This window comes from Nicotiana sylvestris, chromosome 3, assembly GCF_000393655.2.
Source record: "Nicotiana sylvestris chromosome 3, ASM39365v2, whole genome shotgun sequence".
Lineage (NCBI taxonomy): Eukaryota > Viridiplantae > Streptophyta > Magnoliopsida > Solanales > Solanaceae > Nicotiana > Nicotiana sylvestris.
The window spans coordinates 71,072,614-71,144,702 of NC_091059.1; the positions used below are offsets into that span (position 1 = coordinate 71,072,614).

The 72,089-nt window shown below is 39.5% G+C and overlaps 3 protein-coding genes across 7 annotated transcripts; all 3 read left to right on the forward strand.

Moving 5' to 3' along the window:
- Positions 1-29,525: 29,525 nt before the first annotated feature.
- Positions 29,526-49,273, forward strand: LOC104212430 (proline transporter 2-like). 5 transcript variants are annotated; one of them, XM_070170811.1, is made up of 5 exons: positions 29,526-29,957; positions 30,701-30,879; positions 30,971-31,065; positions 31,149-31,220; positions 48,888-49,273. In XM_070170811.1, the coding sequence occupies exons 1-4, from the start codon at positions 29,752-29,754 to the stop codon at positions 31,203-31,205; spliced, it is 537 nt and encodes a 178-aa protein (XP_070026912.1). In that variant the 5' UTR covers positions 29,526-29,751; the 3' UTR covers positions 31,206-31,220; positions 48,888-49,273. The 5 variants fall into 5 exon arrangements, with proteins under 5 accessions (XP_070026912.1, XP_009759984.1, XP_009759982.1 ...); XM_009761682.2 differs by lacking the exon at positions 31,149-31,220; XM_009761680.2 differs by lacking the exons at positions 31,149-31,220; positions 48,888-49,273 and adding an exon at positions 43,096-43,424.
- Positions 49,274-58,914: 9,641 nt separating this feature from the next.
- On the forward strand, positions 58,915-60,057 carry LOC138887515 (uncharacterized). The gene has a single exon (XM_070169274.1). The coding sequence runs from the start codon at positions 58,915-58,917 to the stop codon at positions 60,055-60,057; it is 1,143 nt and encodes a 380-aa protein (XP_070025375.1).
- A 269-nt stretch (positions 60,058-60,326) lies between these two features.
- Positions 60,327-62,678, forward strand: LOC138887516 (uncharacterized). Its single transcript, XM_070169275.1, has 3 exons — positions 60,327-60,854; positions 61,386-61,727; positions 61,821-62,678. Exons 1-3 carry the CDS (start codon positions 60,327-60,329, stop codon positions 62,676-62,678), a joined length of 1,728 nt encoding a protein of 575 aa, XP_070025376.1.
- Positions 62,679-72,089: the final 9,411 nt, after the last annotated feature.

Below are 72,089 nucleotides of genomic sequence, written 5' to 3' on the forward strand. Positions count from 1 at the left end.
GGGGGCAACACTTTGGTTCAAGCAAGGAAGGAATTAAAATGAGAAAGTCTTATTGATGAAAACCCCCATGGGCACCGTAAGGCGATGGGAGTTGAGAAAAATTAAAATAAGAGTCTTATTGGTGAAAACCCTCACGGGCACTGTAAGGCAATGGGATTTGAGAGAAATTAAAATGAGAGAGTCTTATTGGTGAAAACCCTCACGGGCACCGTAAGGCAAAAGTGAGTTTAGAGATGAATGAATGAAAGAGGTCTGCTGGTGAAAACCTTTCAAGGCGCCGCAAGATGAACAAGGTCAAGGTTTGGGTAAAGTAATCAGGTCATGGAAATTCTAGGGCAACGAAGTACGGCAACTGAAAGTTGATTGGTTGGACAGATTGGGCCGATTAATCCGAAATACATGTCATGATCATTGGTACCAGCTATTCCACTCAGATAAGTTTCTTTTTCTTTTTCCTTTTGTAGCAGTCATCTGGTTTTGGATTCTTCTTATCCTTAACCCGCAAAGTCATTGCATTTCATTTTCTTTTGGGTATTTATCTAAAGATGTTTCAATGTCAGTCTTGTCCAAATCAAGTGAAAAGGATTTCAAAGCTCACTACCAACTTCCAAAATTGCAAAGCACGGAGTGGTCAAAGCATACTAAGGATAACATGATGTAAGAGAGGGGTACAAGGAATCACCAGAAGTTTCATCGGTGGAATGGATTGGTAATGTCATGGGAGATGCAAAGGTTCAGATAAAAAGGTCAGAGGTAAAACAACAGCATGGGTATAGAACACTCGGTTCGTCAAAGGTCATGGGGTGTGAGAGTCAGTCAGAAAGTCAAAGCGGTTCAAGGCCAGTTCGGGGAAGCCAGTCAGAACAAAACACTGCAGCGGAAAGATCTTCAGCAAGAATGCCATCAGCTAACCACCATTTTAAACTGACAAATTTTCTTTGATTGGAACAGGGGCAGAAAAGTTTGTTTGTTTAAGAGGAACTCTCCGTGGAGAAAGGCAGTCACTGAACAGGTTTGATTTAAGGGTTTTCAGGACCCTCCTAGAAAATGGGACCTAGTTTAAAGTTCAGAAATAACATAATCTATAATAAATGTATCCCAAAGGAATATAAATTGGTTTAGAAGTTTGCAGGGTCGAGAATAGGATTCAATTAGGAGTTGCCAGGACCCTCCTGAATAATGGGACTTAGTTTAAGATTTCAATTAGGTAACAACATTTAGCGTAAATTCTGTTGTAGGATAGTATAATTTAGCCATGAAAGTTGTCACCCTTAAGATAAAATTTGACCTTTGATTTTTAGGACCCTCCTGGATAACGGGGAGTAGTTTAATGATCCTCTTAGATAGCAAGATTTAGCAGAAGTCACACCTGTAGAAGATATAACTTAGATCTAAAATTTTCGTTTAGTTAAGAGTTGTCAGGACCCCCCCCTAAATAATGGGACCTAGCTTTCAAACTCTTAGTAATACTTGGTAATATGATTTAGTTTTACACTCGCATCTGCGCCCAGCCACCAAACTGGGGCAGAAAAATTTCCTCTGTTTTGTCATTTTGTAGAAGTCAGGCGCCCACCTGGAGAACAAGGGAATACATTTCAAGTTCAGCAATTAGGCGTCCACCTGGATAACAAGGGAATACATTTTCGAGTTCAACAATCAGGCGCCCACCTGGATAACAAGGGAATATAGTTCAAGTTGGCAATCAGGCACCTACTTGGAGAACAAGGGAATACAGTTCGAGTTTTGACAATCAAGCACCCACCTGGAGAGCAGGGAATGCTTTCAAATGTAGCAGTCAGGAGCCTGCCTGGAGAGCAGGGAATACTTTCAACTGCAGCAGTCAGGATCCCGCCTGGAGAACAACGGAGTACCATTTAAGTTCTAGCTTTCAAATTCTTTGTTTCGTCTAAGTTGAAGTCAGGAGCTCGCCTGGAGAGCAGGGAATACATTTCAAGTTGAAGTCAGGAGCCCGCCTAGAAAGCAGGGAATACTTTCAAGTCAGCAATCAGGATCCCGCCTGGAGAACAAGGGAGTACAATTCAAGTTTTAGCTTTCAAGTTCTTATCGATATTTGGTAATGTGACCCATTTTACACTTACATTTGTGCCCAGCCACCAAACTGGGGCAGAAAATTTTTCCTTGTTTTTTCATTTTGTAAAAGTCAGGAGCCCGCCTGGAGAGCAGGGAATACATTTCAAGTCAGCAGTCAGGAGCCCGCCTGGAGAGTATGGAATAAATTTCAAGTCAGTAGTCAGCAGCCCGCCTGGATAGCATGGGAATACATATCAAGTTCAGAAGTCAGGCACCCACCTGAAGAAGGGAAAATCATCTCAGTTTACAATCCAAGGTGGCAACAAACGGATGTTTTCGAGAGAATGGAGGACAACAAGGCAACAAGAAACACAAGAGCAAGATTGAAGATATAGATAGGACTTTTGTAATCCATAGATCATAGACTAGTCTAGCTTCTTGTTTTATTTTGACATGGTGTAATAAGGGGGTTCAGTAAGCAGTAGCGGCAGCAACAGCAACAGTGGAAGCCCAACTTCATGGTAGTCCCAGCTGCCAAACATTCCTGAACTACAGTGACCTGATTTCTTTTTTTAGCCAAGGATATGTAGGCAACCTCGGAAGCAGGGTGCGGTCAAATATTTCAAAGATGCTTCCCACGGAGTATTCAGACGGGCAAAAATCGCTCGTATCCGCTCACTTTATCTTTGCACGAAAACTCTCCGTGTTTCCACGCAAAGAGAGGCAGCTGTGGCACGTGATTTTTGCCCTATACGAATTACTCCCATAAATTCAAAACAAAACAATTTCTTTCAGTGTTTGCAATTTTGGGGATTTTCGTGGCATTTTCTGGTAATTGTTTGCATTTGTCTGCGCATTTTTGTTTTATCTAATTAATGAAAATTACGAAAAATATGTTGCATTTACATTTAGGATTTAATTTTAAATTTTAGGATTAATTGACAAATTAGATTTTATAAAAAATGATAAAAAAATCACAAAAGTAGTTTATTTTGCACTTTTAATTTTAATTTTTAATTTTGATAGTTTTTCCTTTAATTTGGTTTTTAATTATTTGTAGTAAAAATTATTAGGGTTAATTCATTTAATGTGGTAGGATAATTTGGTTTAGGATTTAATTTAGGTTTTAATTTTAATTTTGGAAAAAGAAAAAGAATTTTTAAAGAAAAAATGAATTGAAAAGGAAAAAAAGAAGAAGGAAATAATGAAAAGGAAAAGAATTAGGCCAAATCGGGCCATGTCCTCAAGCGAAGACTAATTGCCCCTTAGACCCGTCCAAAACACAGCTAATATCGGCCCAAACCCGCCCTTAACCCGGTCCACCCCCCAGTACCCTAAAACGACGCCTTTTCGGTGAGCCTGATCTGAGTCGTCTATGTTTTCTAATCCAACGGTTGTGAAGTGGGTTGGGGTTGGTATATAGCTGTCTGAACCTAGCCTTACACCCCCCCCCGTCTCATCTTCCAAACCCCCTCGTCTCTGAAAAACCCTAGAGACGTCGCCCCTGTTCTCCAACGCCATTAATGGCGGCACCACCTCCAAATGCCTCCAAATAAATACTATAGGCTAGCCTCGACCTTCTCAACCTTAATCCACCATTAGTTTTCTTCAAAACTTCCCCGAATCCCTCGAATCTGAAGTTGAAGGCACAAACCCTAGCGCCGCCCTCATTTGTTCTGACGGCGGCGCCTCCACCTTTTCCCACCAAATCAACACCCGAATGCCTCCTCTACCCCCTCTTCCCAAATCTGTGACTAGCTCCCTTCAAATCTGTCCGAAACTCGGCGAATATTGAATCTGAGGTTAAGCCCTAGAAGCCCAAACTTGACCAGTGCATGCAACGTTATATCCCGGATTCCCCATAAGATTGAGGGCCGATTTTATCCTGAAATAACATCATTTTCTTGTTCTTAACCAAGCACAAACGATTGGCATTATTTGGAGATTTGATCGGAGGTTCAGTCAAGTTCAAGGCTTTAATCAGTGAGTCTCCTTAGCTTTTCTATTCAATTTTTCTAATCTCGTCCCCGTTCCTCATCGTTTGTGTTGTATATCCGTGATTGTTCCCCCTTCTCTTTCTTCTTACTCATTTTCCTTTAACCCATAGTATTTCCTGTTAATGTTGTTTTAATCACATTTATTTTTGTCTTCTTTGTTTGGTTGTTGATTTACAGCAAAGAGTTCAATGCTGAGTTGGGTAATTAAAATAATTCAAGCTTAAAATCAGAAAGTAATTGTGTTTTCCCTGAATTTTTGATCTATTAGTTCCTTTGGTTCATTTGGTCACTTCTGAGTGTTTCGAGCCCTAACGAGTAACTATGGTCATCTTTGACCTGGTTAAAGGGTCTGGCTAATTAGACCATGGGTTAATTTGAATCAATGGGTAGGCTAAGGTAAATAATAGGGGTATGGGGGTTAGTTTGGGTAGTCATAGTGAGGGAATCTATTTGTAACTGTTTAGGAAGCTTCTAGGAAGCTGGGGAGGGGACTACTTTGCAAAAACTGAATTTAAACTAGAGGTGTTTAAGCTAAAATGGAAATTAAAAAAGGACTGAATGGAAAAAATGTATCTCCTTGGGTCTACCCTATTTGCTTGCCTATAAAGGCATCTCTTCCTTGCCATTCAAGGCAGAATTAGAGGGTCCTAGAAAACTAAAATGGTCGTTTCTCTTCGAAAACTTCTGAAATAATCTGAAATTCCCTTAAGTTCTTTGGGAAAATTATTGAAAATTCTGCTTGGTTATGTCCCTCTGATCCTCATATTCCAGCTCAAAACCACTGAAATTTCACAGTTTTTATATTCTGGTTTGAAAATGGACTGAATGTTTTTGTTTTAGTTTCTGCTGGTTGATTTACTATTCCATTGCTAGGTTGGATCTGATTTCTGCTGATTGCTTTTCACTGCTAGTTTACTGCTTCTGTTCGTCTATTCTTGATCACAAATTGAGTTTCTGGTTCTATCTTGTTATATTCAGGTAAATGTCTTTGAATCCCTGTTGATATGAGACTTGAATTGAGAGATGAAATGGAAACAACTTTTTCAAAGCATAGCATCAAATTATTCACTTGCAGTTTAGTCTTATTTTCTTCCCTTCTCCCTGCATCCCTTTGTTTTTACTTGTTTTGAGTGTATCATATTCTGCTAGCTGTGTGTTGCACACTACTAGGGGTTGAGTTGGGTTTGTACTTAGTAGGGGATTCGATTTTCTTGCAAAGTTCTATAGCTGAATGCTGATTTGGATAATCTGAGATCCCATTATCCTCCTTGATCATGAATTGTCGTGAGACTTGAGTTGACAACCTGACTAATCAAATCAAATAGCTAGGTTTGCAAGCAATCATGTCAAATAGTGTGATGAGGATTACATTGGAGTTGTCTTCCTATTATATGATTCATATGATGTGTCGTGGCATGATTGTTATGTTTAAACAACCTTAGGATTCACAGGCTAACTAATTGAACAGGTTTCAAGTTATGGTCAGTTTTCCTTTACAAGTTATTTCTGGGCATGCTTTAGTAGTATTCGAAGTTTTTGGGTGTATCAACTATTGGGTAGCAATGCAATTTGTCAGTTTGTGTTGATTTTTAAAGGCTGCCTCGCGTCAGTGTGGACTCGATGCTGAATCTAGAATCATCAACTTAATCCCCTATGGGTGTTGAGTCCATTTAACCTTGGGTACAAGGGTCATTGGCAAGAGAAGGTGGCCTGTTATTGCTATTTGGGCTCATTTTCTTGAGCCCATTAGTCCTTTCGTTTGGCTGCTGCACTGTTTTGATAGCAGAGTTAACCCCCAAGATGCATGAAAGATAAAAATTGGAAATATAGTCCAGTTGATTTGTATTTGATGGTTTAAAATCAGAATTAAAGCTTGACTTCACGCACTTTGTTGGTGCCAGTAGATTTGCGTTATCTGGTCTGGATATAGACCAGTTGGACCATAAAAGCTGGGCCTAACACCAGCCCAGCTGAAGAGCTGCCGAATTCAAATTTAATTTCACACCCCCCCACAAGGTGCTCGTTGTTTTACTGACTCGGGCTCATTTGGCCCAGACCTGAGGGCGTCTATTAACAACTTATTCCCTTTTGTTACTTGGGCCTGTTGTTGGTTGAATTCGCTAGAATGTTATATCTTTGTTAAATTGTGATGAACATTGGATTGGATCCTACTTGGATCTTAATGTTTGTAAGCATCTGGCATCTTATTAATCGAATTGAGCGCAACCTGACTATTGTGGTTATTCGTGCAATCAAATTGAGGAAACCAATAGCGTAACATTGCATTACCTACAAAATTTATGGCCCTCGCGAGTCAATCTTGAAACCTTTGTTTAGAATTCGAGGCATGCCATTTAGCAAATTTTCCCTGGCCCTCGCAAAGTTAAAATGCGTAGTTGCTTTAGGCGTGTCATTTAGTAATATTACCTTCCTAAACTCGGGTGCGCATTTATGTGACCCAAATCTAAATCTCAACAATGTTAAGATATGTCGAAGATCGCGGGTGCATTTATGTGACGTGGTTCAAGACATGTTTTTAATAACGTTGAAATCCTCCCAAAATAAATAAATAAAAGCGGTTTAAAGAAATAAAATGCACATAGGTTTCAAAGATGTTTAAAATCAAAGAAATAGGCCGAATATAATAGTTGAGCGACCGTGCTAGAACCACAGAACTCGGGAATGCCTAACACCTTCTCCCGGGTTAACAGAATTCCTTACTCGGATTTCTGGTTCGCGGACTGTTAAACAGAGTCAAGCTTTTTCTCGATTCGGGATTCAACCGGTGACTTGGGACACCATAAATCACCCAAGTGGAGACTCTGAATCTTTTAACAATAAATCCCGTTTCGATTATCCTTTAATTGGAAAACTCCCTTATACACCCTCCCAAGGGTGTAGGTAAAAAGGAGGTGTGACAGTGGGCTCCTGACTGCTAACATTAAATGTGTTCCTGCTCTCCAAGCGGGCTCCTAACTTTAACAAAATAGACAAAAACAAAGAAAATTTTTTTGCCCCAGTTTGGTATGTTACCAAATATCAGTAAGAACTTGAAAACTGAAACTTGAACTATACTCCCTTGTTCTCTAGGTGGGCGCCTGATCGCTAAACTTGAAATGTATTCCCTTGTTCTCCAGGTGGGATCCTGATTGCTGAAACTTAAATGTATTCCCTTGTTCTCCAGGTGGGCTCCTGATTGCTGAAACTTGAATGCACTCCCTTGTTCTCCAGGTGGGCGCCTGATTTCCACAAAATAGACATAACAAAGAAAAATTTCTGCCCTAGTTTGGTAGCTGGGCACATCTGTTAGTGTTAAACTGAACAATGTTACAAGATATTTGTAAGAATTTTGAAAGCTAAATCCTGTTATCCAGGATGGTCCGGATAGCTTCTAATTAAACGACAGTTTTAGATCTAAATTATATCTCCTAATGGAATTACTTTCCCTACATCTTGCTGTCTAAGCCGATCTTAAAACTATACCCCATTATCTAGGAGGGTCCTGACAACTCTTAATTAAACGATAATTTTAAATCTAAGTTATACCTTCTGAAGGTATTACTCCCACTACATCTTGTTATCTAAGAAAGTATTAAAGCTGCATCCCATTATCCAGGAGGGTCCTGACAGTCAAAAATCAAGTATTATCCTAAGGGTTGATAATTTTTACGGCTGAATTATGCTACCCTACAACAGAGCTTACGCTAAATCTTGTTATCTAATGGAAGTCTTAAATCTAAGTCCTATTATCCAGGAGGGTCCTGACAACTCCTATTTAAATGTAATTTTAAAGCTAAATTATGTCTTTTGAAGGTATATCTTATGGTAAGTCTTGTTATCCAAGAAAATTTTAAAACTACATCCCATTATCCAAGAGAGTCCTGAAAACTCCTAATTGAATCCTATCTTAAACATGCAAACTTTGAAGCTAACTTATATTCCTTTGGGGTACATTTATGCTAGATTATGCTACTCATGATTGTTTTGAATTTTAAACTAGGTCCCATTTTCTAGAAGGGTCCTGAAAACACCTAAATGAATCCCATTATCCAGGCGGGACCTGAAAATCAAAATCAAACCTGCCTAGTGCTTGCCTTTCCCCTACGGAGGATTTCCCTAGAACAACCGAAATTTTCTGCCCCTATTTCAATCAAAGAAAAATCTTGTTAGTTTAAAATGTGGTGGTTAGTTGATGGCATTCTTTGCTGAAAGTCTCTCCGTTGTCGTGCTTTGTTTTGATTGGCTTCCTCTGAACTGGCTAAGAACCGCTTGACTTTCTGTCTGACTTTCAAACCTCATGACCTTTAACGACCCGAGTGTTCTATACCCATACTGTTGTTTTACACCTCTGACCCCTTTATCTAAACCTTTGCATCTCCCCTGAAATTGCCAAATTATTTCACCGATGAAACTTCTGGTGACCTCTTATATCCCGCTTTACATCATGTTGTCTTTGGTATGTTCTGGCCAAGCTGTGCTTCGCAATTTTGGAAGTTGGTAGTGAGCTTTGAAACCCTTTCTTTCTTGCTCAAACAAAATCGACATTGAAACATCTTAGAGAAATAAAACCCAAAAGAAAATAAAATGCAATGACTTTGCGAGTTAAGGATAAGAAGAATCCAAAACCGGATGACTGCTAAAAAGGAGAAAGAAAAGAAACTTATCTGAGTGGAACATCTGGTGCCAATGATCATGACAGGCATTTCGGATTAATCAGCCCAATCTTTCCAACCAATCAACTTTCAGTTGCCATACTTTGTTTCCCCAGAATTCCACAACCCGATTTCTTTGCCAAAACCTTGACCTTACTAGGCCTGTGGTGCCCTGAAGGGTTTTCACTAGCAAGCGCCTCTCATTTGTTCATCTCTCAACTCACTTTCGCCTTACAGTGCCCGTGAGGGTTTTCACCAATAAGACTCTCTCATTTTCATCATTATTTTTTCCTACTTGGGCCAAAGTGTTGCCCCTGATATGAATCACCTCCACTTTCTTGACTTGACATTTTTCGAAGATTGATAGGAAGGTCTTTCTTTGGACCGTAATGTGGGATTTTGGATAGGGTTAGAAAGAATGGGTCTCAAAGGCTCAAAACAATTCAAATGGGTTCAAAATTACAACTTTTGGAATCAGATTTCTTGCAACAACCACAAATTCTGCCCCAGTTTCTTTGCTTGGGGAATTTTGGATTTTTGTTTTGATGGGACCGAACCATGAGGCTGTCTACGTATCCTTAAAAGGAATCAGGTCGAACGTAGTTCATGTCATAGGAATTACTTTGTTGTTGTACTTTTTCTTTCCTTTTCTTCCTCTTTCTTCTATTTTCTTTCTTCTTTTTCTCTTTTTGTTGTTTTTTTTTTGTTTTTTATCGTTTTTTTTTGCACGTGCATTTCTGAACTTTGCTACTGATTCCAAAAAAGGGGTATGAAAGGAAATAAATGAGGCTCAAAAGGGGTAACGAAGGATAAAGTATTTAGATAGCAGAACAAAATGTCTTCGTCATTCCAATCTTCAAAATATGCTAAGTACAAACAAATACAATTTAACCAAAGAAATCATACATAATATCTTTTGACCGCATCAGAATTGATAGTCATTTCTACATATTTGCCTTCTATATCTGTTAAATATAAAACACCATGGGACAACACTCTTGTTACGACGAAAGGCCCCTACCAGTTTGGGGCGAACTTTCCTTTTGCTTCAGCCTGATGAGGAAGGATGCGTTTCAATACTAACTGACCCACTACAAACTTCCGTGGACGCACCTTCTTATTATATGCTCTTGCCATTCTCTGTTTATACAACTGGCCATGACACACTGTTGCTAATCGTTCCTCATCAATCAAACTCAGTTACTCCATGCGAGTTTTGACCCATTCGTCATCATCAATTCCGGCCTCAGCGACAATCCGAAGGGACGAGATTTCAACTTCCGTGGGTATTACTGCTTCGGTGCCATACACCAACAAATAAGGAGTTGCCCCTACCGAAGTACGAACAGTAGTACGATAACCCAATAATGCAAAAGGCAGCTTCTCATGCCATTGCCTGGAACCTTCCACCATTTTTCAGAGTCTCATCTTTATGTTCTTGTTGGCTGCCTCGACTGCTCCATTCGCCTTAGGGCGGTACGGGGTAGAATTGCAATGTGTAATCTTGAACTGCTGACATACCTCTTTCATCAGATGACTATTGAGATTCGCCCTATTGTCTGTAATGATCACCTTTGGTATCCCAAACCGGTAAATGATATTTGAGTGCACAAAATCAACCACCACCTTCTAGGTTACAGACATGAATGTTTTAGCCTCTACCTACTTGGTGAAATAGTATATGGCTACCAGAATAAACCTGTGCCCATTTGATGTTGATGGCTCAATTGGCCTAATGACATTTATGCCCCTTGCAACAAAAGGCCATGGTGCAAATATTATGTTTAATTCAGATGGTAGAGAATGAATCAAATCTCCATGCACTTGGCACTGATGACATTTATGCACGAAACTGATACAATCTCGCTCCATAGTAAGCAAATAATAACCTGCTTGGAGAATCTTCTTTGCCAGCACGTACCCATTCATGTGCGGTCCACAGACTCCAAAATGAACTTTGGTCATAATAGATGTGGCCTGCTTAGCATCTATGCATCTCAACAGTCCAAGATCTGGAGTCTTTTGTACAAAACCCCTCCGCTGAAGAAAAAGCCGCTTGCCAACCGCCTAATTGTTCTCTTTTGATCACTTGTGGCTTGTACTTGATACACCCCCATCCTGATATATTCCTTGATATCATGAAACCAAGGCTCACCGTTAAGTTCTTCTTCTACCACATTACAGTAAGCATGCTGATCATGGACCTAAATATGCAAAGGGTCAACATAAGCCTTATCTAGGTGATGTAACATTGACACCAGAGTATCCAAAGCATCGGCAACCTCATTATGGATCCTTGGAATATGCCTGAACTCTACTGATTGAAATCACTCACAAAGATCATGCAAACATTGCTGGTACGGTATGAGTTTTAAATCCCGTGTTTCCCATTCAACTTGGATCTGGTGCACTAGAAGGTTCGAGTCTCCCAAGACCAAGACTTCCTGGACACCCATGTCTGCAGGCAACCTCAAACCTAAAATTCATGCCTCGTACTCAGCCATGTTGTTAGTACAGTAGAAACTAAGTTGAGCGGTAATAGGGTAGTGATTCCCCGTTTCAGAAATAGGTACGGCTAACGCCCTTCATGTTAGCAGCTCCATCAAAGAAAAGTTTCCACCCTGGTTTTTCAATTGGTTCCAACTCATCAATATGCATTACCTCTTCATCAGGGAAGTAAGTCTTTAATGGCTCATATTCTTCATCCACTTGGTTCTCAGCGAAATGATCGACCAATGCCTGGGCTTTCATTGCAGTCCTTCAAATTCTTTGAGCAAGATTTGCCACTTTGCGAGCCTCCCTGTAGGCATAGGCTTCTGAAAGATATACTTTAACGGATCCAAACAAGAGATGAGGTAAGTAGTGTAAGAGGACAAATAGTGCTTCAACTTCTATGATACCCAAGTTAGGGCACAACATGTCCTCTCAAGATGAGTGTACTTAACCTCGTAAGACGTGAACTTCTTGCTAAGATAATAGATGGCTTACTCCTTCCTACCGGTGATGTCATGCTAACCCAATACATAACCAAAGGAATTATCCAGGACCGTCAAAGACAGAATCAAAGGTCTCCCCGGTTCTGGTGGTACCAACACAGGCGAGTTTGACAAATACCCTTTAATCTTATCAAATGCTTCTTGACACTCGTATGTCCACTTGACCGCGACATCTTTCTTCAACAGCTTGAAGATAGGCTCACAGGTTGTCGTAAGCTGAGCAATGAACCTGCTGATGTAGTTCAACCTCCCTAATAGACTCATCACTTCAGTCTTATTCCTTGGAGGTGGCAATTATTGGATAGCTTTAATCTTTGATGGGTCTAATTCAATACCTCGGCGGCTGACTATGAATCCTAGCAATTTTCCAGACGGCACACCGAATGCACACTTTGCAGAATTGAGCTTAAGATTGTACCTGTGAAGCCTTTGGAAAAACTTTCTCAAATATCTGACATGGTCAGACTGCTTTCTAGACTTTATGATCACATCATCCACATAGACCTCGATCTCTCTGTGTATCAAGTCATGGAATATTGTTGTAATTGCCCTCATGTAAGTTGCCCCAGCATTTTTCAAACCGAAAGGCATGACCCTGTAGCAGTATGTTCCCCATGGCGTGATGAATGTCGTCTTTTCTGCATCTTCCTCATCCATTAAGATCTGATGATAGCCCGCATAGCAATCCACAAAAGACCCAATCTCGTGTTTGGCGCAATTGTCAATCAGAATGTGGATATTTGGCAGTGGGAAGTTGTCCATGGGGCTTGCCTTGTTCAGATCACGGTAATCAACACACACCCTGGTCTTGCCATCCTTTTTTGGCACAGGCACTGCGTTGGCTAACCAAGTGGGATACCAAGTGACCCGAATGACTTTTGCATCGAACTATTTTGTGACCTCTTCTTTGATCTTCACACTCATATCAGTTTTAAATTTCCTCAGCTTCTGCTTGACAGAAGGGAACGCCGGGTCAGCGGGCAATTTGTGAACCACCAAATCAGTGCTTAAACCTGGCATGTCATCATATGACCATGCAAAAATATCTTTGTATTCAACCAATGCTTTAATTATCTCCTCCCTGAGTTGAGGTTCAAGATGGACACTTATCTTAGTTTCTCTGATATTGTCTGGGTCTCCTAAATTGATTGCTTTTGTATCACTCAGGTTAGGCTTGGGTTTTTCTTCAAAATAGCTTAGTTCTTTACTAATCTCTTCAAAGGCCTCATCCTCGTCGTATTCTGATTCATTATCACACTCTATTTCTTGAATTACTATTTTCGAATTAGATTGGCTTTTAAGACTGGGCGCCGAAGATTCCTCGTGCATGTCATGCTATTGAAACCAGCATAAAAAGAGCTGTACAAGGAAGGAAAGAAAACAAAAATAAAACTGTCAGGAATGAGGAAACGGGAAATTGCATTTCATTGAAATTAAAAGATAAAAAGGTTTATACATCCAAATGGATGGAACATAAAATCTGTATTACAACCCTGGAATAATCCAGATAAACTGAAAGAAAATTAAAGCAAACTACTAAAACTCCTTCCTGGTGGGGAGAAGAGTAGTTTCCCAATTGTTAATATTTGCATCGGGCCCAACAAATTGCATATCTGCCTTGCTAGAACCCTATCCAGCTACCACCATGTTCACCGCGTCGAATAATTTCTCATACCTTTCAAGCAACTTCTTATCAGGACCAACGACAGGAGCTGGGTATGTATTTTGTGGGACTGGCACACGCCATTGTGCGTGGGCCGGAGGTTGGCTATATGTTTGGGCATGGTGGACAGAAAAATGGGGGACTGATGGTGGGTAGTAGTGTTGTGGTGGGTTATATAGGGTATGAGGATAGGTTTGGTGGTGGGGTCGAGGTTGGTTATAGTAATGTGATGGACCCCTGGGTCCGAACCAAGCTCCTAAATCAATCGTTGCTACATCCTTTTCTTCTTCATTCCAATTACTCCCCCAATTCCACTTTGAATGGCCTAAGTGGTTGCCTTGATAACCGAGTAACTCATAATTTTGTTTGTCTTGAGCCCTTATTCTACTATACTGCCCATCTTTACCACTTCATTGAAAGACTTTCCTACAGCTGATACCAGATGACCGTAATAAGTAGGTTCTAAGGCCTGCATAAAATAATCCACCATTTCACTTTCTTTCATTAGAGGGTCAACCCTTGCTTCCTTCTCTCTCCACCTAAAACTATATTCCCTGAAACTTTCATTGTGCTTTTTCTCAAGTTTTGTCAAATACAGACGGTCCGGAATAATATCAATATTGTATTGGAAGTGGCAAGCAAATGTCTGGGCTAGATCATCCCATGTGTACCATCTCCCATGATCCTGCCGAGTATACCATTCTAGCACTGATCCGCTCAGACATTGACTAAAATATGCCATTAGCAGCTAATCTTTTCCGCCAGCTCCCCTCATTTTGCTACAGAAACCTCTCAAATGCGCCACTGGATCACTGTGCCCATCATACAAATCAAACTTGGGCATCTTAAACCCTGCCGATAATTGCACATCTGGAAATAGACATAGATCTTTGTAAGCCACACTTACTTGACCTCCCAGACCCCGCATGTCCCTGAATGACTGTTCCAGGCTTTTAACTTTCCTGAACATCTCCTCCTGTTCGGGATTTTTAGACGGTTTTTCAGTTTCCGTAGGGAGGTCAAAATGAGGAGTGTAGGAATAGGATTCGGGAGCCTTGAAAGTGGGCTCTGGGGGGTAATACTGGTTGTTGTGAGTCTGGAACATAGGCTCACCGGAGGATCGGTGTAATGCAGGAGGTGGAGGTGCCACAAAAATAGGAGTGACTGGTGGAGGAGGGTGAGGGACTTATTTGGGTGGTGGAGCTTGTGATGTATGGGAAGTGGTTCCATAGCACTGTTGGTAGAGGGGAAAGGCCGAATATGAGTTCACAGTGGGAGGTTCCTGGGTTTGAGCCAATGGCGGGATAAAAGCAGGGTTGGCGGGGTAAACTGGCGATGGGTGCCCTTTTGCCCATGCTTGGTACATTTCAGCTATCTGCTGCTTCAGCTTATACAACTCATCTTTCAGATTAACCTCTGATTCTTCCACCTCTTTTGACGGATCGACAATACTCGCCTCAAGTTCTTGGTTGGCCATGTTCATCTTGTTTTTGGACCGGGTGTTGTAGGAGTGAGTTGCCAGAATGCCAATCAGACTAACCACCTACCTGACTGGATGTTCATCAATAACATACTTGTTAGCGATTTAACCACACATTTGAGGAGTGAATGCACCTAAGCAGTTAACCATTTCTATTATGCATTTGATCGGTTGCTTGCATCATTCTGGATTTTCCTTATTTCCATTTGCAACTTCTTCTCCTTTCTTTTCACTCATGCCTTTCTATGCTTGATTTCTCTTTGTTTTTATCCTCTCATTTCTCTCCCTTGTTTTGTCATTGTTTCCTTCTCACGGTTTCTTTCTCTCTCTTCCTTTTCTTTTCGCACTTATTTTTCTCTCCTTTTCTTTTCTTCATTTTTTAGTTATAACTCTTTTCTTTCTTTTGGGTTATGATCGAATCCTATGGAGATTGTCTACGTATCATGACCCCGCATGAATCAGACCGAGCGTAGTTCTGGAGAAATAAATAACAAAATATTTTGGGATTTTCAGTTTTCATAAAAAGCAAATGTTTTGATTACAAAGACTCAAAACTAATAGACTCCAAAAGCAACTAACAGACTCTGATGAAAAGACGCAACACAGACTCCAAAAATAAACTATCATAATCCAATAAAAGAAAATACAGACTCGAAAATAATTGATAGACTCTAGCAGAAAGAAAATACAGACTCAAAACAACTGATAGACTCTAGCGGAAAAGGAAATACAGACTCAAATGAAAATCATGAATACATTAATTCTCCTGGTGCCCGCGGGACATCATTCGGTCTCGCCGCGGGCCTATATGCGAGATCCCTTTGAAGTCTATCCAAGTCACTCATTATTTGTTTAACAAATGTCATCACTGTCGCGAAGAAGGTGGTGCGAGTCATATCCTCACAGGCTTGGCACTTCACAACAATGTAGCCGACGATGGTTCTAATTCTCTCTCTTATGACACCTTTTTCTTGCAACAAACGCTCGATCTGCTGGGCCCTGGCTTCCAAAGTTTGCTCGGCCACATGATTCTGCTCCTCAAGTTGTTGCAAATCTATTTCTAATTGTGCCAATGCTGTATAACAATGTTCTCTTTCAGCCTTAAAATATTTCCCCTGTTTGATCATTTTGTTCTCCGCGGTAATGACCTTTTTTTTAACCTTGCAACCTCATTGTCGTACTTTTCTTTCAATTGCTTAATCAGGCGCGCTCGTTCATCCGCGTTCTTAGCCAATTGCTTTCAAGCCCTGGCTAGTTCATTTTCTGCTTTGTTGAGATCAAAACTGTATTCGCCCACTTTCTGCCTCAGGTTATCTATAAGTTTTTCATCTTTGGCACTTCGGGCGGGGTTTTCTGCTGCTATTTTCATTTTCTGAATTTGGGCTCGAAGGGCCTCGTTTTCTTTGGCTAGCTTTTTCTTTTCACCTTTGTCTGTCGCTGCTTGCAAGCTATTCTTGAATCGAAGTTCTTTGACTTGTCTTTCCAACTTTCCGATTGTGGCCCTGTACTCATTCTCCTTGGCCAACCAAGCCCAATGTTCTTGCAACGCCTCAACGAATTCCTGAATGTGAGGCTTTTTGGCTGGTCTTTTCGGTTCGGCCCTTGCAGTGTTCTTCTTTCTATACCAGGCAAGATAGGCGGGTGAGACTTCGCCTCTAGATAGGTCACGCACTCGAGTGTTCACCGTCAAATACTGGCATTCGTTCCAAATAGAACGAACTGTTTCTTCATGAAATTGGCCGTCGGAAGTGATCTCAACCGCATAAACACTAAGATCTTCATCTGGGTGCATCACTTGACACCTTCCTAACTGTCTCATCACCCGGTAAGGAGCGTAGGGTTGAATACCTCGCAGACCCATTAGGAGGAAGTAAGGACCAGTGGCGGGCATATACACAATTTCTTCAACAGGAAGCCAACCCAATGTCCATTCTATTTGTCCCGTAGTGATGGATTGAAGGCGGGACACCCAATCTCCAAACCCCTCTGGCAGCTTGAATCCTGAAATCCTTATGTCAAACTCTTTAATGCAACTTTTCTCTATGGATCCGTAACTCATATACTGAGGGCGATGACACAGGTGCTCAATCATCCACATCTGTACTAGCAAATTATATCCCTCTAAGAAATCTGCCCCAACTTTACAAGCTGTGAGAGCTCGGTATATCTCAGACACTATCATAGGGGCAAGAGTGCTCTTGGCGTTGGTAATCAGGACCTTGACAACTCCAGCCACCCGCAAATCGATATTCCCATCTTTTCGGGGAAACACCACAAGGTCTATGAATGTTACCATGAAGGCGAAACGCCTATGCTCATCCTATTTTGTTTGGTTCCCTTTGCTACAAACCCCGCTTTCCGGATCGTTGAACCCTCCTACATGCCCGTACCTCTGGTATATAAAACATAGAGTGGAAAAACCACCCTCCAACTCAGAGTACGGGACTCCCTTGCTTATCTTTAGAAAATCCATGAATTTGTAAGAGTTAACGGCTCTTGGCACGATCAGATACTTATGCGTCAGCCCTTCAGTACTTTCCATGTAACCTGCTATCTCTTCCAAGGTTGGAGTGAGTTCAAAATCCGAGAAGTGAAATACGTTATGGGTCGGTCCCATAACGTAACCAAAGCCTTTATGATATCTCCTCTAGGTCTGATCTTTAACAACCCGGTGAGACCTCCCAAATGTAGACTGACCTTATCTTGCTCCGATTTTCCCAGATCCTCCCACCACATATGCAACTCCAAAGGGATCTTGTTCCTAACTGTTATTGGAAAACATTGACTCATGCTCATTCTGCACATTTATTAGGGTGATTAAGTAAAAAATCAAGACTCATTTGACTCAAGGACAAAGTTGACACTTTTCTTTTTTTTTTTCAAATTAAAAATAAAATCCGATTTTACAAATACGGCCTTTCAGCACCTCGAAGACGAAGATTCTAAGGCTGTGTTGGCTAACCGGTGAAAACCTTGTAAAATGACCACAGGCGGTTGTTCTTGCAAAAGCAGCCTTCCGGCGCCCTTTTAGGGACATTCGGCTATTTTTTACAAGAATGGCATCACCCTAATTATTTTCAAATAAAAGTAAAATTTTTGTTCTTTTGGGCTATTTTTGCAAAAGGAAAGTTTGAACCGATGAGGGTTGCCTACGTATCCCACACCCTGTGAGAATCAAACCGACGTAGTTCGGGCAATTTTGACAAAAACAACCTTTTCTTTTTCCTTGAAAACAATAAAAAAATTCTCTTTTGTTGTTTTTTTTTTCAAAATCTCGGCAGAGTTTCGGTATATGTTGGGACATTGGTTTTCAAAACAGGTAATTACCTCCCTTAGCCCTTACACCGCTATTATTTTTCAAACTCTCTCTTTTTTTTCAAAAGCCGGTCAGCATGCAAATCCGAAGCGAATAAATGCACAATTAGCAAGTAAGATGCATTAGGATGGTCTTTTTTATTTTTGGTACACCTGTCCTAGATAGACCCAACCCTTGTGTTGAGTCTCCAAAGTCAAAATGCACATGATGCAAACAAACGTTTCTACTAGGGATCCGGCATAAGGTATTGTTATACTAGGTTTAAAAACCTGGGATTATTTGTTCTAGACCTAGCTTACCCGAACGGACAACTCGAGCCGGGGGGGGGGTTGCGTAGCGGTAACCAAAAGATCATCCGACTTTGCAACTTGTCCGAACCTCGTCCTATTTGGGATATGACACTAACAAAAAGAAGTCACAACTAGCGTGCACTCCTCAGGAGAGAGAAGAGAGGGGTTTCATAGCAGTTTATATATAGTTCAGATAATATCAAAGCGGTAAAAAAGCAACATTTAGCACATTAGGCCCAAACATGTAACAAAATCAGATAAAGTCAAATATAACAATTTATCTAAGCTCGAATTCTGAACCCTGAACCAGAGATTCTGGGTTCGATCCCCAGCAGAGTCGCCAGAGCTGTCACACCTCCTTTTTACCTACACCTCGGAAATGAGTATACAAGGGAGTTTTTTCCAACTTAAAGTGACAATCGAAACGGGATTATTTTTTTATAAATTCAAAGTCGCCACTTGGGATAATTTATGGTATCCAAAGTCACCGGTTTTAAATCTCGAATCGAGGAAATTTGACTCTGTTTAACAGTCCGCGAGCCAGAAATTCAGGTACGCAATTCTGTTAACCTGGGAGAAGGTGTTAGGCATTCCCGAGTTCCGTGGTTCTAGCACGGTCGCTAAACTGTTATTATTGGCCTAATTATCTGATTTTAAACATTTTAAACCTATGTGCATTTTTAAAACTTTAACCACTTTTAATCATTTTAGGAATATTGCAACGTTGTTAAAACACGTCTTGAACCACGTCACATAAATGCACCCGCGGTCTTCGATATATTTTAACATCGTTGAGATTTGGATTTGGGTCACATAAATGCGCACCTGAATTTATGAAGGTAAATTATTTAATAGTGCGCCTATAGCAACTACGCATTTTCAACTTTGTAAGGGCCATGGAAGTTCAACTAAATGGCACGCCTCGATTTCTAAAGATTTGAAAATTAATCGAATAAGGGCCATGCATTTTGAGGTTTTGTTTGACACGGCACACCTCAATTCCATTTTGAAGGGTATTTAAACTAAAAGCTCGGAGGTCCATAGACTACGTCTTATCTAGGATGGCACTCCTCAATTATTTGAAATAGTCTAACTTAAATAAAGTGGAAGCTCAAAAAAAACTCAACGGACATTTTATGTTGACATTTAAGACTTAAAATGAAATAAATAAACCATGATCTGTTTCCCCTTGAAGCTAAACCCCATGACGTACTGCAATTATAGAACTCACGAGTTTAAATAATTTGGGCCAAACTCGAAAACAGGCCCAATTGGTACACAATGGAGAGGCAAAGTGGAGATTCAAGATCTTAATGCCTTATCCCCATTCCATGCCGACTCTTTGCGTTCAGGCCCAATAGACCTGAATCGAGCCACACAACGCATAAGCTAAAGATTTCTGGGTGCCATGTCGAACCCGTGTAGCAGCGGAAATCGTCAAATTTGAGAAATGACAACAAACGGTTCTAGGCATCATTACCTTTATAAATGACAAAACCATCGAATTAATTGATCAAATTTGTTGGGTATCAAAAACTGACTAAAACCAATTGAGCATTTCTCCAAGCCCTTTTATTCAGAAAACATATTCAGATGCCAAATGAAGAAACCATAAATTTATAACTATCGAAAACTATGAAGCTCAAATAGTTATGTTCAGCCCTTGACTTTCAACATCTGAAAATACTGTGTAAACCCTTCAACTTTCTACCATTTTTAGCTAAACTCATTCACACGTCAGAATTACTTCATGAAGAAGAGGAACTCTAACCCAGCAAGAATGGCATTTACACAGTCCCTTTGTAGTTAATTTACACAATGAAAAGCTGGTCTAAATGCTGAATACCTTTACACACTTTAACATGGTGCCTAGCAAATTCAAAATTATTCCAACTCTCATAGAATCAACTTACAAAAACATTCAACTGAACATGTGTTATATAAAAGGCAAGATACATAAAAACAGATATATACCTAACTAGAAGCCAAATATCTACAACTCAAACACTTGGAACTTCATTTTTATATCTTCATTCTCCAAATTTAACATCACATTGCAAGTTTCAGGAATGTGTACCTGATTTGACAAACAAAACCACGGGAAAATGAGAAATCAAGAGGCAGAAGCAGTAACGCAGGGTCAACAGAATCAGCTAAACCAAGGAGTAGGGAAGCAACAGAATAATTTCGCTTAAACTAGCAGCAAAGCAGCTTCGAAAACCAACTAAAAACACTCAATTTCACTCCATCTTGAACATCAAAGAGAATTAGGGATTTGTTTAGGAAATTAAAGCTCCCAAAGACCACATAAAAGACCAATGGAACAGTATTTTATTCAAGTTTTCAGTCGTCTCTCTTTTCTGGATTTTTTAGCCCTCCCCCCCCCCCCCCATAAACAAAATCCATTCAGTTGCAAGTAACTCTGCCTTTATAGGCAAGTCACTAGGGCAGCTTTTAAGAGTTTGGTTTTTTTCATTTTAGACCTTTTCAGCTTCTTTTTTTTGCTTTTTAGTCCTGATTTTTTGACTTGTTAACCAAGTAAGTGTACTATGCAGCTTCTAGGCAACTTCCTAACAGTTATTTGAAAAATTCCCTTGGTACCTTGCCCAAAATACCCCTTTAATGCCTTGTTTTTACATTACACTCGATGGGCTATGGGTCAGATTGACCCTGATTTGGAAACTCTTAGGCAACCAAACCCAAACTGGATCTAAAATCAAACACCCCAAGCCCAAAACACAAACAAGTTCAAATTCTGAATTGAAAAATGAAATCAGCAGAACAGAGGCAGAGAACATTCAAGCAATTATATCTTCTTTTCCCCTTTTTTATTATTCAGTTACTGAACTAAACATTAATGCATATCGAAATTAATTAAAAACTTCCTAAAACTAATCATGTATATACAAAAAACAACTTGAGAATACTATGAAAGCAAAGAAATCAGTAGAAGAAGGAAGAGATAAACGACAATAAATGAAAGGAAAAATAAAGAAAACTTAACAAAAGAGAAGAGAAATACCCAAAGTGGTCCGGAAAGGACTTGACTACTTGAAAAATTCCTTTCGATTCCTTGACAAGAATAGCCTTAAATTGCATGTTTTCCTGTGAAAACACACAATCAAAGGCCATTATAGCCTAGAAACTTCAGAAATCCCGTTGGTTTTGAATTTGGAAGTTAGGGCTTTTCTTTGATTCAAGTTTCAGGCCGTTTGAAAGGGATTCGAGGGAAACCAGATGGGGATTTGGGATGAGGGAGAGAAGGGGGTTCACGGGTGTGATTTTAGGGTGATTTGAGAAAGGTTTGGGTTTTTGGTCTAGTCTTTGATTGAAGATTTGACGAGTTTCCCGGTGATTCGAGGAAAACTGATGACGGATTCATCATGAGGGGAGGAAGAGGGTGTTATGGTGTGAATCTGGTGTGGATTGGAGGTGGCGCCACCACTAATGGCGGTGGGAATTCACGACGGCTTCTAGGGTTTCTTTGAAGGTTAGTCTCGGTGAAAGAGACGATGAGGGGGTAGGAGGGGAGGTTCCGACACTTTTATACCTAAGGCCCCAAGTTCCTGGTCATTGGATCATGAAACCTCGACGGCTAGGATTGAGCAAGGGAAAACGGGGTCATTTTTGTGACTGAGGGAAATGGACCGGATTGGAGTGCGAGTTTGGGCCGGTTCAGGGGACTTTGGACGGGTATAAGGGAGGGGATTTGGTTTGGGTTAGCCCAAATTAGGTTTTTAATTAAGAAGACCAATTCTTTTCATTTTCGCTTCAATTTCTCTTTTTATTCAACAATTAACAATTAACACCTAAATTAAATTTTAAACCCAAATTATCCTACCCAATTAATTAAACTCTAATTAATAATTAACACAATTAGTTAAATACCAAATTAAAAGAAAACTAACAAAATTCAAAGCTAAAAATTAAGCAATGCAAAAATAAATCATTTTTTGTGATTGTTTCTATATTTGTAAAACCTTAATTACTAATGAATCTAAAATAATAAAATTAAATTCTAAATGCACATGTAACACATTTTTGTATATTTTTTTAATTAAGATGCACAAACAAAATGCAAACAATTAACACAAAATGCCACAAAAAATACACAAGATTGCAAACACTAAAAGAAATTATTTTGTTTTAGAATTTGTAGGAGTAATTCATATAGGGAAAAAATTACGTGTTCACACCGTGTATGGATAGATGATTTGGCAACCTCTCTAACCAATCCAAGGACTTACCCTGAAGAGAGAAAGGGAATATCCAAAACCGTAAAGCATCCTCAGAGACGTTGGTTTGTTTTCTCCCCCAGCAAGTGTCAACAAACCCTTTCAAGTGCTTGTATGCCTTTTTATTCGGAGCTCCGGTGAAGAATCCCTATTGTTCCAACAGTGTAAGCATGACATTTGTGATTTGAAAGTTTCCCGCCCTAATATGGGGCGGGACTATGGCACTTGCATATCATGCATTTGGCAACACCCGGTGTGTTGCCTCTATTGGAGGAGGAGGTGGGGGAGGAGCGGGAACGTTGTCTTGAGGCGGGCGGCCTCGTCTATTTCCTTGAGGTTCAAGAGGAACCTCGTCAACTTGGTCAGCATCCCCCTCATCCCCCAATGGCACATTCCCAAGAGGATCATTGTTATTGAGAGCCACTGTATCACCTACAATTGTTTCATGAAAAGATTAGTAACTCGAAAGAAAAAGAAGACAAATCGCACATTAAACCAAATTTATAGCTAAATCCATTTTTAGCTCCCCGACAATGGCGCCAAAAATTGATGTCTCCCAAACTCACACCATTGATAGGGATTGTGAGGTGGTCGATGCAATTATAAATGCCCAATGTGAGTCGAGGTCGATTCCATAGACAGCTTTATGTGGGATTAGGTATATAGCTAGTCTAGTGTATGAAGTTCCCAAGATTGCACTTCCACATATTTAGTTGTTTCTTTTCTACTTCTAGTTTGTATGCTAAGGCTTGTAATTGAAAAGCTAAGAAACAATGCTTTTGGTTCTGTTGTTTTTAAGGTTATAAAAGATCTAGGGTTGTAACTTCCGCCTAGATAGTTACCTAACGGATTGACAGCTTTAGGGCATGTTTGGTTGATTGGGATACAATATAGCAATCACACGCGATTACTCACTCTATACCTCTCGGTAGTTTGAGTGATTTTTCCCAATTTGGCTTTCTCAAGTCCAAATGGGTATTTCACAAAACAAGCGATAGATGCTCAAGTCGGGTCTTACTATCTCTAGATTCAACCCTTTAATTGAGGCTATTAATTTCCCGAGTTCACTCCAAATTCTTGTTAGCCAAATTTTCCTAGACTTGGTCTCTCTTTCTAAAGTAGAGACTAAGTCAATTTGGCATGAATCAATGTTCGCAACAAACAATTCTCAAATTCAAGCAAGAACAAGGCTAAATATCATATACCCAATCATAAATAAGCCCTAAATCAATCACCCATTAAGTACCCATACTAGGGTTGGGTCACAACCCTAGATAAGGGTTTATCTACTCATGGAAAATGCAGAAATTAAAGAAGAAACTAAGATAAAATTCATAATATATGATTAAAGAAAGAAAATCTAATGTTAAAATCTTAAACTATTATAAAGTTACCAAACACAATAAAGAAAAATCGCTATCTATTCTCAAGTGAACCAAACTTAATCTAAAAGTGAAAAAAAGATCTATTTATACCCAGCTAAAATTATCGGACAAAATTGCCACTACTTGTGTGGCCACACAATTATCTATGCGGTCCGCACATTGAGACTTGGCTTGACAGGTTGGACTTTTGCGGCCACACAATTCTGGGTTGTGGCCGCACTTCTTCAACTTATGCGGACTGCACATTATTTAGTACGGCCACACTCTTGATTCGGCATCCACATAGTAATGATGCGGTCCACACTTCTAGACCTTGGTCTTTGACATAGGGAGCTTATGCGGACCTCACATTGTTAAGTGCAGCCGTGCTCTTGATTTTGTGGTCGCACAATAATGGTGCGCTCTGCACATCTTTATGGCCCTAAAATCCATCTCTCTAAACCTCATCTTCTGCGGCAATTTGTGCAGTCTGCATTTTTCATGGGAATTCTGTTAGTGGCTGCCTCATGTTCTGTGGCAGCACTCAATATTGTGTGGTCTGTATTTTGCCATTTTAGCCTTGTTTTGGTCCTTATCCAAAATTACTCCTTCTTGAGTTGATTTTCATCTCTTTAGCTCATATTCCAACACTCCTGCAAGAAAGCATATTTTATTAGTTTTCGGGAATATCTTTAAGCAATTTTGAGCTAAAACGAAAGTAAGAGAGTGCAAATAAGTAGTCAAAATCCCTACTTATCAAGAGGCCCGATCCCATGAGTGAAGGCGCAAATTTCCTACTGTGTTGTACAGCCCGATCCCATAACTATATTGTTGAGACGTTCAGCCCGATCCCATAATCGTGTACACTACTGAGGGTCAACCGGCACGAACCATAGATGTATCTCATAATACTGCCTAGGAAAATGGCCTAATCCCATAATGATACTACTAAGGCGATCAGCCCAGTCCCATAGGAATAGTGAAGAAGACTTGACGACTCACTAGACCTACTCACGAACATATGCGTGAGTTGTAAAATTCAAGAAATATTTTGGACAAATACATACAACACGGGATAAATCCATAATAGGAATTGAAATCTCTACTGCTAGTCAATTAGCTCTACATAATCACGTATCATAAGTCTGATACGTTACGCAAGTCTAGTTTCAGGAAAATGAAAATTAAAGCAATTAAATAGGCAAGAGTAACTCAAATATTATATTTAAAGTATGGTGTGAGTCTAAGTGTATCCGAACTTAATCATGAATTCTAGCATGCGTGCGCACACTCGTCACCTCATACGTGTGTAGCCCCCATAAAATATAGCATATAATATAACACCTACGGGGTACTCTCCCTCTCACAAGATTAGACAGGAGATTTACCTTGCTCTGAAGTTCCATAACCGTCTCCAACGCCTTTCTAATACCTCAAACCGATGCCCATCAATCCAAATTAGTCAAACAACATGCAAACCAATAAAAAATATACTCCAGCACTCATAATCATTTTATAATAATTCTCAACTCCACTTGAAAAGTCAACAAATTCAACCCTTCGGCTCATGAGCCCGAATTCTAAAGAATTTCAAAGACAAACATTACTCACAACACCACAAACTCAAATATATAATTTATTCCTAATTCCATGCCCAATTTCGTGGTAAAAACAAAAATACCAAATCCTAGGTTTTCTTCCAAAATCCCACAATTTCTACAAATTTTCATGTTAAAATTCATATACAATCTATGTATTTAACTCACAATAAGTGGAAATCACATATCTTACAATAGATGATAAAAATATCCCCTCCAAGAGCTCCCAAAGTCTGCTAACCCAAGTGAAAAATGGGAGAAATGAGATAAGTGCCGAATTAAATCCATGTTCTGCCCAGGTCCTTCCTCTTCGCGATCGTGAAAGCACCCTCGTGATCGCGGAGGCCAAGCAATCCTTGCCCCAGATTCCTTCTAAGTGAACGCGACAAATTAACAGAGATCGCGAACCTTTTCCTGAACATCCTACAAGAATGCGAGCCCAACTCTGGGAACGTGAAGACTAAACCTTCATGCCTCAAACCAACACCTTACACAATCGTGAACCTATCCTTATGATCACGAAGAACATCCTTCTGAGCCCAGGCCACCTCGCTAACATTTCGCATTTGTGACCATTGCCAAGCGAATGCGATGAACCATCTGACCAAACACCGTGATTGCGAGCAACCATACGCGATCGCGAATAACAACTTCACCTAGCTCCCAGTCAACACTACATGATCACAAGCCTATCTTCAAGATCGTGATGGATAACCTAGATACCAGAAACCAGCAATTACACGACAAGATGAAATGGTCCAAAACCATCCCGAATTACACTCGAGGCCCTTGAGACCCCGTCCAATCACGTTAATAAGTCCCACTAACTTATCCAAACTTATCTAAATGCTTGAAATATCACGAATAACAATAAAAACATTAATCGACGATAAAAATCCTTCTTTCAACTTTCAAACATTCAAACTTCAATGAATGCGTGTGAGTTGCACTTAAACATTCCGTAATAATGCCAAATTTTGGTACATGTCATAAATCATAATACGAACCTATTTCAAGGATCGGAATAATAAACGGACATTGATACACAAAAGTCCAATTCAAATCAAACTTAGAAAATTCTAATACCTTCAAAATGCCAACTGTCCATACTAAGCGTTCAAATGCTCCCGGACCATCTAATACCATACCCGAACACATGCCTAAGTCCAAAATCATCATACAAACTTGTTGGAACCTTTAAATCCCGATTCCGATGTTGTTTACTCAAAATTCAAACCTTGGTCGACTCTTTTAACTTAAAGCTTCCGAATTGAGAATTTTCCTTCCAAATCAACTCCAAACTTCCCGAAATTCAAATCTGACTATATGTACAAGTCATATTACATGAAGTGAAGCTACCCAAGGCCTCAAACCATCCAATGATGCTCTAGAGCTCAAAATGACCGATTACATGCGAGAGTTATGTATATATGAGGTGACGAACATATATATATGTGCCATGGTTATTCATGCTCGGGTAGATTCTAGATTACTCTATGCCTTGTTTGGTTGTATATTTTTTTTATTATATGTATTATTCAATTAATTGACTACATGAGCACATTAAAATATGCTAGAGAAATATTGAGGCTATTGGTATATTCTTTGAACATGATGATCAAATCTTGAGATTTATGTTATACTTGCGTTGGAGGTGGATACATGTATACTATGAACACACATCCGTACTTGTTCTTGTGTTATTCCTTGTTTCGAACATGTGAACTCTTTGACACATATGTGATCCTTTGTATGACTACTTGAACTTGGTTGCTATAATTAATTTAGTCGTGATCATGCCTTATCCGCATTTATATGCCTCTTGTTGATAATTTGTTATCTTGCATTGTTGTGACTATGACACTTGTAAATATATTGAGCAGATTGATTATGATGATATTGTGGAACGAGATTATTATCGTGCGATTGTGATTGGGTATTGATAGGAGGTCTTTGTTGTGCGATTGCGATTATTATTGCGCATGGGCCAAAATAAGGGTGACTTATTTTCGGGCTTGACTATGTGGCGAAATAAGGGTGGTGATATGCACATGCGGCTAAAAAAGGGTGATATCTTTTATATTACATACGACAAATAACGGTGGCATTATTGATGATGTTATGTGATGATTTGGGGGTTATTTTGTTGATGATATTTATGTGGTGGTATGCGAGTGATATTTTTTAATGTGCATGTGAATTCTTTATGCTTGCCATACATTCTTACATGATTTTTTATTTAACATGCTATTCTATGCCTCTGTTATTGTTGATGATTTGGTTGTCAAGATGAATTTAATTTTATGGTGTTAATACTTCATATTTTGTTGAGTTGTTGGTGGCGTATTGGGTTGACGTGATAAAAAAGTTGTTTTCATGCATTGATATATTTGATTCTTGAAAGGTTCTCTTGAATGTGTTATTTGAAAATTGATATGGAATCGGATCATGTTGGGCTATTGAGAACACATATATGGTGCATACCTCTTTGTGAGCAGGGTTAGTGCAAGTTGTATTTGTTGAACATATCTAATTTATAGAGTTTGTTTATTACCATATCGCAGTTGTGCACCTTCACTGTTAATATTCTTTATTCCGTAATTGTCTTTCTGGAGTATTTTCTCTATATTATACATGTTATTGAGCTGCACATGTTCTGCAAAGTGAGTATCTTATGACATAAAAACCTTGTCACTACTTCTCTGAGGTTAGTCAAGATACTTACTGAGTACATAAGGACAACTATACTCATACTATACTTCTACATATTGCATGCAGATTCTGGAGCTGAGTAACCGTGGAAGACGAAGCCTTGTCTTGGAGACATACTAGTGTTCCGAATTTCATCTACCTTTTTATTCGTGGTAGTTTAGAACTTCATTTCTGTTTATGTAAATTTCAAACAGATAATGTATTTATTCTTCTTATTAGCTTTGTAAATCTAATCTTAGTGGCTCATAACTTGTACTACCAGCCTTTAAAAAAGTTATATTGAATTCTTTTGCAGTTTATTTATAATACTGATGATTTATCGTTATAGTATTAACTTATACTGCTTGGCTTAACAGGCAGATTGGATTAGGGATAATCACGACTTTGTGGGATTTTGGGTCGTGACATAAAAATATCACCAATAAATATAACCGCAAGCTCTGATACCTCTATGTTGAGGAAAAACAAGCACTAAATAATGTGCGACAAGGTAACAGTAAAAAATACTCACATCAAACTTTTTCAATTTATTTAAATCAGGGAAGGCAAACAAACTCAAGTACAAACATATTCGAGCAACAAGTATATCAAGTAATGTGAAATATATGCAAGCAAAATAACAAACAAAGGAGACATCAAAAGTTAACGTGAAAACCTTGCCAATGTAAAAAGTAAAAACCAGAGGACCTCAGGTCCACAAAGCTCCACAAAAATGAATCAACACAAATTACAAAAATTTTCTAAAGTGCTGATAAAGCAAGTGTTAAACCAAGACAACAATATAAGTAATATTGCACTAAAATAATTGAAGAAAAGGAAAGAATTCACCCAAAACGAAAAGGAAAGAATTCATGCTACTAAAACTGATGTTACGGGCTCCAAATCCAATTTCCACAATCCAAGAACCAAATATTGACCACTCTTAGTTCAAATTTGAGCACGATAGGTACTTCTTTTAAGTTTATCATTGAAAAATAAGGCATACCTTAATATGGAAAAGTTTTACATTACCATTTCATGACTTGCTCTCCCAGGGGTTGTCTTTGTCATCTTGTAATCTTCAAGGTTATAAACGTCTTTTGCACATCTAGCGTCTTAACCACTCATTCACTTATCCAAATCAGTGTTATGGACACATTTTCCACAAATATTCATGCGTGCTAATTGTCTTTTAGCCCATTTGGTCTATCATCAAAAAGAAAGGAAAGAGAAAAGACCAAGCCAAAAGAAGAGTAATTAATTTTTGAAGACATGGAAATCAAAAGAGATAGAGAAGCCCCACAACTGTAGTATTTAGAAAACTTTATATTTTCCCAATTGGAACTATATATGAATGTTTTAGCTAAGTCTCAGCACCAAAATTTTCCCCGGTTTTAAATACGCTGCAGTGCCTATGCATTAACAATATAAGTTGGAAATGGGAGAAGAAGAAGAAAAGAAAGAAGGAGTCACTAGTTCCGGCAATCATGTGGCTTTAGAAGTTGAAGCTCCTGAAACTCATCATCAGATTGGCCAAGGTCCATCTCCCTGCACGTGCATGCTCCTCTCTTGTTTTCCGACCCTCTTTTTTCTAATTGGCATTTGTTTCATCAGACTGACAAATACTCAAACTAATCGACAATGGTTAGTAAATATGTATTTTTACCTAAATAATGTTTCGCTTTTCCTCATAGTAATTTTTTTTAATAGAATTTCCCAAATTTCTTGGGGTGTAGTATTTATTTCCAAAATATAGGAGGAGGATGTGAGCCTTACCTCCAAGGATTACAACATAATGATATACATCCGACGGAGGTTGTTAAAGTACAAGACATTTACTACTTAGCTAACAAAAAAATTTGCTTTGTCATATTTAAGCCTAACAGTAGGCATCTGGTGTTTGTCAAGCACAGAAGAACCTTCAGTTCCTTTTGGGAGTTGTTGGAAAGAAAGGTATAATTTGGCTTCAGAGTTAGTAGTCGCCAATTTTGCGAGAGAATCTGCTACTTCATTTGTCTCCCTGCAGCAATGCACAGGGCTTATATTGGCCTGGTTCCTCATAGTAAATTAACAATTGGAAAAGTCGAAAAGGAGAAGTCTCTTGTTTCCTACTATATTCTCTTTAGGGACGATGATGAGATGAAGTTACCGTGAAGAAATGGAGAGTGAGGAGGATGGCAAATGACCTTACTAACCTTTTGGAGTGTAATCTTCAATCTATTACTGTTACAAGTATCTTTGAACAGTGAAAAATATTTTCCTTGGTACCAAATATACTGCCTCCTGTTTGTTAAAACTTTCGTAATTTGTGTCTTTTGTCTCCTGTTTGGAAAAATTGTAGATTCATTCATTCAAGTGGGAGTTCTTTTGTGTACTGGTTTGAACAGTGCTTACGCGCTTGGATATGCTGGTGTAACCATGATACCTTTGGGATGGATTGGAGGTGTGATTGGTTTGATGTTAGAAGCAGTGATATCATTATATGCTAATGCTCTAATTGCCAAGATTCATGAATATGGGGGAAAGAGGCATATCAGATATAGAGACCTTGCTGGATTCATATATGGTGCGTACCAGAAAATTCATATCAACATATAGTAGTCTTTTTAGCTCCTTATAACATCTCAGTTAATTTATTGGGATGTCGGCTGATGCAGGTCAGAAAGCTTATGTAGTTGTTTGGGGATTACAGTATGCAAATCTATTCTTGATAAATATTGGATATATCATTTTGGGTGGACAGGCATTGAAGGTAAGATATTCTGCATTGTGAGAACATATTAATCATAAATTGACTTATTTTAGGTTAATGGAAAATCTATTGCACCCATACAGACTAAAATCTTAATTCCCATGGCGAGGAAAGGCCAAGTGGGAGGGGTAGCCAGCTAACAGCTTCTTTATCATGTGCGTTTTTCAAATTTGACAGTCAAATTCTTGCTACTTCCATAAATATGCCTTGAATGAACCTAACAGTCGTGTACCTGGAAGCACTTTTATTTTCAATAGCCAAAAGGTAAAAAATAACAGCCCACCACAAGACCTTGCTTTGCTCTCACTCCACTCGCTCCCACTACAGTGGAAGATCTTTCACTTCACCATAGTAGGAATAACCTCACTAACCTGCTACACCAGTTAATCTAACTATAGGGATCACCCTCCTGCCTTACCCACCCACCCTAAACGAGCCAAGACAAGCTATACCGAAGGAGATAAATTTCATACCCTACCAAGTTCTAGGGCTTGGCTTGGTACCCTGGCTTAAAACCAGCAATGTGAGTTTTCACATGCAGAGTTATATTGGAAGAAAAATATCTGTATGAATGACACCAATTACTTGGAATTCAGCCTTAATAAATGTTAGTAGTATCTTTGCTTTAGGTCTAATATACGCTAAGAATCTTTTAGTCTTGTTAGAAATTTATAGGTCAATAAAAAGTATATATAGAGAATTTCTAGTACGAGACGATGTATTAACAAAATTGGATTATGACGAGCTTAATGGATGTCGTCAACCAGAATTTGCTTGGAATGAGGCATTCGTAGTTGTTGTAGTTGTAGTCACTAAATTCAATTAGATAAAAAACCGTATCCTTTTCCCATGCCTATCTTTTTGTCCTCAAGATACCTCCTGATATCTCCTCCCTATACCCAAAATTAAGATGGCGAAGTTGAGAAAAGAAGAGGCAATCAATAAGAGGGGGAGAGGAGAAGTTGTTTGAAATCTACAAACCATTATTGAAGTATTCAAAGAAGAGGAAGAATTCATCTTGAAATGTGAACTTTTTATATTCTTTAAGTGGTAGAAATCATTCTGAATGATTATTTGTGATTGTGGTACGACCCAAAATTCCCTCCGAAGGAGCCGTCATGGCACCTAGTCTCTAAACTAGGTAAGCCTAATATTAATTGAAATAACATTGATATTTATGAACTTCAAATAAAATTTTTCTAAACAATTTACAATTCCCAAAACCGGTAGTACAAGTCATACATTTTTCTAAGAGTAGTTATACAAAATAAATACATCACCGTTCCGAACAAAAGGAACATATGGAAATAAGTACAATTGAAGGTGACTCCGAGGACCGCGAACGCTGCAGCAGGTTTACCTTGAGTCTCCACCGCAACGAACATCTACTATCGATCTAATACCTGGATCTGTACACGAAAATGTACAAAAGTATAGTATCAGCACAACCGACCCCATGTGTTGGTAAGTGCCTAGCCTAACCTCGGCGAAGTAGTGACGAGGCTAGGACCAGACTACCAAATAAACCTGTGCAATATAGCGTACAAAAATAATAGGAAGCAGATAACAACGATGGCAACACTGATCAACCAGTGATATAAAAAGCAGGCAACAAGAACACCATAAATGTTTCTCAACAAATAATAAACACAAGTGCAATCAATTAATCAAGTCCTTCAAATATAAATCTTTCTCCTATAAATCCTTCAAGTAATAATCTCTAAGACAATATGTTTTTCAATAAATATATTTCGAATATATTTCCTTCAAATAAAAATCTTTCAAATAAGCATCTTTCGAATATAATTCTTTCGAGTAGGGGTCACCTTGTGTCGCCTCATTTCATAATCATAAATAATATAGGTCTCAACCCACTTTCATATTTTCACGGCACCTCGTGCCCATATTTATATCACAACCGCACGGACAACTCACGTACCCTTAAATAAAACCATAATATTTTCCCCGGCACCTTGTGCCCACATATTTCTGTCTCACATTGCACAACAATATTCTCATGTTACTCAGTTCATAGGTTCCATAAGCTAATACCATTAAGAATGTTCAAGGAACCTCATTCACTTAACATAAAGTAGAGTATAGCTTCCAACTCAATTAGGAAATCAACAAGAAAAGATGAAGTTATTTTTAGAAATCATTTAATAAAGGAAATACCCTTTTCAATTAAAGTACAATATCGAATGAATCATTACCTTTAATACGAGAAATCAATAAATCAAAACATAGTAGAAATTCTTTTTTAAGTAAAGTACAATCTCAAACGGTTTAAGAAAAATTTAGTTGAGAAATCAATTAAGTTAAAAATATAATAATTGTTGAAATTTGAAGTATTGAACGTATAAAAAAAATACTAAGACGAGGTATTGTGAACACTATAGATTCTAACACAAAGGATCACAAAAGTAAAGGGATCTAAACAGTTAATACACTTGATTTGTTAATAACAAGTAAACACAGCTAACAGAAAGTGCACGACATCATCCTTCGTACTTTAACACTCTCTCACCAAAACAACACACGACATCACCCTTCGTGCTTTAACACTCTTTTACCAAAACAATACACGGCATCACCCTTCGTGTTTTACACTCTTCCTCACCCAAGCAACAAACACAAGGCAAATAGGTAAGGGAATCTATAACATCGAAATAAAATCAATTAACAACAGAAAATTAGTAAATAAACGTAAAGGACAACATAACTCGATTAGAATCAGGAAAAAATCAAGGACAAGTGCACGACATCACCCTTCGTGCTTTTACTTTCGTCCTCACCATAAAAATCAGTATAAACTGCACGGCATCACCCTTCATGCTTTTACTCTCATCCTCGCCATAAAATCAATATAATCGGCACGGAATTGTACATCGTGCGACACGACATCACTCTTCGTGCTTTACACTCTTCCTCACAAAATCATATACGGCATCACCCTTCGTGCTTTAACACTCTTCCTCACAAAATCATACATGGCATCACCCTTCATGCTTTAACACTCTTCCTCACCCAAACAACAATCATAAGAAATAAGAGCAAGGAAGTAAATGAAATCACAAAACAATCCCGGCAAGGGAACAATAGTACAACAATCAAATCCAGGCAAGGGAAACAACATCAAAACAGTAACATCCCGGCAAGGGAGACAATATCATGATTCTCTCTCTCCTTTCTTCTTTCACGTTTACTTCACAACTCAATTCACAACTTGAGCCAATGCTCTACAATGTTCAACAATTCAATTCTCAACTTGAGCCAATGCTCTATAATGTTCAACAATTCTATTCTTAACTAGAGCCAATGCTCTACAATGTTCAACAATTCAATTCTCAACTTGAGCCAATGCTCTACAATATTCAACAATTCAATAATATTTCCACAAGCATATTCCTCAATAGAAATTATCATATAGAGCATATAAAATTTGAAACGAAGTCACATTAATCAAAGTATAAGACTTAGGTGCATGCTTGACACTAACACATAGATACTCGTCCCCATGCCTATATGTCGTACTCAACAAATAACACATAACAAATACGACAAAACTCCTAATCCCTCAAGATAAGTTTAGACCAAACACTTACCTCGCTTTGCAACCAATTCAAAATTTCAACAAGCCTCAGCCTCGCAAATTCGTTTGAAGCTTCAAATCTAATCATAATAATTCAATATACTCAATATAAATCGTATGAATTAATTTCATATGAAATTACTAATATTCCGGATAAAATCCGAAATTTATTTTTAAAATTCAACAGTGGGACCCATGTCATGAATCCCGAAAAAACTTACGAAATCCGAATACTCGTTCAGATACGAGTTCAACCATACAAAAATTATCGAATTCCGACATCGGATTGTCTTTCAAATCCTCAATTAAAGTTTTGAAGATTTCTACTATTTTTAACCCAATCTTTACCTATTTGAACTCAACAATCTTCCCATAACCTTATTGTTACAAGCATGTATAACTAATACTCAAACATCCATGAATCATCTTACTAATTACCCATTTCTAGTTAGATTTCGAAATTAAAGAATGGGGAAAATGAAATTCTTACCTCTTTGATGAAGAACTTGAGGGATTTCAAGGTTTGGACAAGATTTTGATGAACCAAAACACTTATGCTTATTTCTCTCTCTAGAAACGCTCTCCCCTCTCTCTAAAACACCAGAAAATACCCAAAAATATGAACCCTAAACGAGTTAAATGAAATAGGGGTCGGGTCAGAAAAACCTATTTTTTGTACAGCCGCACCATGTGGGGCGCCACAAGGTGCGCCGCGGCTGTGAAAAATGTGCTCATAAAACGTTTTTTAATGCTCTCTGGATTTCCCCACAGCGGAGCACTGCATGGGACGTCGCAGTAGTGCAAGTTTCTACCAGCCTTCGGTAATTGGATCATAACTTCTTGTAGGAGTGTCCAAATGACGAACGGTTTGAAGCGTTAGAAACTAGACTTGAATATCATTCATTTGATAGGTTTTCCATCACATAGATCCTTTTATATATGTAGATATGATCGTCCAAAGTGAGGTCTTGTGTGTACTCATTTGCAACTTTAGTCTATTATGAAATTTTCCAACTTGGCTTAGACTTAGGACTTTTTTTAGACCCAATATATCTTATAGTACGCCTCGTACACTTACTATCATATCCAATTGGTATCCATCATGGTAATAGACCTCTTCTACATATAAAATCATATAATTAGAACATGTCAACTTTCTTACTTCGTGAAAACGCGCCGAATTGCCTTATGGACTTCCAAATCTAAATTCGGACATACGTCTAAGTCCGAAATCACCATACGAAGCTATTGACATCGTTAAAATTCTATTTTGGGGTCGTTTGCTCAAAAGTCAACTCTCCGGTCAACTCTTTCCATTTGAGCTTCAAAATAAGATTTTGTTTTTCTTTAACTTTAACTCCGAATCTTACGAAAACCAAACTCGACCACACCTGCGGGTCATGATGCATATACGAACCTTCTCGATGTCTTAAGCCGCTGAACGGAATGCTAATTCTTAGAACGAAAATTCGGGTCATTACAGATTGACAGGCTTTCTATATTCTCTTTAGGGACGATGATAAGATTAAGTTACCATACTTCACTACAATTGCGGGATTGGGATGTGTTCTTTTTGCCATTGTTGTACCACATTTGTCAATCCTAAGGGCTTGGCTGGCGGCTTCAACATTCTTCAGTCTAGTCTATATCACTATAACCTTTGTTTTGTCTCTTAAAGATGGTATGCATGTCTCTCTCCTTGATATGCTCGATCTCACTACATCAATAGTATCATTTAAGTTCGGCTTAAGTTTATTCTCAAATTGTTCCAATTCTCGATTTATTTCCCTAAAAGCCTCCTCTTCATCGCATTCCGGTTCTTGGTTCATTATTTCACAATTAGACAGCATGTTTGTATCTGGGCATGAAGTCCGCAAGCATGTCATGTTATTTAAAGCCTTATTATTATAACTTAAAGAAAAGAAAAAAATGACAAAATCAGAAAGAACAAAGAAAGATGAACGATGAAATATTGATTTGATTTCTTGGAATTTGAAGATAACAGGGTTTACATTGGAAAATTAAAGGACAAGAAGCTAAAGGAAATATCTGAGTTACACCCTAAAATAACTCGTGCTGCAGAAAAGGTGGCAGGACAGGTCTACCGGGACTCCCACCTGATCGGGAATGGCGTAGCCTTCCAATTCTGCAGCTTAGCGTTAGGTCCCATATACAACACCTCAGCGGTGCTTGAGCCTTCCCCTGGCTGAACCATGTGGGCTTCATATAGTATATTCCTCATCACCCCACAGATCTCTTCAATCTCTTCGGCTGTGAAGACCTCATATTCTTCTTCCTCATGGTATTTTGGCTTGACAAATGTTCTGTACAGATGTGGCACCGGCTGATGCAAGACCCAACCATCATTCTTTCTATCATTTGCCCATTTTACATCAGCTGAAGTGGGTCAGAAGCCTATCCCAAAGGACTTTTCACTGGCGGTCAGGGTGATAGGTTCCGTTATTCCTTGCAATGATTTCCCGAGCCCCTTCCCTGGCTTGAAGCCATGTCTGATCATTTGATTGGCCACCATAATTGATGCATTAGAAATAAAGGGTTGAGGGCAAGGGTTTCCTTCTTCGTACTGGTCTGCGACCACAATTTCAAAGGCTTGGTAAACTATGTGCTCACTCCCCTCTCTCGCTTCAAGGCATGGGACTGATGGGTCCCGATAAATTGATTGCTCGTCTTCCTTGTGGACCACAATCTCTTGATCTTCATGCTCAAATTTTACCATCTGATGGAGGTTAGAGGGTACAGCCCCCGCTGCATGAATCCATGGGCTTCCCAAGAGAAAATTGTAGGATGTGTCCATTTCCAGAACTTGGAAGGTTACTTCAAAGTCTACTGGGCCGATGGTCAGAATCAGATCGATCTCTCCAATTGTGTCCCTTTTTATACCATCAAAATCCCGTACACAGACATTGTTGGGTCGAATTCTTTCGGTCCCGATTTCCATGCGCTGTAGAGTTGAGAGTGGGCAGATGTCTACCCTAGAGCCTCCGTCCAACATAACCCTTTTCACATAGTACCCTTCGCATTTGACTGTCAGGTGAAGGGCTTTGTTATGCGCAGACCCATCTGGGGGCATGTCATTTTTGCTGAAGTAAATCTGGTTAATTGCGAAAAACCTTTTTGCCATCCTCTCCAACTGTTCTACAGAAGTCTCAACGGGAACATATGCTTCGTTAAGGGTCTTGATCAATACCTTCTGATGTTCAGTGGAGTTCATCAGCAAAGCCAACAAGGAGACTTGTTTGGGAAATTTTTGAAGCTGGTCGATCACCATAATCCGCCATTTTCATCTTTTGAAAGAAAATCTCCGCTTCTTTGGCACTCACGGTCTTCTTTGATGGGAAGCGCTTTCGAGTGGCATTGTTCACCTCTTCCAAGTTAGAATACATTTCAACGGGGTTATTTTCTTGAACTTCTCCTAAGATTACTTTGCCCTTATAGGTCACCACCGTTTTGTTGTAGTTCCAAGGCATAACGGTAGGATCTGTCATGGGCCTCTATGGCGTGCGTCCAATAACCACAGGCTCACTCAGCCTTGGTGGATTAATTGGCCCCCGCATCACATAGGCTCCCTTGGGCACATACATTTGGGCTGCCTTGTTCAACTCGAATCTCCTAGGAGGACTCAAAGTCATCTGTTTTTCTTTGAAGCCCTGAGGGACATAGAGAACAACATCTTTAGGAGGTGTTGCCCCAATCCTCGCTTCAACTTTCTTCTCTGATTTTGGAGGGGTGGTTTTGTTCTTTTTCTCCCCTTTGACTTGCTTCGGGGAAGCTTTTGGTTTCTTTTCTATGTCAGCAATGGCAATGATGGCCTTCAATGCCGGGTCAAATTCCTTGTCCTCACAAATCATTCCGATTACCGGCCCGTTGTTATGGGCCGGTAGCGGGTTATTAGTCACATTGGGAATATCTTTATCCCTTAGCACTATCTTCCTTTGTTCTATCTAGTTTTCCACGGCTCTCTTCAAAGTCCAACAGTCATCCGTGTCATGCCCTTCTGCCTTTGAGTGATAGGCACATAGGGTACCGGCTCTGTAAGTGGGTAATGTTGGGTTTTGCCTGGTTTGAGGTACCGGCTATAGCAGACCCATTTGGACAAGTCTGTTGCCGATTAGTGTGAAATTTGTCCTTCTAGGTGGCTCACGAGGGGGAAAATTGTTTTGCGGAGGACGGGGCTTGTAGTGGTTTTGGTAAGGAGGCTGGTTTCTAGGAAATGGAGCTTGGTTACGGTTGGCTTGTTTCTGTGGACAGACATAAGGTTGAGCATTCATGACCGTGTATGGATGAGGAGCATAGGCCATGTCTTGGTGGGGGTAATAGTGTTGCGGGGTCCTTTCTGGGAGAAGGGATCTAGGAGTACGATGTTTTCTTGCACCCGACGCTGCCATGGATGTTTCTTCCTTTTTTTTTCCTTTCGCTATTCCTCCGGACCCACCCTGAATGGCTTGGGAAGTAGCTCTAATAGCGAATTGGCTTAGAATTTGACCCGTTTTCAACCCATTTTCAACCATTTTGCCAATCTTGATGGCTTCAGCGAATGGTTTACCCAGAGCAGGCATTATATTTTGGAAGTAGTCGGCTTCTTGAGCCTGGAGGTTTTACCCTAGACGCCTAAAATGTGACCATTTCGACCTCATCCATCGGAGGTTTTACCCTAGACGCCTGCTCTCGCCATTTAACTGCGTACTCTTGGAAGCTTTTCGAGGATTTCTTTTTCAAGTTCGTCAACGAGTTCCTATGTGGAGCAATATCGATGTTGTACTGGAACTGCCTGACAAAGTCTCTAGCAAGATCATCCTAGATGTGCCAGCGGGATATATCCTGGTCCATATACCACTCAAAAGCGATGCTAACCAGACATTCTCCGAAATAGGCCATGAGTAGTTCTTCCTTTCCACCGGCCCCTCGCAATTGATAGCAATATTTCTTGAGATGAGCAATAAAATCACCATGCCCATCGTACTTCTCAAATTTTGGGGTTTTGAATCCCAATGGTAGGTGCACATGGGGGAACATGCACAAGTCGGCATAGGATACACTTTTCTGTCCACTCAGGCCTTGTATGCTTTTGAGACTCTGTTCCATACTCCTCATCTTTCTTACAATCTCTTCTTGCTCAGGAGTTTTGGTGGTCTTTTCTTGCCCCGCATTGAAATCAAATTGGGGCGGCTGAGGGTAAGTATAAGCTGGAAACTGAGGAGGTTCCATTTGGAAGGTAGGTGTTTGGAAGGTGAAAACTGATGGGTCAAAACTGGGCCTAGGCAGTGTAGGTTGTGTTGTGGCCAAGCATGGGGGAGCGGTGAAGATATTCGAAGCTGCACCAGACATTAACACTTGGGGGCGAACCTCAGAAGGTGTTCCCACAAAATGAGCTGAAATAGTTGGGTGTCCTAGTGGGGTATTTGGGTGACTGATCGGTATGGTGGAGGTACTGCTTGCTCTAGGAAAGAGTTCGGGGAATCTCGGGATGGCGCTTGGCAGTTCTCTTCCATTTGCCCAAGATTCCCACATCTCCATAACACGAAGACGCAAGATTCTGTTTTCTTCGGCGGCTGCCGATTCTGAGGTCAGGATGCCCGAGATTGGGCTATCATCCGTGATGGGAATCGTTGGTAGAGTCGTTTCTGAAGACATTCCGATGCTCCCCTTTGATCTAGTAAAGTATGGGTGCGAAGCCAGGTTACCACAAAAACCAACCACCGTTCTATAAAAACCTGGACTGGGTACAACAACAAACGGTTAGTTTGAAACAAATAACAGATAAGTAATCACATGTTGGGGTGTGATGCACCTATACAATTAAATGTGTTTCTACATGTTTTGCAATGGTTGCATGTTTCATCCCAGCTTTACTTACTACTTTTTTCTTTTTTTCTTTTTTCCTTTCCCTTTCCAACTCCATTCTCTCTCTTTTCATCTCTATTTTGATTTTATCAACATTTTTCTTCTTTTGGTTATTCTTTCTCTTCTCTCTTTTTTTCTCTTTTTTTTTGGCTATGATCGAATCCTATGAAGATTGCCTACATATCATGACCCCGCATGAATCAGACCAAGCGTAGCTCTGGGGGCGTTAAAATGTAAAACTAAATAACAAAATATTTTGGGATCTTCCATTTTTCGCGTAAAAGGGAAATATTCTGGATTACAATGATTCAAAACTAAAAAGAAAAAAAAGACTCCAACAACAAAATGACCATACAGACTCAAGAACTGACTAACAGAATCGAAAATAAACTAACAGACTCCATCAAAAAAGAAAGATATAGACTCAAGTAAAAATCAAGAATACATTAATACTCCTGGTGCCCGCGGGACATCATTCGGTCTCGCCGCGGGCCTAAATGTGAGATCCCCTTGCAGTCGCTCCAAATCACTCATTACTTGGCGGACAAAAGTCATTACTGCAGTGAAAAAGGTGGTACGAGTCATGTCTTCACACGCTTGGCATTTCATGGTAATGTATTCAGCGATGGTTCTGATCCTTTCTCTAATTCTGCCTTTTTCCTGAAGCAACCGCCCTATCTGCTGATTCCGGGCTTCTAACACTTGAGAGTCATGAAGGTGTTGATCTTGCAACTGCTACATTCCTTCCTCCATTTGAGCCATCAAATCATAACAGTATTCTCCATCGACTTTGAAATCTTTAGCCTGCTTGGTTGCCTCGTTCTCGAGAGTGGTTACCTTTCTTCTTAGACTAGTGATAGTCCATTCATAGTTCCTCTTCATTTGTTGCACAAACCATGCCCGCTCTTCTGCCTTCTTTGTCCATTGTGCCCGGATTTTTGCTAGACTAGCTTCAGACTTTTCCAGATCTTCTTGACATTCGAGGGCTTTCTTTTTAAGACCGCTTATAAGTCTTTCATCAGCCCGACTTCTTTCCGTGTTTCTGGCAGCTATTTTCATCTTCCGGATCTGAGCTTTGAGGGCCTCATTTTCCTGAATTAGTTTTTTCTTTTCTCCCTCGTCTGCAGTGGCTTGAACACTATTCTCAAACTGAAGCTCCATGACTCACCTTTCCAACTGGCTTATTTTGGCCCTGTACTCGTTTTCTTTGGTCAACCAGTCCCACTGCACCTGGGCTCCATTGGTGAACTATTGGACATGGGGTCTCTTTGCGGGCCTTTCAGGAATCTGGAATCTTTTGCCGAACCAGACAATATACTTAGGGTCCACTTCACCTCTGGCTAGATCTCGCACCATGGTCTTGGGTTCAAGAAATCTACATTCATTACATACTTGGCGAATTTTCCCTTCTGGAAATGTGGCTTTCGGGCCCAATTCAATGACATGTTTACTCAAATCTTCATCACTGGGGACAGTTTGAAACCTTCCTAATTGGCGCAAAACCTTGTGTGGAGCATATGGCTGGATACTCCGGATGCCCATCAAGAGGAGGTAACACACTTCAGCTGACATGTACACTGCTTCGGTGGCAGGAAACCATCCGAATGCCCACTCAATTTTATCGTCGGCCAATGATCTCAAATGTGCAAGCCAAGCTTCAGTACCTTCGGGGAATTCAATACCTGCCACTCGACTTTCAAACTCTTCAATGCAGCTCAAACCGGTCAAATCGTAATTCATATACCCAACCCGGTGGCAGAGATGTTCTTGCACCCATAATTGTAGTAGCAGATTGCAGCCTTGGAAGAACTTTCCCCTTCCCGACAGATAGTCAAGGCTCGGTAAATTTCAGATAAGATCAGAGGAACCACAATGCTGTTGGTTTTCTTGATCGCCACATCGATCATTCCCACAAGACCTATCTCTATATTACCATCTTTTCGCGGATAAACTACAACACCTAAGAAGGCTACCATAAAAGCTAAACCCTGCCTTGCCTCCCATTTGTCTTTATTTCTGGCATGGGTTAGACCAGTGTTCGGCTTTTCAAAACCCCAGGGGTTACCATATCGATGATACAAGAACTGGAGCGTGCAATACCCTTCAGATAAGTTTCCATCCCGAATATCCCGACTAATACTCAGCAAATCCAGAAATCTGTGGGGGGATACCGGTCTTGGTGCCAATGGATATCGACTTCTAAAGTTTCCATTAAGGCATGCATCACCTGCAACTTCCTCCAATGTGGGTGTGAGCTCAAAGTCAGAAAAGCGGAACACATTGCGAGTCGGGTTCCAAAAAGGTATTAAAGCTTCAATTATGTCCAACCTTGGCTTGATGTTCAATAGTCCGACGAGGCCTCCCAGAAATATTACCACTGTTTCTCTACTTCCTTTTCCTAGATCATTCCACCACATGTGGAGCTGTAAGGGATCTCTTTAAGGACTGTGAAAGGTTCAATTTCATTTGCGCTCATCCTGCACATTTATTAAGATGTTTTAGTCACTCATTTTGACCCAAAAATGATACCATTTTTTTTTCAAAATTTATTTTGAAAATGAAACCCAATTTTGCAGATTCGGCCTTTCAACACTTCGGGGAAGAAGAGTTTAAGGATGTGCCTGCTAACCGCACAAAAATGACTAAAAGGGGCTATTCTTGCAAAAACAGCCTTCTGGAGCCCTTTTTTGAGGATATTCGGCTTATTTTAAGCAAGAACGGCATCACCCTGCTTATTGTGACAAAAAATAATTTTTTTTTGTTTTTGGGCTATTTTTGCAAAAAGGGAAGTTGGACCCGATGAAGGTTGCCTACGTATCCCACATCCGGTGAGAATCAAACTGGCATAGTTTGGGCAGATTGGACAAAAATAAACCAACTAATTCAAAAGACAAAACTTTCTTTTTCTTTTTCTCTTTTTTTTTTAAAAAAATTTTGGCAGAGTTTCAGTATATTTTGGACACTGATTTCTCAAAACAAGTAATTATCTCTCCGAGCCCTCACATTGAGTTTCTTTTTCCCAACTTTTCTCATATTATTTATAAGCTGGTCAACATGCAAATCCAAAGCAAATAAATGCACAAGTAGCAAGTAAGATGCATCAGAATGGTCTTTTCATTTCGGGTACACCTGTCCTAGACAGACCCAACCCCTGTGTTGAGTCTCCAAAGTCAAATGCACGTGATGCAAACAAATGTTCCTACCAGGGATCCAGCATGACGCTTTGTTATACTAGGTTTTAAACCTGGGTTTATTGACTAGGTTTTAAACCTGGGTTTATTGTTCTAGACTTGGCTTACCCGAGCAGACAACTCGAGCCGAGGGGGGGGGGCAGCGTACCGTGAATACAGAAGCTTCACCGGATTAGCAACTTATCCGAACCTCGTTCTAAAATGGGAAAAAACTCTAGACAGAAGAGAAGCCACACGAAGTGCACCCTTATCCATGATTTAGAAGACTCAGAGAGAAGAAATGGTTTCGTAGCAGTTTATATACAGTTCACAAAATATTAAAGCGGTAAAAACATTTAGTACGTTAGGCTCAAACATGTAGGAAAATCAGATAATAGATAAAGCCAATCATAATAGCTATTCTAAGCTCGAATTCTTGAACCCTGAACCAGAGATTCTGGGTTCGATCCCCAGTAGAGTCGCCAGAGCTGTCACACCTCCTTTTTACACTACCCAAAGGTAGTACAAGGGAGTTTTTCCATTTTAAGTGACATTATTCGAAATGGGATTATTTATTCATTTTTATTCAGATTCGCCACTTGGGATGGTTTGTTTTCTGGTGTCCCAAGTCCCCGGTTTATTTTAAAATCCCAAATCGAGGAAATTTCGACTTTCCTTTTGAAGTCTGCGAACCAGAAATTCTGAATAAAGAATTCTGTTAACCCGTGGGAAGGTGTTAGGTACCCCCGAATTCCGTGGTTCTAGCACAGTCGCTTAAACTATTATAATTGGCATATTAACTGATTTTAATACATGTTATAACCTATGGTATAATTTTAAATTACTAACCACTTTTAAATTATTTTTGTGAAGATTCAACGTTATTTAAAACACGCCTTGAACCACGCCACATGAAATGCACCTGCGGTCCTCGACACATTTTATTTAACGTTATTGAGATTTAGAGTTGGGTCACATGAAATGCACACTCGAGTTTAGGAAGGTAATATTATTAAAATATCCGCCTAAAGCAACTATGCATTTTTAATTTGTGAGGGCCATGGAAATTTGCTAAATGGCATGCCTCGATTTCTAAAGAGCAAGCATACCGATTTAAATGAGGGTTGCGCAATCGAGATTTTATTTGGCATAGCGCACCTCAATTCTGATTTTAATAAGGACTTCGAATTACGTTGGGAGGGTTATAAACTATTTATGTTATATAATATGTCCCCCCTCCCGAACCTACTTGCTCAAACTTATTCGAAGTATTGGGGACATTGGTTAGTCACACTGTTTACTGAGGCCCAAACTCAATTATTAATGAAGTCTAACTAACACCATTAGCCAAATGGCAAGTCTAGTCCTCTTATTTTAAAACCCAAATGTTCAGTATACCTTTACCAAAAGAGACTTTGCATTGAAAATGGAAACAAATTTAGATATAAAAGAAAAATGAAGGGTTCATGTCAGAATCAAATAATCTGAAGGCCGACAAGATCAGTCCCAACACGAAAGGCCCAAATTAATTAGGAGTTAAGGGAAGACCAAGGGAGAAACTCGAGTTCGAGTCATTTGCCATGCATTCAAGGTCAGCAACGATTACAGGGGGGTCAGTATCAAATCCATCTAACTACCAAAGGCAAATCAACATTGAACTTTCAAGCTTGGGCCTGAATGAGCCCAATTCTTAGTGAAAAGAAATAGCAACCCAAAAGAAATGAGTCTGCAAACGAATGTGTATTGCCCGCGATTCCATTTTCTTGTTTTGTTCAAATTTTTGAATCAATATGGACTGTTATCGACTTCAGACTAATATTTAAAGAAATAACATGCCAACTAAATAAAGCCAAAATCAGACCACAAATTTAAACTAATATTTCCAAAAGAGACAATCATCAGACCCTTCTCCTGTTTTCTCTCATGTGATCACACATGGCAGTGCAAATTTCAACAAATAATAGGCAAACATCTAAAACCTTGAGCACTATATCAATTCCACTATGATAGCCCCCTTAGAGTCCTTTTACACACGAATCTGAATTTTGATTCATGCCAATTACCAACAATTGAAGACATACGACTGGTTTAACATTGCAAATGAACTTAAACTTAAACAGAGATGAACTGACTACGAGAGGAGCTAAAACTAACTGTGAAATTTGAAAATTTTCAGAGATAAAACAGCAAAATTTAAGCCAACTAAAGTTCTTTGTATTTCAATCTTCAAACAAAAACAAACTTGCTTCTCCATTCCATACGCCAAGGAAATGAACAATATCTGGGAAAGCAAATAAGATGGAAGAAAGGGAATAAGCAACAGAACGGTAGCCAGCAACACCAGCTCAACCAAATTGAGTTTGAAAACAATAAGAGACAACCTCACTTGAGCAAATGCCAAAGCAAACTTCACAACCAATACTCAAACACCCAGTTTCAATCTGTTTGAACTATATTAATTAGAAAAACCTTTTCAGGGAGTGGGAACTTAAGAAATCATACAGGACTTGCATTGGAATAATGATTTTTCTTCAATTTTCAGCCATTCTCTTTTTCTGAGTTTTCTTCGCCTTTTTTTTCCTCTCCCTTAAGCCTCAAGTAACAATGCCTTTATATGCAAGTTACTAGAGCAACATATATAAGTTATGTTTTGCATTTTAGACCTTTCTTAATTTTCCTTTTTGCTAACTAGTCCCTCATTTTCTAATTTGGTAATCAAGCTAGCCTACTTTGAGCTTTCTAGGAAGCTTCCTAAGCTGATATTTTAGAGATTCTCTAATTACATTACCCTAATTACCCCTAGATTGCCCTATTTTTACTTCTTCATGCCAAACAGAAATCTGGGCCAATTGACCCAAATTAATGGGTCTGAATAGACCCAGATTAACTCTTTCTTGGGCCTTCTAGTTTCAAGGCTCGTGTGGACTCATTGGGCTAGGCAGAATTGCTCAAGAAAAAAAATTGAAATCTCTGTCATTTGAAATCCAGAAAACAAAACAAAATAAAGAAAACAAAGCAAATAAAACATGACAAACTCAATTCTAAAACACACCACAACAGACTAATCAACCAATTTTAATACTAACAAAACGAAATCATTTTAACGAATTAACTTTAAAACTACTGTTATGCGAAATTACCCTTGAGTAATAGAAAAACAGAAGAAAAGAAAAAAAACAAAAACAAAAGAAGGAATAGAAGTGGAAGAGAAATGGGAGAAGAGCAAAACAAATGAAGAAGACGAAGGAAGAAGGATGGAGGAAATACCTTTACAATCGCTCGAACCAGAACTGATAAACCTTCAAACAACTCCAATTTGACTCAAAACAGGTATTAACTGTATGTTCAAAAACGAAAACAAACAATTAATACCCATTTCAAGCCCTATCACTCAAAGAAATTGGAATGCTTGACGGATTTCTTTTCTTTTAGTTTCCAGATTCAAAAACAGGCCGATTTGGTGAGGATTTAAGGATAAATGGTGATGGATTGTGGCTGAGGGAAGGCTGGTGTTTGCATGGGTGGGATTTGGGGTTGAACAGAGGTGGCGCCGCCACCGGAGGGAACAAGAGCGGCGCTAGGGTTTCGATCTTTGATCTGAAATTTGAGTAGTTTTGGGAGGATTTGAGAGGAGTTGTTTGGGGATTTGAGATGTGGAGATGGAGGAGATTGTGGGGTGTTAATCTCAGGGCGATTGGTGGTGGCGCCGCCACCAATTAGCGGTGGGATTTCAAGGGCGGCTACTAGGGTTCTGGTTTGGTCTCTGAGAGAAGGGTTTGGGGAAGACGAAACCTGTGGGTAGGGTAACGTTTGGACATATATATATTATTAATTCCCCAGTTCCGGACCGTTGTATTAAGGAGCTCCAACGGCCGTGATCAAAGGGTAATCAAACAACGTCGTTTCGGATGAAGGGGTGACTGGACCGGGTTGAGACGCGGGTTTGAGCCGATTCTGGATGGGTAATGAGGCATAATCGTTTGGGCCTGGGGAATTTTAAATAAAAATGGCCCAAACAGACTTCTTATTCAAATTCTTTTCTTTTCTTTTTCAATTCCAAATCCTTTTTCTTTTCAAATTAAAATTAAATCTGAATTAATTTTTAAAACCAAATTAACCTACCCAATTAGATTAATCACTCATCATAATATTTACAATAATTAATTAAATCCTAAATTTAAAGAAAAACTATAAAATTCAAAATTAAAGAGTTAAAATGCAAAATGAACTATTTTTGTGATTTTCATATCTTATAAAACAAACTAATTTACTAATTAATCTAAAAAATGTAAAATTAAATCCTAAATGCAGTGCGTGATATTTTTTGCTATTTTTCATGATTTAAATAAAATTAATTATGCACACAAAATGAAAACAAACATGAAAATTGAGCAATTAATTCCTAAAAACCAAATAATAAAAGAAAAATCCTAATTTTGGAGATTCTGTAGGAGTAATTCATGCGAGGGAAAAATCACGTGCTCACAGAACCTTGAGGAGCGTTGGCTCAAGTTGTATAACGAATTGTGAAAGTATAAGTGATAATTGAACCTTTAGAGCATTGACTCGAGTTGTGAAGTGAATAGTGAAGCAAAAGTGAGAAAGAGAAGAGATCATTATGTTGTCACCCTTGCCGGGCTATTGTTGATTTATTTGTTATTTCCCATGCCGGGATTAAATTGTTGAATTGTTTTTCCCTTACTGGGATTTTTATTGCAATTTCATTTGTTCCATTGCCCTATTGTTTGTGATTGTTGTTTGGGTGAGGAAGAGAATTAAAGCATGAAGGGTGATATGCCGTCCATTGTTTGTTTTGTGAGGAAAGTGTGTAAAGCACGAAGGGTGATGCCGTATATGATTGTGAGGAAAGAATGTAAAGCATGAAGGGTGATGACCTGCCACACGATGTACCATTTCATGCCGATTATATTGATTATATGGTGAGGAAAGAGAGTAAAGGCAATAAGGGTGAATTATTATATGATTGCTTTGGTGAGGACGAGAGTAAAAGCACGAAGGATGATAGCATGCATTTATTGATTTCTGATTCTTTGTTGATATCCGAGTTATATTGTTTCTTTCATTACTTGATGTCTTTCTATTCGGAATTGTTGTCTCCCCCACATCATGCTCCCCCTCCCATATTGACTGGTTATTTCTGTATTTCTTTTTGTTGTATATGTATTTGAATTGCACAGGTTATTTGGTAGTCTGGTCCTAGCCTCGTCACTACTTCGCCGAGGTTAGGCTAGACACTTACCAACACATGGGGTCGGTTGTGCTGATACTACACTCTGCACTATGTGCAAATCCCGGAGCAACTTTTGGACCATAGTGTGGAGGCTACCTTTAGTCCACTCGGAGATCCAAGGTACACCTACAGGCGTCCGCAGGCCATGGCGTCTCCTCTATTCCTATTTTCTATTTTATTTTCCTTTTATTCAGAAGCACCGTCTTGTCATTTTCTTCAGACTTTGTATATAGTAAATCTTAGACCGTCTGTGACACTGTGATACCATGTTTTGTGTCATTGTGACACCAGGTTTAAGGTGTTGTAGGTTCTAAGAGTTGTAATAGATGCAGATTTCAGATATTTAATTGTTATCTTCTGCTTAATTATTGAAAGTTTCGCTATTTTTATGATATCGCCTTATATTTGTTAAAAAGAAATAATTGGGTAATGAAGTAAGTAGTTAAATAATTGGCTTGCCTAGATCACATTAGTAGGCGCCATCATGACTCCAGAGGGTGGGAAATCGGGGTCGTGACAAGTTGGTATCACAGCTCTAGGTTACATGGGTCTCACAATTCACAGACAAGCTTAGTAGAGTCTGAGGGATCGGTACGGAGATGTCTATATTTATCCCTAGAGGCTACAGAGTTAGGAAAAAATACTACACAGTCATCCTTTCCTATCGTGCGATTTTGTTCTCTCAGTGCTAAATTGAAACCCCTACTCTTGTTCTTTCGCGAGTGGCGAGGTCACGTACTGCTTCTATAGCCGAACAGCAGCACAAACCGGTAATGGATCAGCTACATCTTCATAGCCATTGTAGAGGTTGGATAGGTTTCACCAAGCTCTTTACTACTACTTTCAGCGGTGCATCTTTTGAGGATCCCCAAGATAATCTAGACATTTGTCACGAGGTTGTTAGGAACGTGGGGATCGTGGAGACCAATGGGGACAATTTTTCTACTTTTTGCTTGTCTGGATCCACCAAGACATGGTAGAGAGATTATTGCTTAGCTAGACCATCCAAATTGTCAGCTTTGACTTGGGAGTAGTTTACTCAGCTATTTCTGTAGAAGTTTCTCCTCATCACTCCGAGGGAGGCCTATTAGAGGTAGTTTGAGCGTCTCCAGCAGGGTTCCATGCTTGTTACCCAGTATGAGACCAGATTCATCGACTTGGCTCGTCATGCTCTTATCATACTTCCCACTGAGAGAGAGAGTGAGGAGGTTCATTAAGGGACTCGTCCAAACCGCTCAGTTAGATAGAGATAGGGGTAGAGGTGCTAGAGGTGGAGGTAGAGGTATTAGAGGTGGAGATCAGGCTGCTAGAGGTGGAGGCCAGCCAGCAGCAGGCCGTCCCAGAGATGTAGTTCAGGGTGGTGGGGCCCAGCCAAGATGTTATGCTCTTCCAGCCAGGCCCATGGATGAGGCTTCAAATACTGTTATTACACATACGGTTCTGGTTTGTGACAGAGATGCTTCAGTGTTATTTGATCCAGGGTCTACAAACTCGTGTGTGTCATCTTATTTTGCAAAGTATCTGGTCATGCCTAGTGATTCTTTGAGTGTTCCTGTTTATGTGTCTACACCGGTGGGTGATTCTATTGTGGTAGATCGAGTCCATCATTCATGTATAGTTTTGATTGGGGGTCTTGAGACTCGCGTAGATTTGCTTCTTCTAGACATGGTTGATTTCAATGTCATATTGGGGATGGAGTGGTTATCACCTTACCACACTATCTTGGACTGTCATGCCAAAACTGTGACCTTAGCTTTGTTGGGTTTGCCTCGTTTAGAGTGGAGAGGGACTCCTAGTCATTCTACTCGTAGTGTTATCTCTTATGTGAAGGCTTGGCGTATGGTCAATAAGGGGTGTTTGGCCTATTTGGCATATGTTCGTGATTCTAGCGCTGAGGTTCCTTCTATTGATTCTGTGCCCGTTATTCCTGAGTTTCCTGAGATTTTTCCTTCATACCTGCCGGATATGCCACCCGACAAGGATATTGACTTTTGCATTAATTTGGCCCCGGGCACTCAGCCCATTTATATCCTACCGTATCGTGTGGCCCTGCCTGAGTTGAAAGAGTTGAAGGAGCAGTTGCAAGACTTGCTTGAGAAGGGTTTTATTAAACCCAGTGTTTCGCCTTGGGGTACGCCGGTGTTGTTTATTAAGAAGAAAGACGGATCGATGAGAATGTGTATTGATTACCGGCAGTTGAACAAGGTTACTGATGTTCTAAACGTCAATACCACACAAAAGGGGGGGGGGGTGATTTGTGTGGTACCCAATTTTCGCTCTAGAAGAACCTGGTTCTTCTAGGTGTTCTAACTACTACTGTTTGCAAAATAAAAAGTACATAAAATAAAGAACACAGAGATTTTTACGTGAAAAACACCTGGCTCAATAGGTTAAAAAACAACGACCTACTACTCAGTAGGATTTTCCCACACTTCCACTAAAATAACTGAGCCAAAACAGCATTTACAAAAACTCTTTGTAAACCTAAGGATTAACTCTAATCCCTTGTAGCACACAGCCTCAACTGTTGCGACAACTTTAAGTTAGCTTATAACTTGAACACTCAAAGTACCTAATACAATTGCTTCTATGAAATCTGAAAGGTACAACTTTAAACCGCCTACTACAATTGAACTAGAATAAGAAAAAACATAATGGAACTGGTTCTTCTATCTCGTTCAAGTAGCTTTAGGAGTGTACACTCAAATCTCACATAAATTGCTTGCAACTTTACCTTGTTCTTTTGCTTTCAATTTAGTTTAACTTCTGCGTTTGTGCAAAATACCTGTAAAAGAGAACAATCACTGTAATTTAATAGGTTAGAAATCAGAGTTTTATTGGGACTCAATTTCTGATCTTCTATCGTAGTTGAGTCCTTGAAGATATCAAACTCTAACACTCTCTTTATTCGGATTGTGTTCTCTTCATATAAGGAGACTTTCTCCCCTTATCCAATATGCAACCTTTTCGATCAGATCTAGAGATATTGATGCTTGATCAGTAGGACTTATCTCCTTCACGTGCATCTCACATGTGTAGGTTGATCATGACAGTGCTTCACAAGATGGACCTAGTCCATGACTGAGTTCATTTGTCATTCTTCAAAACTTCACCTGTTCTTGAGCCAACAAATTTCCCATTTTTGATGATAACAAATTCTGTGCTTTTTACTGATAAAAAAACTTGTAAGAACTCAGCTTAACCATCAACACTAAACTTAGAAAATTTTATTTTCATCAAGGACCAGGTTAATTAGGTTATAAATATCACTTATTTTAGAATAATGTGTAAAGCACAATTTCTCTTCCTCCTTTTGGCATCATTAAAAAGTTGCATACACAGTGTGAATTCCATATTTTAATAAGTACTCATGGCCACTGGGGCAACTACAAGTGCAATCATCAATAATCAAACAAACATATTTAAACTATCAAGGTCAGAATAATCATTGAACAAGAGAAAACAACAGTTGTCATTGAGAGAGATATGTTGCCACTAACAATCCACAAAAAAAAAAACATCCAAACCATGAGCAAATAAATAGAAAAATCCCTAATCTGGGTCACTAGAGGGTACTAGAACTAGTTCAGGAGAAAGAAACTAGCAGTCCCAAGGCTTGGAGGAACTGGAGGGTTGAGTTTGCAGAAGATTCAGCATGTTCTGAAAAATTCCATCATTCTTCTCCTTTTCTTTTGCAAGCTCAACTTTGAGACCATCCTTCTCAGCTTCCACTTCAACCACACGAGCCTTAAGCCTAGCAATTTCAGCATCCTTAGCTGCACATTCCTGAACCAAAGTCCTAACCTTGCTGTTGATGGGTGTCCTCAAGGATGAACCAGGTCCAACTGGGATGGCATTAACTGGATAGTCACAAGCAAGAAGAGTTCTGATGCCAAAGTGTTCTTTTCTCGAGGCCATTTCCCATTTCTTCAGAGGCACATTGAGCCTGTCCAGAACTGTGGTTAGTATGAAGCTATATGGGGTAGCATGAGCCTTGGAACCATTTATGTCCCTGTCTAGAAGTTTGACTGTGAGGGCATGCCAGTTGATTTGCTTTCCTCTCTCCAGGCATTCCATAAGAACTAGATCCATGTAGTTGGCAGTGTGCCTTCTCTCCTGTCTTGGCAATAAGCACTGGTTGATAAACTCAAACACCACCTTGTGCTGAGGCCTTATCTCATTTTTTCTGCACAACTCTGGCTTCATTCACATTCTCTGAATCACAAAACCTTTTGGTGATTTCAAGGGCTGTGGGGAGGGAGTCCAGGCATGGCCACCTTTTCCTAGTATAGTCATCAAACCCCTCAGAGGGTATGTCCAGAATCTCTCCCAGTTTCACAGCATCAAACTACACTTGAACGCCCTTCACCTAGCTACGGACAACTCCATCCTTAACAGCAGCATTTGCCATAAATTCAATCAACTCATTTCTAGCTAGCCTTCCATCTGAAGGACCATGTCCTTCCATCCTTGAGCAGCCAAAGACTCTACCAATCTCATCATCCCTTGTTCAACCAGGTGCTTCAACAATCTACCTTTTAAGATTTTTCTTCTGCCAAAAATGGCAAGCTTATATTCCTTCTTAGATTTATCATCTTCTTCTTCTCCACTCCAATCATCATCATCAGAAACTTTGGTTTGTTTAGCTTTCACTACAGATCATGTCCTCTTGGCTAGTGTGTGTTCAGTAGCTACAGGCATAGAGGAGGACTTCTTGGAGGAAGTCTTGGGTTTCTTAGGCTTGGGTGTAGGAACCTCCACTATTGTACCCCTCTCTTAATGAACCAGTTCCATCTCTTCTTCCTCAACAACCTCTGAGGATTCTGCAACCTTTCCCTTATCATTTTTCCTTTTCTTGCTTTCTTCTAAAGCCTTTTGTGGATCAACTTCACTCTGTTTTACACTGCTTCTTGTGGCTCTACCCCTAGGCATTGAAGAGGCAGTAGGTGTTGGGGATGAGGCTTTTCTTTTATTGGATGGCTTGGGAACATTTGGGGCTTTTGGTGTAGTAGCTTTGCATTTCTTTGGGTCATAACTTGCCCCAACATTTTTCAGTAGGTCAGCCAAGGTTTCTTCAGTAGATGAAACATGTTCATCTCTTTGTTTGCTTAGATGAACCAACCCCTCAGCTGCTTTCCCAGAACCACTTCTCCCTGACTTCATGCCACTCTCATCTAACCTATCTTGTGCAACCCCATATATAGCAAGAACTGCTCCCTTCCCTTTTCTCCTCTCTTCACCACATGCACCCTCTCTCTCTTTTTCTTTTTCAGACTTCTTCTTACCTCCACTCCTACTCATCTCAGGCAATTCAACATCCCTAATGGTTCCAACTAGAACAAACCTAGTTTCTATGTTTTCAACCACAGAAAAACTTACCTCAAAAGGAGATTCTTGAGTTTTTTCAGAGTCAGAAGACCCATGTCCATCTCTTTCAGTCACGGATTTAAAGGATTCAGACTCAGAGCTTGAATCAGACTTTGGAGCTGGGCTTTCTTTCACTTGGCTATCTTTCAACCGTTCATTTAAAACCTTCCTCAAATCCCCAGATGCTAAGGTTTTTTCGAGCAAGCATTTTCTACCTTCGAAACCTAGGTTTTGGAGATATACTGGGTGGAGTAGATGAGGATGAATTTGAGGGAGATGGTGGTAGAGGAGTGCCAGGATGATCTTGTGGGTTAGACATGATTCTTCGTTTCTTGAGAGAATCTGGGAATTTTGGAGATGAGGGCAATCAGAATTGAAGAGGAATTTTTGACGGTTTTAGAATTATGAAGAAGACTGGAGATGTGGTGTGTATTTAAAGCGAATTAGACATTCAATAAGTAACAGTAGCTTTTTCAGGGGTCAAATAGAAGTCTAATCAAACTGAAATTCCAAAATTTTAATGATAGATTTGGCTTCCCTAGATATTAGGCAAAAATCACGATTTAGAGTTCTAGATGGATGGAACTGGTTCAATGCTCAACAGATAGAATTTTCTAGGAATTTGACAAGTATAGGACTTCTGCTCATGATTGAATTATTAATCTTTCTAATTGTGTAGAGTATCGAAAACATACCTAAGCTTTCATATGAATCCATACTGATGAACCAGGTTCTTCATATAGAACTCTCTTGAACATTCTTCAAATGCCATAATAGAGAAAATGTTGTAAGAGATCAGTGAGTCATATATACACATGTCACAGGAGAATACTAATTAAATTATGAAACTGAGTAAGAATTAATCTAGATATTTACACAAGGTTAGAATTCCTAGCCAAAAAAAATATTTTTTTTGTGCATTCTGAGCTGGATTTGTTAGGTGATCTTAATCATCCCTAATTCCAACCTATTCCTCTCAAAGTTTTCTCTACTCAGTGCTTTAGTGAAGATGCCAGCAATTTGCTTATCAGTAGCACAGAATTCGATGCAGATCAAACCATTCTCATAGTTGTCTCTTAAGAAATGGTGCCTAACATCTATGTACTTAGTCCTCTTATGATGAACAGGATTCTTTGTCATACTTATAGCACTAGTGTTATCAAAGAATATAGGAATGCAACCAACTTCAATGCCAAAGTCTACTAGCTGTTGTTTGATCCATAGCAATTGAGCACAACAAGAGGCAACAACAATATACTCAGCTTCAGCAGTAGATAAGGCCACTGAATTTTGCTTTTTAGTAGCCCATGACACTAGACATGAATGAAGGAAGTGTGCCATACCTAAGGTGCTCTTCCTATCGACTAGGAAACCTGCATAATCAACATCAACATATCCTACTAGATTGAAATTACTACTTTTGGTGTACCAAAGACACAAATCAGTGGTGCCTTTCAGATATTTTAGTATCCTCTTGACAACAGTCAAGTGAGACTCTTTTGGATTAGCTTGAAAACAAGCACAAAGACCTACACTAAAATAATGTCAGATCTGCTGGCAGTAAGATACAAGAGTGAACCAATCATACCCCTATGGTTTCTCTCTCTAAAAAAATTCTCTGCCTTCTCTCTAGAAAATTCAGTGAACAGTACTTTCGACATCACTTTCCGGTTCCGAAATCCGGTGGTGGTAACCAACCAACTTGGTGTCAAAAGATACATAATCTCCTTACAAGTAATACCCAATTGGTTTCAACTTCAGATCTATAGTCAATTTTTGTAGATCTTAATTTCAGTTTCACGAGTTACTATAGCACACAGATTTCTTCATTCAATTTCAACACAGATTGCGTGAAGCAAATTCAAATCACAGTAGTATCTTTTTATTGCAAACATACTGCAACTTTGTCATGTAAGTAAGTGTTAAAGAAATACAACTGTAATGGACACACAGGAAGGTGGCCAGCCACTTTTGGTGGCTGCGCTGCCTACACAACTTCCTCCAAACATTGCAAAAACATCAGGGATCACAAATAAGCCGATGGATTACTCCAAATTTCTGAAACCTTGCACATTAAATGCTGCAATGCAGGAGCAACAGGAAGTTGAACCAATTGCTATTCGTACACCTACAATATTAAATGGAGAACATGTTATTCAGTTCACAGAAGCAGAAGTACAAATGATGGATATCATTGAAGGATTACAATATGCAATAGTTGGTAAATGTTCTTATGGCAGCCCATAAATTCAACAACTGCGTAAGTTAATACCAATTCAATGCGGAATTAAAGGTGAATGTAACATTGGATTTCTAAGGGATAGACATATTTTGATTAGAATGACATTAAAGCAGGACTATCTTCATTTCTCATCAAAAACTCATTACATAAAGGATAGGGATGGCTATCAATATCAGCTTAGGCCGTTGATTTATGACTCAAAGTTTAGAGCAGATGAAGAAACACCCAAGGCAATGGCTTGGATCTCATTCCCAGGTCTATTGCCAATTTTTTTTGTAAAGGAATGTCTATTTTCTCTAGCTTCAGCAGTAGGTAAAACTATGCATCTAGACATGGCTACAATTAACAAAACTAGACCTAGTTGTGCTAGGGTGAAGGTACTAGTTGATCTACTTGCAGATTTGCCTAAAAAGGTGAGGATGGACATATTCAACGAAGCTAAAGGAGCAACAAGAAATGAATGGGTGAGAATTCAATATGACATGCTGCCTAAATATTGCAGACATTGTAAACTTCAAGGGCATGATCAATTTGAATGCTGGAGGATACACCCTGAATTATATGTGGAGAAGGAGAATGATGACCAAACAGATACAATTAAGAAACAGGACATAAAGAACTCACAGCCTATAAAAATGTTATCTAGTGGAAAGGTCGTGGGTAATGTGATTATTACAGCAAAAGAGCAATGGAAGGAAGTAAAGGACAACAGAGTTAGAATTGTAGTAAATCAAAATTCTAGTCGTAGTAATAATGGAATGGAGATGTCACTAGCTAAGCAGCTTGAAAACAATAACAATAAAGAGGATACAAGCACTGTAGAGAGACAAGCAAAACCATAGAGCAACAGTGGTAAGGAAGTGGAGGCTATAGACAATGAAGATAATGATCATGTTCATGTAGCTAACAAGTTTGCAATATTACAAGGGCTGGAGGAAGAGGAAGAACCTATTAATCAATTGGCAAAAGTGACAGATAATACAGCAACAAGCAGTACAACACTTCACAACCATGCATCTACAAAACAAAAACCAAAAAATATGGTCAATAATGAGGGAAAGTTAAATCCTGCAGCAACTTTTTCATCTTAATTCATCGGGGATTAGCTCGACTAATGGTCTAGTCAATGGAAATGAGGCATCAAAAGCTATAAACGATACTGCAAAATGGGTAGAAAGAAGTTTCAAGAATAAAACAGGAGAGGGAATAGTGAAGATCAATAAACCATGCCAGCAAATACCATCACAAGATACATTAGTGAACAAAGTACCTAATAAAACTCCAAATACTCAAGCAGAAGGGTCAAAATCAGCTACATTTAAAGAAAGAGTGCAAGGTTGTGGAGGCAGGCTATGGGATACACAAAGGGAATACGATTCAGAGGAGAACGAAGTACCACAAGCTGATGAGGAACCTAATGAGAAGGACAAAGATGAAGATGAGCAAAGTGAAAATGGAGAGCACCAAGCCAATGACAACAACACAACTGAAATTACAGAAATTAGAAACTATGAAGGAAGAGACCAAGAGGTAAATGATCCTGGAGGAACAAAAGATGATCAAATTCAGATATCACAAGAAGACCCACAAGGACACAACACAACAGACATGGAGAAACAACAAAGACATAAAACAAAAATATTGAATATTACTGTTACAATGGAGAAAAATCAGTTGCAACTGTTAAAAAGAGGAGAAGAGAAGGCCTTGGTCCCTAAAAGGAATGCATTTGGAGCTACATCAGGAAGTAAGGAAGACAATGAAGAAGGAGAAGAACCTAGTAAGTCAGGATACGACATGGATCAAGAATCAACTACACAACACCTTATGAAAGCGGCAAGGCAAGGTGACTTATCACCTACGCAAGTGACAAAGTCAAAATCAGCTGCAAAAGGCAAGAAGAAGCAACAAAAAGATAATCATGCAGTACCAAAAGCTGGGGTGCACACAAGGAGAACGCTAACGAAATCCAACAATCAGTAATGAATGCTCTCATTTGGAATATAAGGTCAGTCAACACACAACAAGCCTTTGAAAGGTTGACAAAAATGCACAGAAAAAATCACTATGATTTTGTAGGATTAATGAAACCAAAGCAACAAGCAAAAAAAATGGAAAGGTACAGAAACAAGATAGGACTTGCACAAGCAATTTCAAATGTTTCCAACAAGATCTGGGCATTTATAGATGAAGTGTTTGAAGTAACTGTCATGTACAATATGGTGCAACAATTAACACTACAATTGGTTCATACTGAATCGCATGTGGAGTTTGTTCTAACTTTGATATATGCTAAATGTGATGCAATTGAGAGGATAGAATTATGGGATTTATTATATGAAATGACAAGAGATATGAATGCACCATGGCTAGTAGGGGAGATTTCAATGTAATATGGGACGAAGAAGAGAAGTTTGGGGGGTTACCTGTGTCATTGAATGAAATTGATGATTTACGACACTGCGTCAACACTTGCAATCTCTTTGATCTTGGATTTAAAGGTAGCATATTTACATGGTGGAATGGAAGAGCAGAGGAAGACTGTATATTCAAAAGACTAGACAGATGCTTGGCCAATTCACAATTCCAACAAACATTTCCGGGAATAGAGGTGCAACATTTGGCAAAGACTGGTTCCGATCATAGTCCAATGTATCTGAAGTGTGATACTGAGACTCCACCAATAAAAAAGCCTTTTAAGTTCTTGAATTTTTGGGTGGAACATGATACTTTTAAAGACGTGGTGAGAGAGAACTGGACAGCTGATTTCAGTGCAAATCCTTTTACTATTCATAATCACAAGTTAAAAAAATTAAAGAAAGCCCTTTTATTGTGGAGTAAGGCTACGTTTGGAAATATTTTCCAAAAGATAGCAAGCGTGGAGGAGGTAGTGATGATTCACGAAGCAGAATTTGAAGCAAATCCTACAGGGATGAACAGGGAAAGGCTACAAAAGGTTCAGGCAGAATTGATCAATTGTCTTGCACTAGAGGAAAAATTTTGGCAACAAAAGGCGGGCATGACTTGGTTCAAGGAGGGGGATAGGAATACTAATTTCTTCCACGCACAAGTGATAGGTAGGAGGAAGAGACTTCAACTTAACAGAATTCAAGATAGTGGAGGAACATGGATTGAAAAAGAAAAAGAAATTGCAGAAGAGTCTATCAGATTTTATGAGGAACAGTTCACAGAAATAGCTTCTCCTTCTTTATTTGAGATCGTAGACCATGTTCCTAATATGATGAACAATGAACAGAATGCAGAATTGATTAAGCAACTAACAAAAGAAGAGGTTAAAGAGGCAGTATTTGGACTTAATGGTGATAGTGCTGGAGGGCCAGATGGTATGACAGACAAGCTATATCATTCTTGTTGTGACATAATAGGGGATGACATGTTCGACATTGTGAGGGCTTTTTTCAATGGTCATGAGCTACCAAAGTGTGTAACACACACAAACCTAGTTCTGATACCAAAGAAAAAGAAGTTACCACTTTTTCTGATCTAAGACCCATAAGCCTCAGTAATTTTTCAAATAAGGTTATATCGAGGGTCATTCATGAAAGGCTTGTGAAATTTCTCCCAAATCTGATATCGGAGGAACAGTCAGGTTTTATTAAGGGCAGGAATATAGTAGAAAACATCCTTTTAACTCGGGAGATAGTCACTGACATCAGGCTTAGAACAAAGGCTGGACCTAATGTCATCCTGAAGCTAGATATGACCAAAGCTTATGATAGATTATCTTGGCTATTCCTAACAAAGGTAATGAGAAAGATGGGATTCACAGAAAGGTTGATAGGGATTGCCTTTGGATTAGTTTCAAACAATTGGTATTCTATTCTAATCAATGGTCAAGCTCATGGTTTCTTTAAATCCTCAAGAGGAGTAAAACAAGGTGATCCTGTATCTCCAACTCTGTTTATCTTGGCAGCAGAAGCATTATCTAGGGGCCTCAATGCACTTCATACTAACCTGTATTTTTGTGGATTTGGAATGCCAAAGTGGAGTCCAAAAATCAATCATTTGGCGTATGCAGATGACATGATTATTTTTTCATCATCTGATGAAACTTCTCTGATGCTGATTATGCAAGTGTTGAATCCATATGAAAATGCATCTGGGCAGCTTATCAACAAGACCAAATCAGCAGTATACCTGCATCATTCAACACACATGGATGTGGTCAGCAAGGTGGAAAGGATCACAGGCATTCATAAAAATGAATTTCCTATCACATACCTAGGTTGCCCTATTTTTTATGCAAGGAGAAAGCTGGAATACTATCAGCCCCTAATTACTAAGGTAATGGACAAAATGCAATCCTGACAGGGCAAATTATTATCAGTAGGAGGAAGGGTAGTTCTCATATCCCATGTGCTGCAAAGCATGCCTATGCATCTACTATCAGCTGTAAACCCTCCCAAATATGTGATAAATAGGTTGCACAAACTGTTTGCGCAATTTTTCTGGAGCAGCTCTGTAGGAGGTACTAGTAGGCATTGGGCTTCATGGAATACCTTATGCATGCCACTTGAGGAAGGAGGAATAGGTTTCAGGTCACTACATGATGTAACAAAAGCATTATTCAGCAAATTGTGGTAGAATTTCAGAACAAAACCAAGCATATGGAGCTCTTTTGTATGTCAGAAATACTGTAAGAAAATGAATTCAGTAGTTGTTCCATGGAAAAGAGGGTCTCATATTTGGAGAAAAATGCTAGAATGCATAGATCTTATTGAACATCAAATCTTTTGGCAAACAAAAAAGGGATCCTCACTTTTTTGGTTCGAAAACTGGACAGGTCTTGGGGCACTATATTTTTTAGTTCCTCAGGACTTTGGCATAGATGAAACAGTACAAAATGTACATGAAGTTACCTTAGATGGTGGGTGGGATGTGGACAGGCTATTTGAAATGCTTCATGAAGACTTAGCAGTACACATTCAAGAGAAAATCAAACCACCTTCACCTCAGCAGGTTCTTGACGTGCCTTGTTGGATGCTGGAAACAAGAGGATATTTCAGTGTTAAGTCAGCATGGGATTATACGAGAAGAAGAGAAGAACCACTAAAAGCATATAGAATGATATGGGTAAAGGGACTGCCTTTTAAAATAGCATTTTTCATGTGGAAAGTGTGGAAAACAAAGTTACCTTTAGATGATTTCTTGAAAAAGGTAGGCTACTGCATGCCATCAAAATGCTGGTGTTGTATACATCCTGATGAGGAATCCTTTTAGCATTTGTTTTTTAGATCACAAACTGCAAAGACAACTTGGAAGTATTTTCTATCAAGGGCAGGAATAGCTGTGGAAGGACTTACATTGCACCAAGCAATCACAAAATGTTGGACTGCAAATGTATGCTTAAGGCTCAAACCGGTAATGCAAGCACTCCCTTCATGCGTAGTATGGGAACTCTGGAAAAGAAGAAACAGTATGAAGTATGGTGATGCTGTGACAACTAGTAGGGTGATTTATCAAGTGTCATCAAATCTCCAGGCATTGGTGAAAGTGAGAAAGCCAAGGATATCCATGGTACCTCACAAATGGAAAGACCTTCTATCCATGATGGAAAATTTCACTCCTAAACTTAAAGTTACCAAAGTCATGTGGGAACCACCAAGTACAGGATGGCTAAAGGTTAATACGGATGGGGTATCGAGGGGAAATCCAGGCAGGAGTTCAATAGGTTTTTGTATAAGAAATGAAAATGGCGACATAGTCAAGTCTGTAGGGAGGGAGATTGAGGAGACAACAAACACAATAGCTGAAGCGAAGGCCATGTTAGAAGCACTAAGGTTCTGCAGATTCCAACAATACTCTCATGTATGGCTTCAAACTGACTCAATGTTATTAAAAAAGATAATGGATGGGATTTGGAAACCACCATGGATCATATCCAAGCAGGTAGAGGAAATTATGCAACTAATGATTGGGGGCAATTACACAGTTACTCATATTCATAGAGAGGGGAACAAGTTGGCTGATCATTTGGCTAACTATGCTTTAGATCATGGAGAAATCGAATGCCAACAATTCTGGCATCTAGATGCACAAGGAAGGAGGTTGGTTAATGAAGATAAGATGCAATGTACAAGTCTAAGGGTGAAGGTGGACAGAAGATAAGAAGCAAAGAGAATAGAAATAGTAGGAGACAAGTCAACTTAATCGACCATCAAATCCTAAGGGAGAAGGGTGTGTCTAGCGACAAGGTACAATTATGCAATATTAAAGAACAAACACTCTCCAGTAATCAAGATGGGCAGGTGATATTAGGCTCATTAAAATATAACAACTCTATTGGTATATGCACAAGCACGCTAGGAACTTGGCAGGGAGGGATGCGAAAAACAATTCATGAAAGCACATGGTTTACTCTGAAAAACGAGAAGCATGTCTTTTGGTTGGGGATGCGCAATCGAGCAAAAACAAATGCAGGAAGGAAAAAACAATGCACAAGCATGGAGGGTAGCAAATGCTGCAACAAGAGCAGTTGGGGAACACGCATGCTAACACATAGAAAAGAACGCTGGAAGGTAAAGCATGCTAGACATAGAGGAGTTTGTTACTTGAGCATGCGGTTGCTGACCTCAGTTCGAGATATGGTAGACCGTGTCCATGGAATAACGCACACTGGAATTGACTCCATCGAGAATGGATTGGAGTGGTCCAGCAACAGCATGGGGTCTTGCATCATAAAAGATGGCATATTTTAATGGAAATTCACAAAGCATGCTATGTCATGGCAGCTTATCGATAAAGGAGGCAAGGCTGTCGAACATGAATTGTTCACCAAGAGTATACTCACGTGCTTTTGGAGTGCAAAGCACAAAGCTGTCCCCATTGATCACCCCAAGGAATCAAAAGGAGCACAGATAGGAAACAAGACGCAGTTAGCGCACAGAAGACATTAATCTTGACGAAAGATTAATGGGAGCTGGGGCGTGATCGAACACGGAGGATCGGCAGTGCCAAAACATCATGCACATGCTTGGATAAAGTCTTATATTTCAAAGTTTAATAGCTTTAATATTATATCAATGTTGAGTGCAACACTCAATTTTGATAATAGGATAATTGTTAAATTCAAACTCTATTTACTTCATTACGTTGGGTATCTTGACATTGTATTCGGTCGTTTATCATGTTATAAATAAAACTAACCCTAGGCGTTTGCCTAGCGGATTGAAAAAAAAATACTCATTTCAAACTCACTCCCCATTAATTTTGCAAAGTCCTTACTTAGCTTATCAGTGGTGGCCACAAAGATTATGTCATCGACATATATTTGTACCACAAGGAGATCCTTACTTATTTCCCTTAAGAATAAGGTACTATCAATTTTACCTCTTTTGTAACCATGCTCCAGTAGGAATTTGGACAATCATTCATACCATGCTCTTGCGGCATGCTTAAGTCCATAGAGAGCCTTGTATAACTTGTACACATGCTCAGGACATTCTTTGCTCTCAATCCCTGGAGGTTATTTTACAAGCAATTCTTCTTTCATGTAGCTATTCAGGAAGACACTTTTGACATCCATATGATGAAGAGTGAATTCCATGTGTGCTGCAAAGGCTTTGAGGAGTCTGATTGCATCTAGTTTTGCAATTGGAGCAAAAGTCTCATTATAATCTATGCCTTCCTCTTGACTGTAACCTTTGACCACCAGTCTTGCCTTGTTTCTTGTAATTGTTCCATCTTCATCAAGTTTATTTCTGAAGACCCATTTTGTACCAATAACTGATCGGTCCTTGGGTCTTGGAACTAGATGCCAAACTTGACTTCTCTTAAACTGATCGAGTTCATCTTGCATTGCATTCACCCAATCTGTATCCTGCAAAGCCTCAACGACATTTTTAGGTTCAATAAGAGATAAAAAGGCATCAAAAGCACACAGATTCTTTAATTGTGATCTAGTTTTCACTCCAGATGTTGGATCAGTGATAATGTTCTCAATAGGATGAGAACGTTGATACTTGTGAGGTATTACAACCAACTGGTTTCTGCTAGATGTTTCTCCCATATTCTGTTGCTGAGGAACAGGGTCATGAACAGGTTCTTTTAGGGGATTTATTTCAATCCTCTTTGATCAGTTCCCCCTGTCAGGTTGCCCTGTATGAAAGAAACTGTTCCATCACTTGTTCCTTCCTTTTGTGCCACTTTGACTTGTGCTGAGGCTTCAGTCAAATCCTTTACCAATCCAATAGCTTCATCTTCATGTTCATGTCTCTCAGAAACAATGTTTGTTTCATCAAATACTACATGTACACTTTCTTCTACACACAAAGTTCTTTTATTGAACACTTTATATGCTTTCCTATGTGAAGAATATCCCAAGAATACTCCCTCATTACTTTTGGGATCAAACTTACCTAGGGAGTCGTTTCCATTATTGTGCATAAAGAACTTGCATCCAAATGCCCTAAGATGGGGTATATTTGGTTTTCTCCCTTTAAGTAACTCGTAGGGAGTCTTCTCTACAAGAGGTCTAGTCATGCATCTATTGATAATGTAACATGCAGTATCTACAACCTTTGCCCAGAAGCTATGGGGCAGTTTAGTAGAAAGAAGCACAGTCTTAGCCATGTCTTCAAGAGTCTTGTTCTTTCTTTCAGCTACTCCATTGTGTTGAGGGGTCCTAGTGGTAGAGAAGTTATGAACTATACCATTTTCATCACAAAATTCAGCAAACTTAGCATTTTAAAATTCAGTTCCATGATCAGACCTAATTGATACAAGTTGATTTCCTAATTGTTTCTGAGTTTTTCTAACAAAGGCAGTGAACATGTCAAATGCTTCATCTTTAAATGTTAGAAATAGTACCCTGGTAAATCTAGAATAATCATCAACAAGTACCATTACATATTTCTTTCCTCCTCTGCTCATGGTTCTCATTGGACAACAAAGATCAATATGGACTAGTTCCAATGACTTGGTTGTGCTTACCATTTTCTTGCTTTTGAGAGATGATCTTACCTGCTTCCCCCTTGCACAGGCCTCACAAACTTTGTCTTATTTGAACTTGATGTAAGGTAACCCTATCACCAAGTCCTTAGAAACCAATTTGTTTAGCTGATTCAGACTGGCATGACCAAGTCTTTTGTGCCACAGGAGGGGATCATTATCCAGCACACTTAGGCAGGTTAGTTCATTTTCTGAGAGAGTAGACAAATCTACAATGTAAATATTGTTAACTCTTTTTCCCTGCAAAACAATCTTGTCAGTGGTAAGGTTAATCACAAAGCATTTAGTAGAGGTGAATGCTACAAGGTTACCTCTGTCATATAGTTGTGACACACTGATCAGGTTGTATTTCAAGCCATCTATCAAGTAGACATTCTCAATGGAGTGAGAGTCTGTCTTACCTACCTTTCCAACCCCAATGATCTCAACTTTCTTCCCATTTCCAAAGGAGACATTGCCTCCCCTTAAGTCCTCAAGTGAAAGGAACTGGTTCTTGCTTCCAGTCATATGTTTTGAGCAGCCACTATCCATGTACCATATTTGGTTGCTTCCCTTTGTTTGGACCTGCAAAAAGAAATCAGGGGTTAGTCTTAGGAACCCAAACTAGTTTGGATCCCTTTGTATGGGCAAAGGGATAAATCAGATTCCTTCTAGCCCACCCAGGTAGCCTATTTTTTTTCTTGAACAAAAGTTTTGTTCTTTTTACTGGCCTTTTCTTTTGCATTACATTCATTTTTGTAATGGCCAGTCTTGCCATATTGTGTGCAAATTTTGTTCTCAGGAAGATTGAGGTACATGCTTTTAGGATCCCACTTAGTTGCTTAAGTCCTGTAACCAAGTCCTCTTTTGTTGCTACTGTGATGTTCTTGTAGCCAGGAAAGTGAATCAGAAGCTTTGTTCCATTTGCAAGTTTTGTCTAGTCCATGTTTTACCTTCCCTAGATCTTTTTTTAATACTCTTATCTTCTCATCTTTCCTGTACAACTCATCCTTCATTTTTCCTAAGTTTTCTTCTTGGGTGAGATGTGTGTGATCAGCTTTCTTCTTTCCTATTCCTAGTTTCAGTTTTATGTTCTCAGACCTAAGTTCTAGGACACTAGTGTCAAGTTCAAGAACCTGGTACTTTAACTCAGTATTTTCACTTTCACTCTCATTAGCCCTAGACTCTAGATTTTTGCACTTGGCTTTTAAGATCATACATTCCTTAGACAGCTCTTCCTTCTCATTGTTAATTCTCCCAGACTCATCAATGAAGTCTAGCAGTAGCTTAGACAACCTTTCTTTAGACAAGAATTTAATCTTATTTTTGAGATGAAGAATACTTACCTCTTGTTCATCATCTGATTCTCCGATGGCCATAAGTGCTTGTTCATCTCCAGCTTCATCTTCTGAGTCCTCATCTGATGTTTCTCCCCAGGCAGAAATCATAGCCTTTGTTGATCCTTTGTTACTTTTTGGCTCAACCCATTCCTTCTTCCTGTTCCTTCGTTCAACCCTTTCCTTCTTCCACTCAATTTCCCATTGAGGGCAATTCTTGATTATGTGATCAGTCTTACCACACTTGTAGCAACCCTCATTGGTCTATTTGTTAGGAGCCCTTGGTTTGTTGAAGGTTGTACCACTTGAAGAACCATTTCCTCTCATCAGGTACTTTTTGAAAGCTTTTGTGATCATAGCCTTTTCATCATCCTCCAGATCTGAACCTTCAGCAATTCTGAGAGCCATACTTCTTTCCTTCTTTGGTGCATCCATTTTCATGGTTTGCCTTCTCCGTTCATAGGCAGTAAGGTTTCCAATTAGTTCATCCAGCTTGAGGGTTGCAATGTTCTTTGATTCCTGAATAGCAGTGATTTTGATTTCCCAAGAGACTAGCAGAACCCTTGTCAAAATCTTCTCAACTTTGTCTTCTTCAAGAATAATCCTTCCAAGAGACTTAAGTTCATTTGTCAGTGTGGTGAACCTTGTATACATCTCTTAGATGGTTTCTCCTTCCTTCATGGTGAAATTCTCATATTGAGAATACAGAAGTGTTCCTCTGGACCTCTTCACTTGAGGTGTTCCTTCATGAGCCACTTGCAAAGTGTCCCAGATTTCCTTAGCAGTGGTACAACTTTGAATTCTAATGTACTCATTTGGACCTAGTTCACACACAGGCCTAGCAGTGGATTGCCCTTCCTAGTTCCCAGGTGGTACACTCATGTTGATCTTTTCCTAAGGTGTTAGCCTCTTCAAGGATAACCCGCTCTGATACAAATTGATGTTCTAAACATCAATACCACACAAAGGGGGGGGGTGATTTGTGTGGTACCCAATTTTCGGTCTAGAAGAACCTGATTCTTCTGGATGTTCTAACTGCTACTATTTGCGGAATAAAAAGTACATAAAATAAAGAACACGGAGATTTTTACGTGAAAAACACCTGGCTCAAAAGGTGAAAAAACCACAACCTACTACTCAGTAGGATTTTCCCAAACTTCCACTAAAATCACTGAGCCAAAAGAGCATTTACAAAAACTCTTTGTTAACCTAAGGATTAACTCTAATCACTTGTAGCACACAGCCTCAATTGTTGCGACAACTTCAACTTAGCTTATAACTTGAACACTAAAAGTACCTAATACAATTGCTTCTATGAAAGATAAAAGGTACAACTTTAAACCACCTACTACAATTGAACTAGAATAACAAAAAACACAATGGAACTGGTTCTTTTATTTCATTCAAGTAGCTTCAGGAGTGCACATTCAAATCTCACATAAATTACTTGCAAAATTGCCTTGCTCTTTTGCTTTCAATTTAGTTTAACTTCTGCGTTTGTGCAAAATACCTGTAAAAGAGAATAATCACTGTCATTTAATAGGTTAAAAATCAGAGTTTGATTGGGACTCAATTTATGATCGTTTATCGTAGTTGAGTCCTTGAAGATATCAAACTCTAACACTCTCTTTATTCGGATTGTGTTCTCTTAATATAAGGAGACTTTCTCCCCTTATCCAATATGCAACCTTTTCAATCAGATCAGGAGATATTGCTGCTTGATCAGTAGGACTTATCTCCTTCACATACATCACACATGTGTAGGTTGATCATGACAGTGCTTCACAAGATGGACCTGGTCCATGACTGAGTTCATTTGTCATTCTTCAAAACTTTACCAGTTCTTTAGCCAATAGTTACAATCAAGAATAAGTATCCATTGCCGAGGATTGATGATTTGTTTGATCAGCTTTAGGCTGACAAGGTATTTTTGAAGATTGACTTGAGATCTGGCTACCATCAGTTGAGGATTAGGGCATTCGACGTCCCTAAGATAGCTTTCCACACTAGGTACATGCATTATGAGTTTTTGGTAATGTCATTCGGGTTGACAAATGCCCAGTAGCTTTTATGGATTTGATGAACCTAGTGTTCAGGTCTTATTTGGATTCGTTCGTGATAGTCTTCATTGATGATATTTTGATTTATTCTTGCAGCCGAGAGGAGCACGAGCAGTATCTTAGAGTGGTTCTTCAGACCTTGAGGAATAGTTAGTTTTATGCTAAGTTCTTAAAGTGTGACTTCTGGTTGAGTTCAGTTGCATTTTTGGGTCATGTTGTAACAGTAGAGGGTATTCAGGTTGATCCAAAGAAGATTGAGGCAGTTAAGAACTGGCCTAGACTAGCATCAGCTACATCGATTCGGAGTTTCTTGGGATTGGCAGGCTACTATCATCGGTTAGTGGAGGGGTTTTCATTTATCTCAACCCCAATGACCAGGTTGACCCAGAAGGGTGCCCAGCTCAGGTGGTTGGATGAGTGTGAGGCGAGCTTTCAGAAGCTCGAGACAACTCTCACTATGATAACGGTATTGGTTTTGCCCACAGGTTCAGGGCTTTATACAGTTTATTATGATGCATCTCATATTGGACTTGACGCGGTGTTGATGCAGGATGACAAGGTTATTGCCTATGCTTCGCGGCAGTTGAAGATTCATGAGAAAAACTATCCGTTTCATGATTTGGAGTTGGCAGCCATTGTTTACGTGTTGAAGATTTGGAGGCATTATCTGTACGGTGTGGCATGTAAGGTGTTCACAGATCACAAGAGTCTGCAGTATTTGTTCAAGCAAAAAGAGTTGAATTTGAGGTAGAGAAGGTGGTTGGAGTTGTTGAAAGACAATGATATCACCATCTTATATCATCCAGGAAAGGCCAATATGGTGGCCGATGCTTTGAGTAGGAAGTTAGCCAATATGGGCAGTCTTGCTTATATTCTGGTCGGTGAGAGACCGCTTGCTTTGGATGTTCAGGGTTTGTCCAATAAGTTCGTGAGGTTGGATGTTTCTGAGCCCATCCATGTGTTAGCTTGCATAGTCGCTCGTTCTTCTTTATTGGAGCGTATCCGAGATCGGCAGTATGATGATCCCCATTTGTGTGTCCTTAGAGACACGGTGCAGCACGGAGGTGCCAAGCAGGTTAACTTATGTGATGATGGAGTTTTGAGATTGCAGGGTCGAGTTTGTGTACCTAATATGGATGGTCTTAAAGAGCTGATTTTAGAGGAGGCCCATAGCTCTCGTTACTCTATTCATCCGGGCGCCGTGAAAATGTATCAGGATTTGCGACAGCATTATTGGTGGCGGAGAATGAAGAAAGATATCGTCGCATATGTGGCTTGGTGTTTGAATTATCATCAGGTTAAGTACGAGCATCAGAGGCCTGGCGGTTCATTTCAAAAGATTGAGATTCCTGAGTGCAAATGGGAGAGCATCACCATAGACTTTGTTGTTGGTCTCCCACAGACTCAGAGGAAGTTCGATTTAGTGTGGGTTATTGTTGATAGGCTAACCAAGTCAGCGCATTTCATTCCTGTGGCAGTCTCCTATTCTTCCGAGAGGTTAGCTAAGATCTATATCCGGGATATTGTTCGTCCTCATGGTGTGCCCGAGTCTATCATCTCAGATCGAGGTACGCAGTTTACCTCCCATTTATGGAGAGTAGTTCAATGAGAGTTAGTCACGCGGGTTGAGTTGAGCACAACGTTTCATCCTCAGACAGATGGGCAGTCCGACTGGACTATCAGATTTTGGAGGATATGCTTAGAGCTTGTCTCATTGACTTTGGAGGCTTGTGGGATCAATTTTTGCCTTTAGAAGAGTTTGTCTATAACAACATCTACCAGTCGAGTATTCAGATGGCTCCTTATGAGGCTTTGTGTGGTAGGCAGTGTCGGTCTCCGGTTGGATGGTTTAAGCTGGGAGAGGCTCGGTTATTTGGTACGGATCTGGTTCAGGATGCCTTGGACAAGGTCAGGATCATTTACGATAGTCTTCGTACAACGCAGTTCAGGTAAAAGAGTTATGCCAACCGCAACGTTCGTGATTTAGCATTTATGGTCGGTGAGCGAGTGTTGCTTCGAGTGTCTCCTCTGAAGGGCGTGATGAGATTTGGGAAGAAGGTCAAGCTTAGCCCTAGGTTCATTGGCCCATTTGAGATTCTTGATCGAGTGGGAGAGGTGGCTTATAGACTTGCATTGCCACCAAGCTTATCATCCGTGCATCCAGTGTTTCATGTGTCCATGCTTCAAAAATACCACGGCGATCCATCCCACGTGTTAGATTTCAGCAGTGTCTAGTTGGACAAGGACTTGTCTTATGAGGCGAAGCCGGTGGCTATTCTAGACCGGCAAGTTCGTTAGTTGAGATCGGAGAGTTTTCCTTCTGTTCGTATTCAGTGGAGAGGTCAGCCTCCTGAGGCATCGACCTGGGAGTCTGAGTTCGATATGCAGAGCCGTTATCCCCATTTTTTCCCGTCTCAGGTACTTTGTTCTTCTGTCCGTTCGAGGACGAACGATTTTTTTAGAGGAGGAGAATGTGATGACCTTTTTGTTTTAAAATGAAATTCTGCATTCCGAGGCCTTAAAAACCTATCTTAGCATCACCTCGATTTGCGTGCACAGTCCGGGCGCGTAGCCGAAAAGCGTAAATGTGAAAATCTATGAAAATTGATAAATTTTGACTGTAAAATGAATTAATTTGACTTCGGTCAACATTTTGGGTAAACGGACCCGGACCCGTAATTTGACGGTTCCGGAGGGTCTGTAGGAAAATATGGGACTTGGACGTATGACCGGAATCGAATTCCGAGGTCTCAGGCCCGAGAAATGAATTTTTGAAAGAAATTGTTTTCTGGAAAATACAAAGGTTTTTGAAAGTGAAATGTTATGTGAAACCTGTGGTATCGGGCCCGTGTTATGGTTTCGGAGCCAGGTACAGGTTCAATATGATTTATATGTGTTGTCATTAAAGTTTGGTAAGAAACGTAACCCATTTGGCGTGATTCGAACCTTAAATGCAAATTTCATGTTTAAAGGAGTTTTGAGAAATTTCATTTATCTTGAGGTTTAATTCGATGTTTGTGATGTTATTTTGGTGATATGAGTACACGAATAAGTCTGTGGGATGTTTTTGAAGTTGTGTGTATATTTGGTTTGGAGCCCCGATGGCTCAGGTGAGTTTTGGATAGGCCACAGGGTGCGTTTTGAACTTAGAAAATTACAGAATTTTAGTTGGTGTGCCAAGGCCTGCAGGCTTT

Bases quoted from the DNA above. Each gene is read 5' to 3' on its own strand.
- LOC138887516 (XM_070169275.1), top strand. From the start codon at position 60,327: ATGGGATTCACAGAAAGGTTGATAGGGATTGCCTTTGGATTAGTTTCA. The intron at 60,855-61,385 runs GTAATGGACAAA...TTAGTTCCTCAG, and splicing joins ATCAGCCCCTAATTACTAAG to GACTTTGGCATAGATGAAAC. The intron at 61,728-61,820 runs GTAGGCTACTGC...CAAACTGCAAAG, and splicing joins TAGATGATTTCTTGAAAAAG to ACAACTTGGAAGTATTTTCT.
- LOC104212430 (XM_009761680.2), top strand. From the start codon at position 29,752: ATGGGAGAAGAAGAAGAAAAGAAAGAAGGAGTCACTAGTTCCGGCAAT. The intron at 29,958-30,700 runs GTTAGTAAATAT...TGGTTTGAACAG, and splicing joins ACTCAAACTAATCGACAATG to TGCTTACGCGCTTGGATATG. The intron at 31,066-43,095 runs GTAAGATATTCT...CCAATTTTGCAG, and splicing joins TGGGTGGACAGGCATTGAAG to ATTCGGCCTTTCAACACTTC.
- LOC138887515 (XM_070169274.1), top strand. From the start codon at position 58,915: ATGGCTAGTAGGGGAGATTTCAATGTAATATGGGACGAAGAAGAGAAG.